This window comes from Cynocephalus volans, chromosome X (assembly GCF_027409185.1).
Source record: "Cynocephalus volans isolate mCynVol1 chromosome X, mCynVol1.pri, whole genome shotgun sequence".
Classification (NCBI taxonomy): Eukaryota; Metazoa; Chordata; class Mammalia; order Dermoptera; family Cynocephalidae; genus Cynocephalus; species Cynocephalus volans.
The window spans coordinates 171,796,268-171,868,356 of record NC_084478.1 but is presented as its reverse complement, the minus strand read 5'-3'; the positions used below and the strand labels follow the sequence as shown (position 1 = coordinate 171,868,356).

Genomic DNA, 72,089 nt, shown 5'->3' with positions numbered 1-72,089 from the left:
GAAATTTGAGATGCTTGTGGGATATGCTGATGGAGATGAAGGACATATGGTTTGGGAATTCAAGAGTCAGGACTGGAAAAATAGATTAGGGAGTCATCAGGGTAGTTCTCGAGGCCACGAATGTAGTTGAGACCTTGCAGGGAGAGTATACAGAGAGAACATATAAGGGGACCAAGGGCAACTTCCTTTAAGGGGCAGGCAAAAGAAGAAGATTCTTGGTAGGAGACTGGAGGAGTGTCTTCCCAGAAAGGGGGAGGGGCAGGGGAGGGAGAGGAGGGGGGTGCAAAGGGGGTCGGGGGAGGGGGAGGGAGAGGGAGGAAGACGCTAAGAGAGGATCAAACCAGAAGGAGAAGAGAGAGCAAAGGTTCAAAAGGAAGCCAGAGGGAGAACTGAGAAAAAAGTGAGAGAGTCAGGAACACTTTCCGAGTTCCAGAACGATAAGCATTAAAGCATATTCACTGAATTAGGCCATGCGAGCCTTGCTGGGGCCCTTGGCGACAGCAATTTCAGTGGAGGGACTGGAAGCAGAAACCAGACCAAATTTGTCGTAGGAGCTCATGGAGATTGCTGAGAGGTACCCTCCCAACCCTGGGCAGCATGAGAAATGTCTTCATTAGAGGGAATTAGTGCGCACATGACACTACGCCATGGTTGTCCACATGCCTACTGGACTCTCACATAGAAAACTCCTCTCAGAGATGAGGGCAGCTCTGGTGGCACCAAATTCTCTTACCTTTCCCTTCATCTGAGCATGTCTTGATTTCCCCTGCATTCCTGAAGGATAAATTCCCTTTATAGAGAGGACTCCGGTTCTTCTCTTTTGCCACTGGAGGGGTGTTGTACCACTTCTTTCCGGCCTCCGTGGATCCGGATGAGAAACCCACTGTCATTTCAGTTGCTTTGCTCTCATAGGTAAGGTGATCTTTTTCTCTCACTGTGTTCAAAGCTTTTTCTCGGTCATTAGTTTTCAGAAGCTTTTCAGAGTCGGACGTATCTTGGTGTGGATTTTCTTTAAGATTATTCACTCAGCTTCTTAACCCTGGAGGTATATGTCTTTTGCCACATTTAGGAAATTCTCAGCCATTATTTCTTTGAATGCTTTTCAGCCCCTGTCTCTTTCTCCTTTCCCTCTGGCACTCCCATAGCACAAGATTAGCTCTTTTGTCATCTTCCCACAGGTCCCCGAGGCTCTGTTCACTTTTTCCTCACTCATTTGGGTTCAGGCCACATGTGGCGACCAGTGGTTTTAATGTCAGCTTCATTTTCAAAGCTTCTGCAGTGGCATTCCGTTCTGCTAAGCGTGCCCAGCTTCGTCACCAGCAGTCTGAGTGCTGCTGAGCTCTGCCCTGAGTTCCGTTCTCACAGTCCTCCGTATGCTGTGTACGATCACATCCGTGCACACACAGCTTGGGGGTGAGCCCAGAGGTTCATACCCACTCTCGTGGGTTTCCTTTCCCAACCTCCTCGCTGTCTGCAAGCTTCCCAGCACTCTCTGGTTCCCTGAACTTCCCCCTTTCCACCTTCCAGCCACAGAGCTGTGGCGTTAGTCGCCCCTCTCTGCCACACACTTCTTGCACCTTTGCCTTCTGGTGTCATGCAGCAGGAAGTACGTACAAGAGGTAAAGACAGAAGTCATGGGCATTTGCCTCCACCCTCTTGGGACCACAGTTTCTACAATCAAAGAGGAAGGTTACCTGCCTTCAGAGTTTAAGCACCTGAAGCCCGCCCCAACCCCCCACAGCGGCCACTGTCACTGCAGGTACCTCTGTTACCTCAGTCGCCACCACCACTGCCACAGGATTGCCTGTGGTTTGGAACATGAGGGAATGGATAAAAGAAGAGAGAAAACCTGGGGATTTCCTTCACTCTCTCTGAGGTACTATTCCCTTTTCCCTCCTCACAAGCCAGAACTAGAGGTCTCTCTGTCCACACCATTGCCCACTTCTAACTTTCAGGCGACGTTGAGCTGAGGGTAGTGAGGGGGGAGAAAACTGAAAATTCACTGCTGTTCCAGTGGTTCTTCATATGGTGGTCTTCCTTCCCATTCCTTCCCACTCTGCCTACTTCTGTTTACTTTTTAGACTCCTCAAATAGCTGCCGCATGCACACTGGGTCCACATTTTATAGCTGCATTCAGTAGAATGCGCATGCTCCATCTCACCCAGAACCAGAACCATTCTGCAGATGCTGCATTTTACTTTCACATTTAAATGGAACAACTCTGTGATTGTGTGTGTGTGTGTGTGTGTGCGCGCGCATGTGCGTGTGCGTGTGCAAGCACACGTGCACACATACGCTTAGGTACCTAAAGAATGTTTAAATTTTTCTTGGAGTACCATAGCACAACTAGAACATATCTCAGTATTGACTGTCCTGCATTGAATTTTCGTGGTAGAGACTGTGTTCCTTTGAGGAGCAGGTTCAATGCTTCTGGGAACTTCTCATACTGCATCTGCGAAAAGGTTTCTATTCCATTTATTGAGCTTTTTCCTTAAGGCATGTAAATTATCTTAATGTTGGATCAGCATTAGTGTGATAATCTAATATCCTTCCTCCATGCCCTTGTTTCAATTTTTATGCACGTCTCTTCTATGCTTTGTTCTTGCTAATTTACTTATTTGCTCTTCCATGGGGTTCTTTGAGTTCTCAGTTTGTTTTCTTAGCTCAGTAATCTCCTTCTTCACCATATTCAGTTGCCCATCATCTTGTCCTTGAACCTTTGTTGTGTTGAAATCAGATTCACCAGAACCCATGAAGAGGTAAACTCTGTTGTCATCTCCCCCTGGTAGTGGGAAGATTCCCCCCACCCCTGTCCATCCTTTCACTGACTGTGTAGCACTTGTGAGGCACCAAAGCGTTTCTCCTCTCCCTGATGGTTAACAAATCCACTCCCCTACCTGCCTAACAAATTCAAATGCCCATTGATCTGCTCTTCAGGTTCCTCTTTGTTTTTTTGACACCCGAGGGTCAACTTTCACCACAAGCTCATCTTATATGCATTGAAAGGGATATTTATTAAATTTTAAGCATCCTTTAAAAGTGCTTTGTAGCAAGCAGAAGGGTTTTCAGGTTACCTAGTGTGCACTATTTCCAGAAATGAAAATTACTTTCCCCTTTCTAACTCACAGAGCACTGAGAAGCTCCCACAAAATTTCAGAAAGAGGGACATGATGGTGGAGAGTACTTTTCATGAATATTTAGCCTTAGAGAAGGGTTGGAGCTGTGGGGTGCTAGACACCCAATGACAGCTTAAGATAAGTGGGGAAGGGCCTGGGGGTTGACAAGGCCTTAATTGCTCAAAGCCACATGTCACGGGAAATTTCTGGAAGGAGAGCTGCTTTATTAACTGGTCACCTCTGTGAATTTTTCTGCCCAAGGATCAGAAGTGGAAAAATGTGAAGATCCACGGATGATGGGAGTCCTACTGCAGGCAAATGGTGGTAAGACATGATTGCTTTTAGTGCATTTATTACCTGGGACCATTTAAAAGCATGTACGCAGTGAAGGCTGCAGAAAAGTCTTGGGGCAGTAATCAAAATTCAGATATATCTGTAACTAGGTGTGGCTCTTCCCTGAGGCACAGAGAACTGGTTTTGGCATACCCTTTCAAAGGAAGTGTGTAAAGTTGGTATTTTGCTTTATTCAGAAAATTTTACAAAGGGTTAGGAGTGATGCAGTAACTTTAATATGATATAATAGGAATGACACAGGAATGGACTCTGCTAAACTCCAGATAAGAGCATCCAGTTGCCTCTTGGACGCCTCCAACTGGATGTTCCATGTGCATCTCAAACTCCAGTATATCCAAGACTCAAAACACGACCTTCTCTCCAAGCTCTCTCCTCTTCTACCATTTACTCCTTGTGTGAGCAAGGTGTGCCCAATTGACCAAATCAGTAACCTGAGAGTCATCTTCACGTCTTCCTCTCCCTCACCCCCTCTCTCACAGTTAGTTGGACACCAAGTGCTGTGGACTCTACCTTCAGAATGCCTTTCACATCTATCCATTTGTCTCTTTGGCATTGCTACTGGGCACCAGGGCCCAGGTTCCCACTCCTCTTAGGAAGGACAGAGGTCTTGTCTGTTCCACACCTTTCCCCAGGTTTGAAGAACTATCCTGTCTGGAGGAAACCTTTATCCCTTCATATTTGCATAGAACGCTGCCCAGTGCTTTGAATCCCCTTCAGGTTCCAGGTTTTAGAATTTGAGGCTATTCGTTTCCCTCCAGGAAGAAATCAGAATCGCGGGCAGCAGAAGGCAGGCACGCGCGTTGCTGCAAGCAGCTGCAAGCGATTCTGATGTGCAGCAGCTCCAGTTAAGAGCCCCTACGCGACATGGTGAGCTGTTTGAGTGGGGGAACCATGCCCTGAAACTTTGTACTCATCAAAACACAACCCGGCCAATACCTCATATGGAATCAGTGAACACAGGAACTGAAGGATGACTAATAAGGTCCAAAGAAACGTACGGAAGGGATCTTAGGAGTTGCTTTGTAAAACACTTTATTTTTTTCAGTTGCTTGACTGTTGGAATGGATTGAGGCTCCCAGATGTTCATAGGATGTCATTTTTGGCAACCACAGACCACTTTCCAACCGCCATCCAGCTTTTCTAAGTGTTTTGTAGCAAGGAGGGATTTCAGGTTATGTAGTCTGTGATATTTCCAGAAACAGAAATTATTTCTTTTTCCATTTTTGACTTTCACAGCAGCAGGAAATTCCCACAGAATTCCTGGAAGAAGAACATGATGAAGGAAACCACTTTCCCTACATATGCTTTTCATGGAACTGCCGATGAAGCAGGAGACGGGGCCAGAAGACACCACTTTCCCGGTGTCTCCTGCGAACTCTTTCCTCTCAGTGGTTGTTCTCACCTGTCTTCTTCTGCAGGTTCCTTTTTGTCGGGGCTCACTGTCCAATTTCTGTCCACCTAGGCTTGCTGAAAATGCAGAAGCCAATATTTCCCAACCTTCCCTACTCCAAGCAGCTATGCGTGCTCACACACACACGTACACGTGCACACACACTCCTGCAACCTCGAGGAACTTTCAAATGGAACTTATAAGGTGAGGACTTTTATTATTATTGTTGTTATTATTTTATATCTGAAATATGACATTTTGGACACATGGAGGTGCTCTAACCCCCAAATGCCTGTCTGTGTCTGCAAAGGAGCAGGCAGTGTAGGATGGGCAGGGACATGCAAAAGAACTTATCTTGTGCCATATGCGTTAGGCCTCACGTGTTTACAAAGCAAAAGAGGCAGCTGTGGGGAGGCGGAAAAAGGCCTGGACTCAGAGTTACAAGACCTGGGTTAGAGTACTGGCTCTGTCACTTGCTCTCTAAGTCTCAGTTCCCTCATCTGTAAACTCGGGGCAATGGTACAACTTCACATTAATATATAGCCTCAGCTGCAAAAGACTGGTTTAGGTTCTCTTGTTCCAGGCTCCCACAGACCCCTCATGCTTACCTGCTATTAACACTGTCGGTTAATGTCTGTCTCCCATGGTAGAAGGAGATCTCCTTGAGGGCAGAAATCGTACTTGTCTGGCTCCCACTGTGCCTGCCCTCCAGCACAGCAGAGTGGTCCGTGAACATTGGCTGAGTGAATGAAGAACACTTGGAAACTTGCATGGTTTCCTCTGGCCTCTTAAGCTGTTACGTATCCAAAAGAATAATTCCCGTTCTGCGATCATTGATCATCGGTAGGTTGCCAGGATACTACGAATCTATTTTTATTGTATGTAAATTTGATGTACAGGCATTAACAGGAGTTGATTCACTCACCATGTTACCTGACAGCTAGTTTTGGAAACTCGTTAGATTCTCAAAGGAGAATATTTTAGTAAGTTTGCTCCCCTGACTACTCAGGTGGTGATGTGCTCCCAGCACGTGTCTCCTCAGTAACAAGGCTTTACACGTGTGCACCCCCACCTTAAACATTTGTTAGAAGGCCTTTTCCTGTGCACTGACTTCACGTACTCCTCGCAACAACCCCATGAGATGGGCAGGGAAGGTATTCTTGCTACCAGCTGACAGATGAAGGAACCAATGTTCAGAGACATTAACTGAGTCACCACATACCATGCCGAGAGCGAGTTTGTGGCAGAGCTGGGCCTAGAATGGAAACACGTTTCTCACTTCACAGGCTGGTGTTCTTCACACAATCCGTTAGTTCAACCCGGTTGCATTTTGCGATGTTGCTTCAATGACATTTTTGTATCCCAACCTATTCCTGCTTCCCAGCTGCACCTCCCACTACTTCCATGGGCATACTCTGTGCTCAACCAGGGCCTCTCCCTCTTCCCTGAGCACATCCTCTTGCAACTTTCTGCCTCTGGATCTCTGCATCTGTTTCCACCGCTTGGTGGGCACCCCCCCACCCCCGCATCACTGCAAATTGGAAGAAACCCTAGGCATTCTCTTAATTCCAACTCAAAGACCACCTAACTTCATGAAACCTTTGCACATCAGCCCTGCTGGACGAGATCTCTCTGCCCTTGAACCCCGTCTTGTCCTAGAGGCATCTCCATACCTGCTTAATTCCCTTTACTCTATGATGTCCTTTGCTCTGTGCTCCTGCAGCCCCCTGTGCTCAGTTTTCACAGCACTTATTGCCCTGTGTTATGGATCTGCTTTTGCCCCTTGACTGTGAGCTCCTTGAGGACTGGAACCTTGTCTCATTCATCTTGTTATCTCTAGCACCCAGCACAGGACCTGGAACACAGACGTTGCTCCGAAAAATGTTGGACAAATGAGTGGATGGATGAATAAGCACTGCCCAGCACAATGCCCTGGATATAGTAATTGCAAAATAATAATGGACTGAATTGAGTCTTCAGCCAAATCTCATTTCTCTTCATCCTATCCCACTGGGGGATGGGATGAGAAAAGGTTCTTTGTCCTGCCTTAGGCTGTCAGTTCCACGCATGCTCTGGATTCCATCCCATACCTGCCTCCCCAGGCGCCTCACTCCATCAATTACCTCTTCTCTCCAGAATCTCTAATCTCTCCCTCTTCTCTGTCCGGCTCCTTTTCTTGCAGTGACTCACGTGCTCAGGTTTGTCCCCGCATTCTAAAAATAAGCACCCTCAACTGGATGGGCGTCCTCCTCCTCTCCGTCACAGCATCAAACTGTGCACCTCACTGTAGAGTAATCCGGCTGGGCCCTTTTTTGGAGAACCTTCAGTGTCAGCATCCGTAGATCTTTTTCTCGTGGGCTGGTCAGATGGCCCACAGAAGGCTCTTCCTGCTGCCAGAATTTGAGGGGCAGAGTCAGGGAAGAAGACGGGAGATTCGCAGCTTTCAGGATGTATACCTCCATTTAACTGCTCTGTTTTCAGTATGGGACCCCAGCCCTCGACGGTTTTCAGTACAAAGCTCCCAGCTCAGAGGCCGTCTGCTTTACCCTCCCCGGGGAATAACACTCCAGACTTCTGTCAGGGCAGGGAAGGGCCAGCCCCTAACTGGCGTTGACTGCAAGAGGGGATTTGGGAACAAATCTACTTCTTAAACAGTTTTCAAACAGCCTTCATTATTTTGGTGCCCACCCCTGTTCATCTTCACCTCCGTAGTTACCTGTTACATCCTTTGAAGATTTTGGGAGTAGGGAGTAAGTCAGGTTGCTTTTTGGGGGTGTTTTTTGCTTTTCCAGTAAGGTCTCAGGATTCCTAATTGGTGGCCTTCTTGGCTCTAAGTCAATTGCTACTCATCCATCTGCTTTTCAGCATCCAAAATTTAGTTGTCTCCTTTCCTGTTCTTCCGATCATCCCCCTCCCCGCAATCCGGACCTTCCAATCTTTTAAAAAACAATTTTATAGTAGTTTCAATGGGGTTTTTGGAGGTGAAGTTAGATGTGGAACTATGTGTTCCACCTTAACTACTCACCGTCATGGACATGGGTGTCTGCCTGCCGGTCTCATTCGCCTTGCACACCTTTGTTATCAAGCCCCTCTCCTTAAAACTCTCCAGACCCAGCTTGCATCATCGGGCTCTCTGACCATTCTTCTCTCGTAGCCCTCAAGCCCCGGAGTGCCAAAACCCCAAGCCAACTTCCTATCCATAAGCCCTCAGGCCTAGAAGTTCAGATGCCTTGCCAGTGCATCTGTGCTTCGTGACCGGTCTACTCCGTCTGACCCTTGGCATTTTCGCGTACTTTCCCTATTCTGACTCTCCTAACACGGCTGCTTCCAAGTAGAGTGTTGACTTCTGTCAAACACACAGGCGAGCCCGGATCCTTCTTCTCTCAAAGAGCAAAATTGGCAACAATGATAAACAACCACTATGCACTGAGTGTTTATCGTGTGCCGCTCGCCGTGGTTGACACCTCATCCACATGATCTCATTCCGTTCTTCATCGCTGCTAATTTTCAGGCAGATGGCATTTATTAGCCCCACTTTGCATAGGAAGAAACAGAAGATCAAGACAAGAAAGCCGCTTCCCCCAATTCACCAAGCTAGTAAGAGGCAGGGATGGAATTCACGCCCAGGTCAGTCCAAGTCTGCGCTCTTCCTACGACACTACACTGCCTCCCTCAAGGCATCAGAGACGGAGCTAGAAAGCAGAAGGCGAGAGGGTACTGAGTACCTGAACTGGAGAGAGTGGCCACCACCGATAAGCAGACCGTGGTGGAAGACGGAGCTAACAGAAAGGAAGCCTGGACTCCCTTAGCAAGCTCAGACTTTTACACTGCTTTATAGCCTGCCACACGAACAGTCACAACAAATCATTGAGAAAGTGCGCAGTCATGTTCGGGGTGATGGGAGTACTAAGCACCCTGACGTGATCATGGCACACAGTATGAGTGTACCCAAATATCATCTTGGGCTCCATGCATACGTACAATTATCATGGGCCAATTAAGAGAAATAAATTTAAAGGAGAGGGATAAAAAGACAGGAATAGAGAATAGAATAGTGGTTGCCAGAGGCAGGGAAAGCGAGGGGGGATGGGGAGCTGGGGAAAGGTTGGTGACTGGCACAAAGTTACAGAGTCACAGTTAGACAGGAAGAATAAGCTCTGCTGCTCTAGGATGACGATAGCCAATAATATTGTACTGTGTATTTCAAGATAGCCAGAAAAGAGGACCTCGAATGTTATCACTACAGAGAAATGATACACGTGTGGGTGATAGATACGCTAACCATTGTGGTTAGGTCATTATACAATACACGCGTGTATTGAACCAAGAAACTGTACCCCATAAACATGTACACTGAAAAAAATTAAGTTTAAAAAAAGAGAGAGAAAAAGAGAAAGTGTGCCGTCATATTTTGCAAACCCAATTTAGAGAACCAGGGGAGTGTAAAATGCACATGGGAAAGATTTCCTCTGGCTTCCTGCTTAAGCTGGTACAGCTAGTTTATGCTGTGGAAAGCCTGCTGCTCCAAAACATGGCAATGATGAACGGAATATAAAAAGGTAAACTCAAAACAGCGTGGCCAAGGCAAAAAAAAAGAAGAAGAAGAAAAAGATAAATGTCTCCATGTTGAAGTGGCAGGCTTGCTCGTCTGGCAGCAAAGCATAGTAGCCAGAAGTTAAGCTCCTGCGAGGTACAGCAGTCCTCTGAAAGTGCTCTGAGCAAGATCAAGGACAAAATCCAGGCTCACTGCTTAAAGCCAAGGACAAGGCTACCCACGCACCCACCAACTCCTGGCTGTAAGTCTGACAAAGAAAGAGCTACTGCCAAATTCTGCCAGGGTCTTTGGCTCTGATGAGCTGCAGGCTTAGGGAGGTGAGGACACAGACACGGTCTGTACTCAGAACTAGGAGCCAAGCGAAGCCACGGGTTGGCTCTGTGTGTGGATCTCCAATATGCCCAAGAGCACCCCGGGACCAGTGATATGAATGTGTCCAGCAAAATGGTTTTGATCCTAACAACCGACTAGTATTTTGCAAGAGTCCTTAAGGAGAGAAAATGCTCAATAGGTTGATTTCCTTCCATCATCAAACTCCCACTTTTGGAAGAGGCAAAATATACTCCTTTTAAAATGATCTTTTGAGGGCTGCCCGGGTTAGCTCGGTTGGTTAGAGCACAGCCTTGTGACAGCAAGGTCACGGGTTCGAGTCCCCACACCAGCCAGCTGCCAGAAAAACAAGAAAGTGACGTTTTAAAAAATGTTTGCAAACTATTTGCAAAACTAATCTACATAGTCTCGTGGTTCTTTTAAGATCTTGTTGGGCGGACTGTGAAGGCGGGAATGACGGTTATTGTGCATGAACGGTCAGCTACACTGTGTAAGTGTGGAAAGGGCGAGGGACTAACATTTATTGAGCAACATGGCATACTAGTAAAAGCATTGTCTCTGGGGCCAGATTTTCAGGGTTCTGATCCAAACTCTAATACTTATTTAGCCGTGTGACCTTGGGCAAGACACTTAATCTCTCCTTGCCTCTATTTTTTGTTTGTAAAATGGGGACAGGGTTCTTGTGGGAATTAAAGGGACTTAGAACAGTGTCTGGCACATAGACAGCACTATGGAAGAGTTAGCTATTATTGTTGGTCACCGATATGTGCTGCAAACGTCTTATTTAATAATCACAAAATTGTTAGAAAACTCTGCAAAGTATCTATTTTCCTTACTGTACCCACATGAGAAAGCTTAAGCAATGAGAGGTCAAACAAAATGACCAAAGGTGCACAACTACAGAGTGGCAGAGCCTTTAGATGCTGCCTAGTCCAAGGCTTTCATTTCACAGAAAGGCAAACGAAAGCTCAAAATAGGAAAGGGACATGCCTCAAGTCATTTAGTGAGTCAGTGCCAGAACTGGGCCTAGAACTCAACAGCAGGGTTCCTCCCTTCAGTGGTTCTCAAGCTTTGATGTGCATCAGAATCCCCTGGAGGGCTTGTTAGAACAAACTACTGGTCCCCACCCCCAGGGTTTCTGATTTAGTAGGTGTGGGGTGGGACCTGAAAACTGCATTTCTAAGTAGTTCTCAAATGACGCTGATGCTGCTGGTCTGGGGGCCCTACTTTGGGAACCACCATAGCACACCATATTTCACACATCTTTTTTCCTTTTTATCATGGACTACACAGTCTGTGATCTACAAACACTTTGAAAGCAATGGGAACCAGTGATGAAAACTAAAGAAAAGTACATAGCCAGCAGCGAGAAGGTAGGGTGACCATCCCACATCCCTGCTTTGTGTGGGACTTTCCCAGTTTTAAAATGGAAAGTTCTGCGGTCCAGGAAACCCTTCAGACTCAGAAGCACTGGGCTGGTCGGTCGCTCTAGATGAAGATGAACAAAATTCAGTGCCAGTTAACTGCCAAACACAGAAGGACATACAGAGAGCATAGTAATTGCTGATGAGTTTCTTTGAAAAGGATTCACTCATTTGTTCTTCTTCCAGCAAATCTGTACTGTGAAACTAGTGTTCGTAAGGCACTGTGTCAGGTGCTGTGCTCCTGGCCCTACTGATCCCATCCCACCACGGCAGAAGGTAAGAGTGACTCTGCAGTGAGCTTGGGGGACACAGGCCCACGCTGATGTACTCAGGGACACCTGGAAGAGGTGTAACAAAGAAACACGTCACATAGAAAGTTCTCAATGCACCACGATCAGCACTCAAGTATTTCCCTTCTGTCTTTCTTCCTCTAGAGGGAGTACTTTGTTGAGAAGGATTGATCGAAAATTTAGGAAAAGGAGGGTGAAATAATTAATAAATCAAAAAGTCCCAGGAGAGACAGAAGGCAAGGAGGGTCCTTCAGTAAGGGGGAAAACTGAGTTTTTTGTCCTTATCTTTCAGGGCCATGAGTATGTCCTTTGCTTGTCATAAATCAATGCTGACTTCAGTTACAGTGTAATCGTCAAGGCTAATTAATGCAAAACTTTAAAAAGGTAAATATCCTGATGAAGACTAGGGTGAGATATTTCAGCAGTGCCTGACAGTAGAGAGAAAAGATTGCGTGGTAAAGTGCTGTTACTTCTGTTCTGATTGTTAAAGGGTATACTCTTTAAGACACAATCTTAATTATCAGTCCTTTGACCTAAGATCCCTAAAGGTTTCTTTTTCCTTTCCTTTCTTTTTTTTTTTTATTTTTAAATTTTTTTAATTTTTTGGCAGCAGGCCGGTATGGGGATCCGAACCTTGGCCAGATGAAAGTTGACCTTACCAGTGATGTCATGTTGATAGCATGTACCCCTGATAGGATGTGATCAGAAGGGAATTTCACCTTTGCAGTATTCTTCCCCAAAGCAGTAACCCCATGAGAAAAACATCAGAAAAACACAAATACAGGGATCCTACAAAATACTTGGCCAGTACCGCAAAACTGTCAATGTTATGAGAAACAAGGAAAGAATAAGAACCATCACAGATGAGAGGAGACTGTACAAAAATGGTGACTAATTGTGATGTGTTGTTTTTGGAAGTGATCCTGGAAAAGAAAATGGATATTAGTGAAAAAACTGGTGAGCTCCAAACAAAGTCTGGAATTTAGTTAATAGTACTATAACAATATCAGTTTCTTAGTTTTGACAACTGTGCCATGATGATGCAAGATGTCAATGATAAGAAAAGCTGGGTGAAGAGAATGTGAGGACTTTCTGTACTATCTTTGCAACTTTTCTGTAAATCTGAAATTATTCCAAAATAAAAATTTCCTTTTTAAAAAATTAATTTTATTTCTATTTACTAGCATGACCAGTCCAAAAATGAAATTAAGAAAATATTTTCATTCACCATGGCATAAAAAAATAAAATGCTGAGCAATAAAATTTTCCAAAAAAGTGCAAGACTCATACAATAAAAAATACAAAATATTTCTGAGGAAAGATAAAGAAGATCTAAATAAGTCGATAGAAATTCCATGTTCATGGATTTAAAAACTCAATATTGTTAAGATGGTAATACTCTTCAGATTGATATATAGATCCAACACAGTCCTCACCAAAATTCCAGCAGGTATTTTTGCAGAAATTTACAAGCTGATCCTATAATATATAACAAAAAGAACCAAAAAGAAAAAGAAATCAAGTTGGAGGACTTTCACTTCCTGATTTCAAAACTTGCTATAAAGCAATTACTAAGTCTGGTACTAGCATAAGGATAGATATATAGATAAATGAAACAGAACTGAGAATCCAGAAATTAACTCTCGCACTTATGGCCAACTTATTTTTGACAAAAATGCCAAAAGAATTTAATGGGGGGAAAATAGCTTTTTAAACAAATGTTGCTGGCACAGTCAGATATACACATGCAAAAGGGACAAATTTAGTCCCTTATCTCACACCACATACAAAGATTAACTCAAAAAGGATCAGGTACTTGATCCTAAGTAAGAGATAGAACTTATTAAATTTTCAGAAGAAAACATAGAGGAAAATCTTCATGATGTTGGGTTAGGTAAAGAGTTCTTAAAAACAAAATCCATGAAAGAAAAAATAATAATTTGGACTTTATCAAAACAATATCTTTGCTATTCAAAAGATACTGTTATAAAATTAAAACACAAGCTACAGACTGGGAGAAAATATTTACAAATTATATATCCAATAAGGGTCTAGTGTACAGAAGAACTCTTAAAACTCAACAACAAAAATACAAACAGCCTAATTTTTTTTTTCTTTTTTTTTTTAAATTTTATTTTGTCGATATACATTGTAGCTGATTATTGCTCCCCATCACCAAAACCTCCCTCCCTTCTCCCTCCCCCCCTCCCCCCCAACAATGTCCTTTCTGTTTGCTTGTTGTATCAACTTCCAATAATTGTGGTTGTTATATCTTCTTCCCCCCCCCCCCGGTTTGTGTGTGTGTGTGTGCGTATGTGTGTGTGTGAATTTATATATTAATTTTTAGCTCCCTCCAATAAGTGAGAACATGTGGTATTTCTCTTTCTGTGCCTGACTTGTTTCACTTAATATAATTCTCTCAAGGTCCATCCATGTTGTTGCAAATGGCAGTATTTCATTCGTTTTTATAGCTGAGTAGTATTCCATTGTGTAGATGTACCACATTTTCCGTATCCACTCATCTGATGATGGGCATTTGGGCTGGTTCCAACTCTTGGCTATTGTAAAGAGTGCTGCGATGAACATTGGGGAACAGGTATACCTTCGACTTGATGATTTCCATTCCTCTGGGTATATTCCCAGCAGTGGGATAGCTGGGTCGTATGGTAGATCTATTTGCAATTGTTTAAGGAACCTCCATACCATTTTCCATAGAGGCTGCACCATTTTGCAGTCCCACCAACAATGTATGAGAGTTCCTTTTTCTCCGCAGCCTCGCCAGCATTTATCGTTCATAGTCTTTTGGATTTTAGCCATCCTAACTGGGGTTAGATGGTATCTCAATGTGGTTTTGATTTGCATTTCCCAAACAGCCTAATTTTTAAATTGGCAAAGTGCTTGAGTAGATATTTCTCGAAAGCAGATGTACAAATGGCCGTCAAGCACATGAAAAGATTCTCAACATCACTAGCCATCTGGGAAATGTAAATCAATAACACCATGAGAAACCACTTCACACCCACCAGGATGGCTATTATAAACAAAGCAAAGCAAACGGAAAGCACAAAGTTTTGATGATGTGGAGAAATGGGGACCCTCATACACTGCTATTGGAAATGCAAAATGGTACAGCTGCTGTGGAAATTAGTTTGGCAATTTCTCAATAAATGAAACATAAAATCACCATATGATCCAGAAATTTCACTCCTAGGTATATTCCCCAAAGAATGTAGAACATATATCCACTTGAAACCTTGCACACAAATGTTCATAGCAGCCTTATTCGCAATAGCCAAAAGATGGAAACAACCCAACTGATACATGGATAAACAAAATGCGGTCTATCCATACAACGAAATATTATACAGCCATGAAAATGAATGAAGTATTGATACATGCTACAACATGGATAAACCTTGAAAACATTATGCTCAGTGAAAAAAGCCAGTCAGAACATACATATTGCATGATTTCACTTATATAAAATATTCAGAACAGGCAGGGCTATAGGCACAGAAAGTAGATTAGTGACTGCCTAATGCAGGGGGTGGTAACAGGGATTGACTGCAAATGGGCAAGAGGGATGTCACTGAAGTGCTAAAAATGTCTAAAATTGGATTGTAGCGATGGTTCACCACTCAATAAATTTACTAAAAATCCTAAAAGTGTATACTTATGGTATGTAAATGATATCTCAACAGAAATTCTGACCAGCCACCAAAACAAACAAACACAAAACAACAAAACAGCCCCAGAAAGCTCATCTCTTCATGTCGACAATGTATTGGGCATCAAACAGCTCATTAGGCTGTTGTGCGATGTTGTAGTGTTGGTGGTGGCAGCAGTGACGGTAGGGGTAGTGGTTATCCCTTGAGGGCTGAGGGTCAAGTGATGATTTGGTCTTTTAAAATAAAAATTAAAAAGTCAATTAAAAAAGAATGTTGCTGGTTTGAGACTTGGAGTAGCAGCGAGGGCAAAGAGAAGTGGATGGAGTTTTTAAATATTCAGGGTGTGGAAGTGACAAGATTTTGTACTGATTAGATATAGGGAGTGGGGAAGAGTGAGCCTGCCTCAGACTGAGCATGCTTAGAGCTGAATTCCCGTTGTCCTCCCAAACTTGCTGTGCTCCTGTACTGCCAATCTCAGGGACTGGATCAGCATCCCGGCACACAGTAGGCATTCACTGATTGTCTCTGGAGTGAACAGAGTATGATGAATAGAGTAAAAATATACCTAAGCAAAGCAACCACTAGGTCCTGCCAAGAGGCCAGTCCTAAAGTCACCCTGAAGGTCGGCACAGCAGATGTCCAGCACGACTTCCCTCTCACTTTTCAGACCACTTGGGAAATCATCAGGTCCTTCCCTCCCCCAGAAGAACACCCACTTTTATATCAATCCCTCCTGCCTAGGACCTGCAAGTGTGGCACAGGCCAGGTTTTCCAGGAGTCTCATATCCTGTAAACCTTTACACAGGGCAATGGCGGGTGCATGTATAGCCCATATAAGCATGACGGGCATTTGGTATTGTACTAAGAAGCTCACTGTGGTGCCTGACAACTGGTGGATCTATGTTCAGTTTGGCCTCAGGCAGGGAGAGATTCTTCTCACCAAAGAGGTTTATTAATCCAGGGGTCTCCCTCCCCAGCCCTGACAGGCAGAAAACAGCTGCCAGTAACATTGTAGACACCGAGTGGTCAGTGTGGATATTTTACTGCTGTTCCCAGGGTTGACAAGTAGAGATACAGAACTACTTGTGGTTCCTGACACAGACACTAAAACGAGGAAGTGACCGTCCCAGTCCACGTTTCCAAGAAATAAAGAACTAGGTGGGGCATGCTAAACAAGCCCCCAGATTCAACCACCCCAGTGAACATTCCCTGGTTATAGAAGAGAAGTGAAATTTGCAGCCCAGAACCGAAATCTGGTTATGCGAGCAGTTGAATTGTGGGTGGAGACACTTGATGAAGTACAATTTTTTAACCCTCTTTTAGACAGTATCATTGAATAAACATCCTTTTCAATGATAAAAATCCAAGTCATTTCTGGCCCTTTTCCCAGAAGAGCTGTCAGGTTACACGAACCTTTTCTGGGCATGGAGCCCAGGACCCTAAGAGAGGTTCTAGAGAACATCTGGTCTGCTTGATATACAGAAGCCAGCACTGCATGCATGTCTTTGTGTGTATGTGTTTCTCCTGTGCTGACTCATGGCACTGTAGCCTCTCTGGAAACACCCCCACCCTTCTAGCCAGCCAGTTTACACACACCCCTTTGGCTCCTCCTTGATTCAAATGTTAGGTCAAGAGGAAAAAGGAAAACAAATTTAAGAGCTGCTTTTAAGTGTCTAGAATTTTCTGTGTCCCACCCTTGAGAGAAGAGACTGGCCCCAGATCTGACTCACTGCACTACAAGATAGACTCTCCTCTTAAAGCACCAACATTACTTGAGCCTTTGGATAAAACTGAAGAAGTGTCCGCAAGTATTGTGGACCCTGCAGGAGGCGGGGGGCTGGCAACTGGCGGTAAAGACAGGAAGATGGCAGGCTTGGGGCCCAACACTCAAGCAGACCCTGAAATTGAGCTTTTTGTGAAGGTAAGATTTCCAGCTATAATAATGACATACAGAATATATGATTTCTTGACACAGGAGTTCAACTTCTTAAAAAAAATGTCAACATTTGAGCTGAGATAAGGAAGAATTTTGTAATTATTTTCCCACTCTGAGTCCTAGGAGAATGTCTGGGTGTTTGACTGCTCTTAGATGTCAACAGGAAAACAGATCTCATCTGACAAAGGCAAGGTGATATGATGCAGTAGAAAGAGCGCTAGACTGGTCGGTAGTCAGCACCACGCTCTCCAGGTGAGCCAACCGGCCATCCCTATATAGGGATCCGAACCCGTGGCCTTGGTGTTATCAGCACCGCACTCTCCCGAGTGAGCCACGGGCCGGCCCTCGTCGGTAGTCAGAACGACTGAGACTGAATCGTATTCTCAGTGGCTTCCTATGTAACCTTGGAACAATCCCTCTCTCCCTCCATACCTTTGTTTTTCCGTCCATACAGTGCAGGAGCCTGACAGACAAAACGATCCTTAAGGGCTTTTCAGCTCTCACAATCTGTGTTTTATGAGATAGGTCTTAGAAGGCCTGAATGGGTGGAGGAGAGGCCCGAGTGTGGCCCGAGAGCCCCGTTTGCACAAATAGCCCAGACAGAACTTACTAAAATTCTCCCACAGCGGACAAACATCACAGCAGAGGCACATAGGTGCTGCGGGAGAAAAAAGCCAGGAGTCTGTTTGCCTGTTATGTGAGGAGGAGGCATTTAGAATGCTGTGCTTCCTCTTTTTGGTCTGCCCTGGAGTTTTTTAAAAACATGTACTAATTTTTCAGAAAAGCACTTTGGAAAACCCCTAAAGCAGGAGAAAGGAACATGTGTTTCCAAATGAGCTCATCAAGAAAAAAAAATTCCAAGTAGAAATTAGTTTCCTAAATCCTTGTTTACATTAACTGTTTAGTGTTTCCCTGCGTTTTCATTGACTATTGGAAGTATTCAGGATAATAATAATAATAATAATAATAATAAAATTTATATTGTGCCTGGCCCTTTTCTAAACATTTTACATATATTACCTCATTTAGTCCTAACAACTTAAAATGTAGATTACCATGAATAGCAGTAGTAGTACTAGTATCATCAGTAGTAGTAGCAATAGTGGGAATTACTTACTGCAATATTGTAGTAATACTGTCCTTGTCATTACTAGATAAGTAAACTAAGGCAATAAAGTTTAAGTAATTTGCCTCTAAAAGTATATAGCCTCTTGTTGGCTTACAAAGACATAAAATAAGGTATGCTTACCAATGTTAAATTAAACATCTGTTGTCCAAAATAATGCTTTTACAGCCATTTTAGATTATTTTACAACTGGTTACATATATACAACAATGACGTAATCAACCCGTCTTTTCAAAATTATTATAGAGAGTCTCTTGAATTCCTGCATAGCAAAGTAATCCAAGTAAGTGTTTTGCTGGACTATAGGGAATAAGAGCTATTTCTCTTATCTCTGGATTGTAGCAAAACATATGACTGCTCAAACAGGGTATAAATGAGCTCTAATTTCCTAAATGACTTTTTACATCTAACAGTTCCAAACCAGAGGTATTATCTCTTCATAAGGTAACTAAAGTGTTCATTTTGTCTAAACTGTTCGTTCAATTTAATCAGACTCCTCAAATCAGTTGTTGACAATGATCAGTGTGTTTATATTTGTAGACTTCCCATATTTGGGTGATAAGCTGGAAGGAGGGGTTGCAAATTACATATTGAATCAGCAAATGCTGAATTAAGTAATAGCTTTCATTTTAAAGTAACCAATCATTTACTGAGTACTTGCTATAGGGTAGGCACTGTACTAAGTGGTTTATTATTAGCCCCATTTTATGGATACAGAAACTAAAGCCAAGAGCAGTTAAGTAACTTTGTCCAAGGTCACATAGTTGGTGAAGGGCAGAGTCAGAATTCCAATCCTTTAAAACAGCTATGTCTAATACTATTATTTTCAATGGGGTGAATTTTTTAGTAAAGTTTTCCAGAATTTCATCAGGTGGAACGCTTTAGCTTTAAGCTTATCTAATGACATTAATACAAATTACAGATTTTCTAGAAGAACCTTGAGTACCATCTGGTCCAGCCTTTTTTACTTTGCTTTAAGATGTGTTCTACAGATCTCTAGGCATTTCATGGAAGATACTGAAAGGGGGAATAAAGATTAAGAAGGGTGAAAAATGCTAATGAGTAAGTTTAAAAAGCATTGTTATTTCCGAATGGTATCTCACTTGTAGACAATGTGGTATCTTTCTAAAGAGTAAATGAGTCTATGATTTCCTCGAGCTACCTCTGGCTGTGGTTTAAAAACTGTACCACAACTTCTTTCCCATACCGCTGACGGGATCCGTGAAGAGATTAAGCACTTTCCCATCACAATTAAGAATCTATATCATATCACCTATGTGTTCCATGTGGTCAATAAAAACATTGCCTTTCAGCTCTGAAAAGCTGAATGATTTGAACAAAATGTTTATGTGGGAACTAAAAACAAAGGATTTTATAACACACATTTTATTTTCCCTAAATACTGTTCATTTTTAAAGAATGTTTGCATTCTCTACCAAATACTGTAAAATTAGTTGTAGTAGATCTGTACAGAACATAAAATTATGTAACACTTGGGCCAAAATCCTGAAAGCAATACTTTTGGCAAAAACTTTTTTTAGTGTGTGGGAAGGAGGGTAGAGATAGTATTCTTCTCTGAATGTCTGGACCATTTTCAAACTCTTTTAGAACTACCGTAAAGACTGAATAACTAAAAAGTCCAGCAGGGTAAAGAAGTGCTTGAGAGTGTGGGTTCTGGGGGAGACAGTCTCAGATTTAAGTCAGAAGAGTATGTATGTCATCTGAGTGTAGGTGAGCAAGTCAGCCTCTCTGAGCCTCAGTTTCCTCACGTGATAATAGCAGAACCTATCTCACAGGATCACCCTCATTATGAGGATTAAATGAAATGAGTATGTAAAGCCTGCTAGTTGGCAACATACCAAATACTCAATAAATGTTAGCCATTGTTGCTATTATTATTTTTCATGTTTAGAAATTTTTATCACAAACAAAAAGAGAAAAAGTTCTTTTGGTGAATGCCCACATCCTGTCTCTGTCAGCTAAAGATATTTGAGAGGTAGGTAATTCATCAGTCAGGCTAGAGAATTTATATCCTAAAATTTTATGTGATGTCACTTTAAATCAGCATAACATAAACAGAAAAAAACTCCAGTTTTCCTGTAAAACTTAACTGCGTTTCCCCTACACTGCAGTGTTTTGACTGTCCTTTTGCCAAAGGTGATCCACCCTTCCTGGGGTGTCTATTATCAGACTCCGTTCTTCTTCCTGCCTCCCATCCCTAATCAGTTCTGATTGGATCCTTAGTCTGACTTCTTTACAAAAGACATGAAGCTGCCAACAGAACAACAATAAATATCATTTCCTCTTTTTCACCAACCGTCAGGGAAAAGGAAGTTTGCCAAAAAATTGAAATTATGCCCAGGGTTTCTGAGACCTTAGTATTGCTACAAATAACGGATCAGAGCAGCTGTAAGAGGAAGAACATTTTATTTCCTTCTACAGGCTACATACTAGTTGCTAAGTGACTGAAGCAAAAGAGAAACAATTGTGTCCAAGAGATGAGACATGCTGATAGCTTGGACTTGCATAGCTAGCATCTAATAGTGCCTGACAGGTACCAAGCCTCAAATAGACATTGACTAAATGAATGAATGAATGACTATGGCAAGGGAGAGAACTGAACTTATTTTAGAGATATTTAGTAGGTAAAATTGACAAGAATTACTATTGGATTTAATGTTAGGAGTAAAGCAGAAGGATGGTTCCCAATTTTCTAGCTTAGGCAATTGGGTGGATGGCAGCTCAGGCTGCTATAACAAAATAGCACATTTTGGGAGGTTTAAACAATGTAAATTTATTGCTCACAGTTCTGGAGGCTAGAAGTCCAAGATCAAGGGGCCAACATGGTTGGATTCTGGTGAGAACTCTCTTCCTGGCTTGTAGATGGGCTCCTTCTTGCTATGTTTTCATATGGCAGAGAGAGAGAGCAAGCTCACTGGAATCTCTTCTTGTAAGGACACTAATCCCATCATGAGGATCCCATCCTTATGACCTCATCTAAACCTAATCATCTTCCAGAGGCCCCTTCTCCAAATATCATCACGTTGGGGATTAGAGCTTCAACATATGAATTGGGGGGGGGAAACAATTCAGTCCACAGCAGGTGACAGTGCCATTCAGAAGATTAGGAGCCTTAAAGAAAGAATAGGTCAGTGTATGGAGTAAAGACAAGGGGCTAAATTCAATTTGGGACATATTGAGATTAAGGTGTCTAAAAATCTGTATCTCCCATGAGGACACTCCATCAGCTATAGCCATCTCAAGAAATAGCTGCCTTTTCTTCCTCATTTCTTTTACCATTGAGCCTGGAGTTGGAGTAGGTGCCCTTTAAGTATCCTTGCTCCTCGTTGCTGTTTCCAGACTGTTCTACCTCCCCCATCCAGAGAAATACCTAGCTTGAGTCTGATAAAATCAGACGAAACTGCCCACAACCCCTCCTTTTTCTAATAATCTTCCAAGCCCCAGGTTACTCTCCCTCATTTCTTGAGGATCATTGTCACTCTCTTCAGTACTACCCCAACGTGATTCTTGGTAGTTTTAATATCTAAACAAATGATCCTCTCAACACTCTGGCTCTCAAATCCTTGACTTCCTCTTCTCCAGGGTTCATGTTCTTTGTCATCTCTCAGGTACCCCCATCCCATGGTCATACCCTTACCTTTGTCATTGCAATGTCTGAAACTCCTGCATGATATCATTTATTTTTTCCCTGCTTTTTGATCTTTTCTATTTTAATACACTTTACTGAGATATAATTTACATAAAATAAAATGCACCCATTTTAAGTGTACAGATCAATGACTTTTGACAAACGTATACTCACAATGTAACCACCACTCCAATAAAAACATAGACTATATTCATGACCTCAGAAAGTTCCCTTGTGTCTCTTTGTAGTCAATTTTCTCCACTCTACTCCACCTACCACACCACCCCCCAGGCAACCACTGATCTGCTTTCTGTCAGCATAGATTAGCTTGCATTTTCTAGAATTTTCTATAGATGGAATGATACAATATATGCTCTTTTTTGCCTGGCTACTTTCACTCAGCATAATTATTTTGAGATTTGCCCATGTCATGTGTACATCAATAGCTTATTCTTTTTTATTGCTGAAGTACTCCATTGTATGAATGTCCTATAGTTTGTTTATCCATTCACCCACTGAAGGACATTTGCCTTGGTTCCAGTTTTTGCCTATTGTGAATAAAGTTGCTATAAACATTCATGTACAAGTATCTCTATGGTCATGTGCTTTAATTTCTCTTAGGAAAATACCTAGGATTGGAATTTCTGGGTCATATGATAGGTATGTTTTCAACTTTGGCAAACTCTTTTATTAAGCAGTTGTACTATTTTACACTCTAAACAGCAATGCATTTGAGTTCCAGTTGCTCCACATCCCTGGCAAAAGTTGTTACGGTCAGTCTTTTTATTTCAGTTATTTTAATATGGTTATAGTGGTATCTCACTGTGGCTTTAATTTGCATTTCCATGATAACTAATGATGAGCATTTTTCTGTCCTTATTTACCATCTGCACATCTTCCTTTGTAAAGTGTTCAAATCTCTTGCCCATTTTTAAAGTTAGGTAGCTTGTTATTGAGTTGCATGAGATTTTTATTCATGTTTTTTATATATTTTGGATACAAGACATTTCTCATTTTCTTAATAGTTCTTTTGAAAAGCACATTTCAGCTTTAGACAGATCCCACATAGATTTTTCTGGGTTTCTCTGTTACACACACACATAAAATGCACTTCCTTACTGACAGATCTTGGACGTGACCAGCGCCATTGTGCACACGATAAGCACAAAATAGCCGCCGGCCTTGTATTCCACTCCAACCCCAAAGCCCTCCCTGCTTCCCTTTACGAGAAGCCTTTTTACTTCTGCAAAACAGAAACCCTTTTGCTTCTGCAAGGGCGCATTTCCACCCTGCTGGCATAGCTTTGCATCAGCATCATGCCCCTCCTTGATGGCATCAGCCAGCCCTTGACGCACTGTGTAAGCTCTTGTACTCCCACACCTGGTGCTGTCCTCCATTTTGAGGACAGCCCTGGGCTGCCCTCCCCTTTGAACACAGCCCAGCAGATTCTTTTCCTTTAATAAAGCTTGATCAGTAACCAGCATCTCAGCTCACTTTCTTTCACTTACTTTGAAGAATTTATCTCTGTTTAAAACTGAGAGTTGATTTGGGGGAGTATTTTTAATATCTGCTTTTATTATATATTATATAAATTTAAATTTTACATGAGATATGTTTTAAAAATTACATGCAATATGTATCACAAAGGCTTAATCTCTTTAGTATACAAATATTTTTTCCAAATCAATAAGGAAAAAGTCATCACCTTAATAAAAAAATGGAAAACTGTCATTGAACAATTCACAAAATAAGAAAGTCAAATGGTCAATTGAGATATGGAAAGACACCTTTCAGGAAGGAAATTTGGCAGGATCTATCAAATGGGAAATGTGCATACTTTTTACTCATCATTCTCATTTGAAAGATTAACCCTAAAGATATAATCTCAGAAGTGGAACAAGTTATATGCCAAGAAATATTTGTTGCTGAAGTATGTAGAGTAGCAAATGGTTACATAAATTCTCATCATATATATAATTTATTATTATTATGAATTCATCGCGCTTGTAATTTTATGTACAATGACACTATTTGATTCATTATTTTTCTCTGCCCATACATAGACGGTAGAATCCATGAGATTAAGGACTTCCAACTTTGTCTCCAGCAACTAGCTCATTTCCTAGTAGGCACTCAGGACATACTTGTTGAACAAACGAATAAACTGAGTCCTTTCTTTACTTAATAGGCTGGAAGTGATGGGGAGAGTATTGGAAATTGTCCCTTTTGCCAACGCCTTTTCATGATACTCTGGCTGAAAGGAGTTAAATTCAATGTAACTACTGTTGACATGACCAGGTAAGAGAAATCTGAATATGTTGAATTCTGGGGATTGATATGGGTAGATACCAATACAGTGTTGGTGTTTGTATAATGTGTACTTTATCTAGAGGACTAATTCTGCTTATTTTCAATAATCATAGAAAGCCTGAAGAGCTGAAGGACTTAGCCCCAGGTACCAATCCTCCCTTCCTGGTGTATAACAAGGAGTTGAAAACAGACTTCATTAAAATTGAGGAGTTTCTAGAGCAGACACTGGCTCCTCCAAGGTACGGCATTTTACAGGACACTATTGTACTTAAGATAAACTATTTTATTGGCCTGTTTATTGTAGATTGAGGATCCTGTTTTAGTCCGTTTTGTGTTGCTATAACAGAAATACCTGAGACTGGGTAATTTATAAAGAACAGAGGTTTATTTGGCTCAGGATTCTGGGACAGCTGCATCTGGCACGAGCCTCAGGCTGCTTCTACTCATGGCAGAAAGTGGCAGGCAGCCGGTGGGTACAAGCAGATCACATGGCGAGAGGAAGCAAGTGAGAGGAAGCAAGAGAGAGAGAAGGTGCCAGGGTCCTTTAAACAACAAGCTTTCACGGGAACTCACTCATTACTCCCCCCTCCCCAAGGGAGAGCATTAATCCATTCATGAGGGATCCGCCCCCATGACTCAGTCAGTTTCCAACACTGACACATTGGAGATCAAATTTCCACATGAGTTTTGGAGGGGACAACACATCCAAACTCCATCATTCCGCCCCTGGCCCCTCAAAACTCATGTTCCTCTCACATACAGAATACAATAATTCCATCCCAATAGTCCCAAAAGTCTTAGCTTGTTCCAGCACCAACTTAAAAGTCCAAAATCCAAAGTCTTCTCTGAGACCAAAAGCAAAAGTCCTTCCAGCTGTGAACCTGTAAAAGTCAAAACCAAATTTATCTACTGCCAAGATCCAATGGTGGAACAGACATTGGGTACACATTCCCATTCCAAAAGGGAGAAATAGGCCAGAAGAAAGGAAAAACGGGCCCCAAACAAGTCTGAAACCCAGCAGGGCACACATTATGTCTTAAGGCTCCAAAATAATGTACTTTGACTCCAAGTCCTACATCCTGGGCACAGTTGGGCATCTGGGCCCCCAAAGCATCAGGCAGCTTCATTCCCACAGCTCTGCCAGGCACAGCCCAGTGGGCCATGCTGGTGCCTGTGGCTTTTCCATGCCTGCATTTCATGTTACCAGTGGCCCCAAAATTCTGGGGTCCTGGTGGCAGCCCTGCTGCATTGGCTCTACTAGACATTTCTCTGGTGGGGGCTCCCTGTGAGGGCTCTGAACCCACTTTTCTGCTTGGCATTGCTCTAGTAGATGGCCTCTGCAGTGGCTCCGCCCCTGTGGCAGGTCTCTGCCTGGGCCCCCAGGCTTTTCCGTACATCCTCTGGAATCTGGGTGGAGGCTGCCAGGCTTCCACTGCTCTCACATCCTGCCAAGCCTGCAGACTTAACACAACATGGACGCCACCGAGGTTTCAGGCCTCTACTCTCCAGGGCTGCTGCACGAACCACACTTGGGGCCACTCCAGCTGGAGCAGCTGGGATGCAGGGAGCAGGATCCTGAGGGCAGCTGCACCCCAGGTCTGTCTTCCAGGATAACTCAGTCCTTCTAGGTCTCAGGGCCTGTGATAGGTGGGGCACCCTTCCAGACTTCTGAAATGGCTGCAGGGCTTTCCTCTCATTTTCTCCGCTATTAGCATCTGGCTGCCTCACCACCAAGATAATTTCTTTAGCAACCAGTTTATCTGTTTCACCCTTGCATTTTTCTCCAGCTCTCCATTTCTTTACTGCATGGCCAGGCTGCAAATTGTCTAAATCTTTACGCTCTGATTCCCCTTTAAATTCTGGCTTTATGTCATGCCTTTGCTCCCATAACTCAGAGTAGTCTGTTAGAAGTAGTCATGCAGTGTTCTTAATGCTTTGCTGCTTAGAAATTTCTTCCACCAGATAGTCTGGTTCACAATTCCTAAGTTCCAACTTCCACAAAGTCCTAGGGCATGGACACCATGCAGCCAAATTCTTTGCCAGTTCACAGCAAGGGTGATCTGTGCCCCAGTTTCCAATAAACTCCTTCTGATTTCTACCTAAGACCTCCTTAGAATGGTCTTTACTGTCCATATTTCTATCAGCATTCTGCTCACCACCACCATTTAACCAATCTCTAAAATGTTCCAAACATTCTCTCATCTCTTTGTCTTCTTCTAAGTCCTCCAAACTCCTCCAGCCTTTGCCCATTACCCAGATCCAAAGCTTCATCCACATTTTCAGGTATCTGTTAAGCAACACCCCACTCCTCAGTACCAATTTTCTGTTTTAGTCCGTTTTGTGTTGCTATAACAGAAATACCTGAGACTGGGTAATTTATAAAGGAAAGAGGTTTATTTGGCTTACGATTCTGGGACAGTTGTATCTGGCATGGGCATCAGGCTGCTTCTACTCATGGGGAAAAGTGGCAGGCAGCCGGCGGGTACAAGCAGATCACATGGCAAGAGGAAGCAAGTGAGAGGAAGCAAGAGAGAGAGAGAGAAGGTGCCAGGGTCTTTTTAAGCAACGAGCTCTCGTGGGAACTAATAGAGCGAGAACTCACTCATTTATCCCTCCTCCCCAAGGGAGAGCATTAATCCACTCTTGATGGATCCGCCCCCATGACTCAATCAGTTTCCAACACTTCCACACTCGGGATCAAATTTCCACATGAGTTTTGGAGGGGACAGCACATCCAAACTCCATCAGATCCTTACTAATTTAAAAGTGCTTTGGGATTTCTGGGCCTACGTGTGAAATGACACACATGCATAAACCTCCTCTCCAACTTCAAATACACAAAGATGATAGCTGTAATATTTTGAATTTTTTTTTAATCCATAGCTTACTTTAAAGCAAGAAAGTAAATTCTCTGTGGTCTAGAAATACAGAAGGAACCCACAGTGGGATGGGAATGAGGGGGTGGGGTACTAATATAGTATAACCTGAGGACTGGTCAGGACTGGGCCTTAACAAACCCAACTCAAGGGCTACAGGCCAGGAAATAGATTCAAGCAGTTGTCAGAGGCCAGAACTGCACTGTCTACACTTGAATGACACCTGCATATCTCCTCCCACCCATGATAATGTCTAGAAACAAGAAGCATGCTGTATTCATTTTCTATTGCTGTGTAACAACTTATTTCAAACTTAGTGTCTTAAAACAACACTCACTCATTGTCTCACAGTTTCCATTGCTCAGTAGTCTGGCATGGCCTACTAGGGTCCTCTGCTCAGGGTCTCGCAAGGCTGCAATCAAGGCATGGTTCAGGGATACAATTCTTACCTGGGTCCCAGGGTCATCTTCCATGTTCATTCATGTTTTTGGCAGAATTCAGTTTTCTGCAGCTGTATGACTGAGATCTCAGGTTACTGGCTAACTGTTGGCCAGGATCAGTTTTTAGTTCCTAGAGGCTGCTTTTTCTTCATAAACAGTTCACAACATGGTTTTTTGCTTTATTCCTCTGAAACTAGCAGGAGAATGTCTCTGATGCTTCACCCTCTTTTAAGGGCTTTCTTGGTTAGGTTGTGCCCTCCTAGGATAGTCTCTCATTTGATTAACTCCAAGTCAACTGATTAGTAACCTAACCATAGACATGACATCCCTTCATATTCACAAGGCTCACCCACACTCAAGGGTAGAGCATGATACACCAGGAGGTAGTAATCTTGGAGGCCATTTTAGTATTCTGTTTACCACGTCTGCCTATGGCCAGGAACCAAAGCAGACTCCCCCAAGTGAGACAGGGTCCCAGGACTACATTCTTCATTTTAAATATTTTGTAGTTTCCACTTTTTCTCTTTTTTTCTTTTTTATCCCATGAATTATTTTATTTATTTTATATTCATGAAGGTTTTGTTGTTGTTTTCTTTTTTACTTTCAAAAGCAAGGAAGATGTCTATCTCTTTGGAATTGATTTCCAATTCTCTTGAATAATGATTAGAGATTTCCATATAATATACCACTATATTATTCTTTTAGTTAGAATTTACCTACATAATATTCTAGACCTTTATTTTCAGTATTTCTGAAACAGTTTGTTTTAAGTATGTACCTGGTGTCTAGCATATAGCAACAAACAATTGTTGATGGGGGGCAGAGTAACAAGCAGAGCTTTTTGTGGAAATTTTAAGGTCCTTAAACACATGGCCAGTTTTCCCATCAGAACATTTGCCAAATTCTGAGGTTGCTCAGGGTGGGAGAGGAAAAAAAGACTATATAGAAAAGCTTTGAAAAAGTAGAACAGGATTTCCTGTCTCCTGAGACAAAAATTTGAGTTTAGTACCTTCCAAGGTGAGGATTCCCTGAAGAATATTCCAGGTACTCATATAAAAATCCCAGTGGACCAGGGTGAACCGGTTATAGACTAAGCCTTTCCAGGACCCTAACACAGCCTTGACTTACCACAGCCTCTGATTCAGTTAAGATTATCAGCCACCACTCTAACTTCCCAGCAAATGAATAGGTGCATGTCCTCTAGAAAAAAATAAGTTTGAGCCTCTACAATTTTTATGCATGCCTGTCATTCAATAAAAATAACTAGAAACAACAAAATACAGGACTATATGATGAAAGAATAAGAGTGAAAAAAGAATAGAAATAAATCAGCAAGTGAAAAAAGACAATAGAAATAAATCAGCAAGTGATCCAAACATTAAAGTTAGCTAAAAAGAATTTGCATATAACTATAATTGATATAAGCTCAAGAATGTAGAGGATAATACAGAGAAAACAAATGTAAAGGTAGAGACTTTCACCAAAGAATTAGAACATATTTTTAAAAGAACAAATGAAATTCTATAACTGAAAAATGAAATATCTGAATTTAAGAATTTATTACGTGGATTTAACAGCAGGTGAGATATAGCATAAGAGATGCATAGTGAGCTGGAAGATAGGCATATAGGAAATATCCAAACTGATGCAAAGAGAGAAAAATGAATAAAAATCCATAAAATAACAGTAGAGACATGTGGGACTCAGGGAGAAATATGACATATGTGTAGAGTCCCAGAACATGAGGAGAAAGAGAATGGGAAAAAAGCAGTACTTAAAGAAGTAATTTTCATCCAAAATTGATGAAAAACAACTACACATAATTTCAAGAAGGCTTAGAACTCCAAACAGAAACAATTCAAAGAAAACCACATGAAGGCACATCATAGTGATTTCTTCAACCAAATACAAAGACGAAATTTTCAAAAGAAACTAGAGAACAGAGACACTTTCTTTCAAAGAAACGACAATAATACTACATCTAAAATCTCCACAGGAAGAAAATGGAAGCCAAAAGACAATGAAATTCATTCTCTCACTCTCTCTCTCTCTCTCTCTTTCTCCCTCCCTCCCTCCTTCTCTCTCTCTCTCTCTCTCCCTCCCTTCCTCCCTCCCTCCCTCCTTCTCTCTCTCTCTCTCTGTCTCTCTGGTGCCTGGGCGGTATGGAGATCTGACCCTTGACCTTGGTGTTATTAGCACCATGCTCTAAACAACTCAGCTAACTGGCGAGCCCAAAATTATATCTAAAAGTGCTGAAAGAAAATAACTTCCAACTTGGAATTATATGTCTAGTAAAAATATCTTTCAAAAATAAAGGCAAAATAAGGATGTTTCAGACAAAGAAAATCTAATAGAATGTACTGTCAGCATTTCTTTGTTAACATACATACTTGAAGGAATTCTTCAGAAAGAAGAAAAATGATCCCAGAAGGAAATATGGAATTGGATTAAGCAATGAAGAGCAACAGAAAGAGTAAATATGTGGGTAAATACAAAAGAATATTAACTGAACACTGACTGTAAGAAAACAGTAACAGTAATGCCTTGTGGGGCTTAAAATGTATGTAGACTTCTTAAAATACAAGAAAACAATTCAAAAGATAGCAGTGTAGCAAGGAGAATAAAAGATTTTTAAATTTCTAAAATTATCAAGAAAAGAGTAGGAGTGGGCCGGCCCGTGGCTCACTCAGTAGAGTGTGGTGCTGATAACACCAAGGCCACAGGTTCGGATCCTATATAAGGATGGCCGGTTTGCTCACTGGCTGAGCATGGTGCTGACAACACCAAGCCAAGGGCTGAGATCACCTCACCGGTCTTTAAAAAAAAAGAAAGAAAGAAAAAGAAAAGAGTAGGAGTAATAATTTATCTAGGCTGTAATAATTGATTCTAGACTCTTATATTTTAAAGTAAACATTAAAAGAACAATAAAAGAATGTGTAAATACATGTTAATAGAGGAAAAATGTAAAAATAAAAAGTATTTGGACACCTAGCACCAAGATCTTGGTTTATAAACACCATTCATTCTCCACTAAAAGGTTCTTGTCTTGGGCTTCTTGGAGAAATAGCTGATTCTAGGGCTGAGGCAATGAAAATACAAGATGAGTCTGGAGCATCTTATTGTGCCAGAAATTAGGAAACATTTAAAAAAACCCAAGTTTGGAGGTATGTCAAAAGGATACAGGAGTCAATCTAAAAGAGTTCCCTATGGCCAAAGCTGGAACAATTTGGACAACAAAATAAATAATGCACTATAACCCAAAGTATAAAATAAATATTAATAAGTCATGCTGATATAAGTAAATTATTGACTAAATAAACAACTGGGGGAGAATCACATATCTGACAAAGGACTTGGTTCAGAATATTTAAGAATTCTCAAATCCCAACAATAAGAAAACAACAACTCAATTTAAAAATGGGCAAAAGACAGTGCCACGGGGCTTGCCCAGGGTCCGGAGGCTAGGAGAGGGGGCCTGGACCCTCCTCCCACTACCAGGCATATTGCCAGTGCCATGGGGCCTGCCCAGGGTCCTGAGATATGGAGCCAGAGACTGGACCCCCTCTCACAACCAGGCACACCACCAGCACCACCACCAACTAGGTAAGGAGCATGCCAAAAACATCACTTCTATGTGCATGGCCCACCACAGCCACCACAATAACCACAGCTGCCACAAAAGTGGCTAGATGCCACAACCACCATGCAAATGGTCCACCAGCCACTGGAGTGCATTAACAGAAGGAGAGTCACCAGCAGAGACTAAAGAAAAGAAGAGAATGTCTCTCTCCACAAAGCTCATTCCAGAGTGACAGAAAAAGCATTCGCTCTATGATAATATTGGGGGACCTGAATGTATCTCTCAGCATTGGACAGATCATCTAGGCAACAAATCAACAGAGTAACCATTACTCTTTCAGAGGGAGAGAAGAAATCTAGGGGGGAAGGGGGGAGGGAGAGGGGGATAGGGAGAGATTGGACAAGGGGCATAAAGAATAAGTATGATTTGTGGGAATATATATGCTAATAATATTGATTTGATCAGCATATGTCAACACTGAACCCTCAAAATATGTATAATCAATTATGATTTAATAAAAATTTAAAAAATAAAAAAATAAAAATGGGCAAAAGATTTGAATGGACACTTCATCAAATAAGATACTGGCAAATAAGTACATGAAAAGATGCTCAACATCACTGGCCACTAGGAAAAATTTCAAATTAAAACCACAATGAGATATCAACACACACCTATTAGAATGGCAGAATGGCCAAAATAAAAAATTTTGACCATACCAAGTGCCGATGAGGATGCAGATCAACTGGAACTTTCATGCATTCCTGGTAGAACTGCAAAATGGTACAGCCCTTACAAAGAACAGTTTGGGTGTTTCCTATAAAGTTAAACATAACTTACCATATAATCCAGCAATCTCATTCCTGGGCATTTACCCTACAGCAGTGGTCCTCAACTGGGGGAGATTTTGTCCCCTGGAGATATTTGGCAATATCTTGAAACATATCTGGTTGTCAAGGCTGGGGAAGTAAGGGGAGGGTTGCTTCTGGCATCTAGTGTGCAGATGCCAAGGATGCTGTGAAACACCCTACAATGCACAAAACAGCCCCCACAACAAAGAATTGTCTGGCTCAAAATGTCCATCGTGCTGCTGTTGAGAAATATTGCCCTTAAGAAATGAAAACATATGTCTGCCCCAAAACTAGTACAAAAGTGCTGATGGCAGCTTAATTCATAATTGCCCCAAACTAGAAACAACCCAAATGCCCTTTACCTGGTGATCAACAAACTGTGCTAAATCCATACTATGGAATACTACTCAACAATAAAAATAAATGAACTTTTGATACACACCACAACTTGAATAAATCTCAAAGGCATTATATTGAGTAAAAGAAGCCTGTCTCACTAGGTTAAATATGGCATAAATCCATTTATACAGCATTCCTTAAAAAACAAAACTATAGTGATGGAAAAAAAGATCAGCAGCTGACAGGGTTTAGGATTGGGGGAAAGTGTGACTATACATAGATAGCATGAGGGAGTTTGGAGAGGTGGTGGAACAGTTTTGTATCCTGATTTTGGGTGGCTGTTACATAACACTATTCATTATTAAATTTTGTACATATTTCAAAAATGTTTTGCTGTAATTTTAAAAATATAATTTAAATGTTTAGAATTGTTTAATTTAAAAGGATTCAAGAAAGGAAAGAAACAGGAATGTAAAATAGCTGGATAAGACACCAGGTATAAACTCAAAAAGGTCAGTCATTACATCAAATGTAAATGGACTAAATATTACTATTAAAAAATTAAGCTCATTAGGGTGGATATAAAAGTCAAACCCCAATTGTATGTTGCTTATAAGAGACTCACTTTAAATATAAGTATACAAAGAAGTTAAAAGTAAAAAATGGAAGAATGCATACCATGAAAATATTATCTAAAAGCTATTGTAAATGGTCTTGCTTTCTTGATTTCTTTTTCTGCTAGTTCATTGTTGGAGTATAAAAACACCACTGATTGTTGCATGCTGATTTTGTATCCTGCAACTTTAATGAAATTGTTTATCAGCTCTAAGAATTTTTTTGTAGTGTTTAGGCTTTTCTATTTATAGGATCATATCATCTGCAAATGGAAACAGTTTGACTTCATCTTTTCCAATCTGGATGCCCTTTATTTCTTTCTCTTGCCTGATTGCTCTGGCTAGTAATTCCAATACTATGTTCAATAGGAGTGCTGAGAGACAGTATTCTTGTCTTGTTCCCTCTCTTAAGGGATTTCCCCATTCAGGATGATATGGGCAGTGAGTTTGTTGTATATGGCTTTTATTGTGTTGAAATACCTAGGAATAAATTTAACCAAGGAGGTGAAAGATCTCTACACTGAGAACTACAAATCACTGTTGGAAGAAATTAAAGAGGACATAAAAAAACGGAAGGTCATTCCATGCTCTTGGGTTGGAAGAATTAACATTGTGAAAACATCCATACTACGCAAAGTGATCTACGGATTCAATGCAATCCCCATCAAAATACTAATGACATTCTTCACAGAAGTAGAAAAAACAATCCTAACATTCATATGGAACAACATATAACATATAAGACCCCATATAATATATAATAACAATAATATATTATATATATGTAACACATAATATATGACTCCAAATAGCCAAAATAAACATGAGCAAAAAATAAAATAAATAAAGCCAGAGGCATAACAGTACTTGACTTCAAATTATACTACAAAGCTATAGTAGCCAAAACAGCATGGTACTGGCATAAAAACAGACACTTTGACCAAAGGAACAGAATAGAGAAACCATAAGTAAACCAACAGACTTACAGCTAACTGATCTTCAACAAAGGCACCAAGAACATACATTTCGGAAAAGACTGCCTCTTCAATAAATGGTGCTGGGAAAACTGGGCATCCATACATAGAAGAATGAAACTTGACCCTTATCTCTTATGATATACCAAAATCAACTTTAAATGGATTAAAGACTTCAATATAAGACCCAAAACTATAAAATTCCTAGAAGAAAACATAGGGGAAATACTTGAGGAAGTTGGTCTGTTTAAAGACTTTATGAATATGACCCCCAAAGCACAGGAAACAAAAGAAAAAGAAAAAAAAAAACAGATGAGATTATATCAAACTGAAAAACTGCACAGCAAGGTAAACAACAGAATGAAAAAACAACCTACAGAATGGGAGAAAATATTTCTCAACTATGCATCCAGCAAGGAATTAATATCCAGAATATACAAGGAACTCAAAACAGCTTGACAGTGAAAAAACAAATAGTCCAGTTTAAAAATGGCCGAAAGAGCTGCATAGACATTTCTCAAAGAAAGAAATACAAATGGCCATAGGTATATGAAAAAAATGCTCAACATCACTCAGCATTAGGGAAATGCAAATCAAAACCATATTGAGGTATTATTTCACCCCACTTAGACTGGCTATTCTCAAAAAGGCAGAGAATAACAAATGCTGTCAAGGATGCTGAGAAAGGAGAACCCTCCTACACTGTTGGTGGGACTGTAAATTGGTGCAGCCATTATGGAAAACAGTACTGGAAACTTCTCAAACAACTACAGATAGAACTACCATATGATGCAGCAATTCCACTGCTGGTATACACCCAAAGGAATGGAAATCATCATGTCAAAGGGATACCTGCACCTCCATGTTTATCGCAGCTCTATTTACAATAGCCAAGAGTTGGAACCAACCTAAATGTCCATCATCAGATGAATGGATATGGAAAATGAGGCATATCTACACAATGGAATACTACTACTTGCCACAAAAAAGAATGAAATACTGCCATCTGCAGAAACATGGAGGAACTCAGAGAAAATCACGTTAAGTGAAATAAGCCAGGCACAGAAATAGAAATACCACATGTCCTCAATCATAAGTGGGATCTAAAAAATATTATATAAATGCATTGAATATACTAATTATCCTGATTGGAGCATCACATATTGCACACAGGTGTTAATATTCAACTCTGTACCCTTTTATTGTATAATCAACTGTTACAATAAGAAATAAATAAAATAAAATAAAAATTAGCTAAAGAAAGCTAGCACATCTATACAGATATCAAACTCAATTTAAGTCAACAAGCATTAGCAGGGATAAAGAACATTTTCCAGTGATAAAAAGGGTCAATAAACCAGGAAGGTGTCAAAATCCTAAATCTGTACATTTTCAAAATTTAAATATTTGTCAGAGCTAAAAGAAGCAATAGAAAAATCCAAAGTAAGAGCAGGAGATTTTTACACATCTCTTTGATAGAACATGCAGAAAAAAATATGGTAACAATTTAGATCATATTGATACAATTAATAAACTGGACTAGACTTTCATAGACACTGCATAGAACGATAAATTTATTCTATACAATGGCTGTACGACAGCTTTCTTCACTCTGATTCTACTTTATTGCTGACTGTAAATCTTTTCACTACAGTATTGCTGACCACTAAACCAACATAGACATCTTCATTAATCTGCATTCAGATCCAAATGCAGTATAGCTCAGACACAATATTTATGAAGAATTACAGAATTTTAGAGCTGGAAGACACCTTCTAGGTCATTCAGTTCAGCCTTCTCATTGTTTGGGCATAGAAACTGGGGCCCAAAGAAGTTATAAACTTGCCAGTATCATTTTGTTCTCTTTGACCCATTTTTGCCACTTCTATTCAACATAGTGCTGGAAGTTCTAGTGAAAGCAATTAAGCAAAAAAAAAAAAAAAGAAAAAGAAAAAGAAAAGAAAAGAAATAAAAGGCATAAAAGCTGTAAAGGAAGAACTACAAAGGGAGAGAGCATACTTAGGGATTCAAAGTGGAGTGGTGGAGAAAGGGAGTGGGGAGGGAGGCTGGGGATAATTGGGTGGGGGACACGGGGTACAATCACAATTTGTGGTAATGGGCATGCTGCTAGTATGGATCTGGCCTTCACATCCTGGGCACAAGGGGTGACAATCAGCTTTCTATCTCATGAATATTCATAACCAATAAAAAATTTTTTAAAAAAACTATTTGCAGATAATATGTTCTTGTGTGTAGAAAATTCTAAGAGATTAACTAAAATAATATTAGAACTGATAAATAAATTCAACACAGTTGCAGGATACAAGATCAACATACAAAAATCTATTGTATTTCTATACACTATCAATAAATAACCCAAAAAGGAAAAATTTTTAAATTCAGTTTTCAATAGTAACAAAAAGAATAAAATATTTAGGAATAAATTTAACAAAGAAGGAGGAATACTTGTACACTGAAAACTATAAAACATTGCTGAAAGAGATTAAAAAGACTGTCTTAGTCAGTTTGGGCTGCTATAACAGAATACCATAGACTTGGTGACTTAAACAACAAATGTTTATTTCTAACAGTTCTGGAGGATGATAAGTCCAAGATAAAGGTGCATGCAGATCCAGTGTCTAGTGAAGGCACTCTTCTGGGTTGCAGACTGCTGACTTCTCATTGTGTCCTCACATGGCAGAGAACATCGAGAGCTCTCTTGGGTCCCTTTTATAAGGGTACTAATCCCGTATGTGTGAGCTTCACCCCTATGACCTAATTTTTCCTCCCAAAGGCCCCATGTCCTGATACCATCATGATGGGGTTAGAATTTCAACATATAAATTTTGGGGACATGAACATTCAGTCCCTAACAAAAATCTAAATAAGTGGAATAATATCTGTATTAGTTTCCTTGAGATGCCATAACAAAGTACCACAAACTGGGTGGCTTAGAACAACAAAAATTTGTCTCACAGTTCTGAAAGCTAGAAGTCTGAAATCAAGGTATCATGAGGGCCATGCTCTGAAACCTCTAGGGAAAGTATTCTGCCTTGAGCTTTCCTAGCTACTAGTGGTTTTCCAGCAATCTTTGGTGTTTCTTGGCTTGCATAACTTGTAGATGCATAACTCTAATCCTCCATCTTCACATGGCATTCTCCCTGTGTCTCTGCCTCTTCACATGATGTTCTTCTTTAAGGATATGAGTCATATTGGATGATAAGCCCAACTCTATTCGAGTATGGCTGCATCTTAACTAATTACATATGTAATGACCTTATTTTCAAATAAGGTCACATTAGGAGGTACTGAAGGTTATGACATTAACATATCTTTTTTGGAGGGATACAATTTAACCCATAAAAACATCCCATGTTCATGGATTAAAAGACTTAATATTGTTAAGATAGAAATACTCCCCAAAGCAACCTGCTGATTCAATGCTATCCCAAATAAAATTCCAACAGCCTTCTTTTCACAAATGGAAAAACCAATCCTCAAATTCATATGGAATTACAAGAGACCCCAAATAGCCAAAATAGTCTTGAGAAAGATAAAATAAGTTGTAGGACTCACACTTTCTGATTTCAAAATGTACTATAAGGCTATAGGAATCAAAACAGTGTGGCATTTGCATAAGGATAGACATATAGATCAATGGAATAGAATTGAGAGTCCAGAAATAAACCCATACATCAATTAATTTTTCTCAACACTGCCAAAACCATTCAATGTGGAAAGAGTAGTTTCTTCAGCCAATGCTGGGACAACTAGATATGCACATGTAAAAAAATGAAGTTGAACCCTAACCTGACACTATATAAAAATATTAACTCAAAATGTATCAAAACCTAGATGTAGGAGCTAACCTATAAAATTCTTAGATAAAAACATACAGGGGGCATCTTCAGGATCTAGTATTTGGCAATGGCATTTTAGATATAACAGCAAAAGCACAAGCAACAAAAGAAAAAAATTGATAAAACTGAACATCAAAATTTAAAACTTTTGTGCATCAAAGGACACTATCAAGAAAGTGAAAGAACAACCCACAGAATAGGGGAAAATATTTGCAAATTATATCTGGTAACATACTAATATCCAAAATATATAATTAACTATTGTAACAAAAATGAAAGACAGGATACACAATCAACATACACAAACAAAAGACAAATAATTTAATTTAAAAATGGACAAAGCATAATGTCCTCTGGGTTCATCCATGTTATCTCAAATGAAAGGATTTCTTTTTTTGTTAAGGGTCAATAAATTCCATTGTATGTATACCACGTTTTTTTTAATCCATTCATCTGTTGATGGACACAGGTTCATCACATTTCTTGGCTATTGTGAATAGTGCTGTAATGAGTCTGGGAGTGCAGACAGCTCTTGGAAACACTGATTTCATTTGCTTTGGATATATTCCCTGAAGTAGGATTGCTGAATCATATGGTAATCTATGTGTAAGTCTTTAATCCATTTTGAGTTGGTTTTTGTACATGGTATGAGACCAGAGTCTATTTTCATTCTTCTGCATGTGGATATCCAGTTTTCCCAGCACCATTTACTGATGAGAGTTTCATTTCTCTATTTTGTTTTCTTGCCACCTTTGTTGAAAATCAATTGACTATTAATGTGTGAATTTACTTCTTGGCTGTCTATTATATTCAAATGGTCTATGTGTCTGTTTTTAAGCCAGTATCATTCTGTTTTGATCACTATAGCTTGGCAATATATTTTGAAATCAGGTAGTGTGATGCTCCTGGCTTTGTTCTTTTTGCCCCAGATTGCTTTGGCTATTCAGGATATTTTAAGGTTTCATACAAATTTGGGGATTTTTTTTTTATTTCTGTGAAAATGTCATTGGAATTTTGATAGGGATGGTTTCATACAAATTTGGGGATTTTTTTTTTTATTTCTGTGAAAATGTCATTGGAATTTTGATAGGGATTGCATTGAATCCATAGATCACTTTGTGTAGTATGAACATTTTAATGATATTGATTCTCCCACTCCGTAAACACAGAATATCTTTCCATTTATTTGTGTCTTCTTCAATTTCTTGCATCAATGTTTTATATTTTTCAGGTATTTCATCTGCTTGGTTAAATTTATTTCTAAGTTTTTATTTGGGTTTTTTTTTTCTTTTGCAGCTATTGTAAGTAGGATTGTTTTCTTGACTTTTTTTCAGATAGTTCATTGTTAGTGTATAGAAATACTACTGATTTTTGCATGTCAATTGTGTATCCTTCAACTTTATTGAATTCTTGTATCAGTTCTAACAGATTCTTAGTGTCATCTTTCGAATGTCTATATAAAAGATTATGTCATTTGCAACAGAGAAAATTTAACTTCTTCCTTTCCAATTTGGATTCCGTTTATTTATTTCTCTTCCCTAATTGCTCTGGCTAATACTTCTAGTACTGTGCCAAAAAGAAGTGGAGAGAGTGGGCATCCTTGTCTTGTTCCTGATCTTCAGGGAAAAGCTTTGAACTTTTCACAATTGAATACACTGTTAACTGTGGGCTTTTCGTATATGGCCTTCACTGTATTGAGATACCTTTCTTCTGTACCTGATTTGCTGAGAGTTTTATCATAAAAGAGTGTTGAATTTTGTTGAATGTCTTTTCTGCATATATCAGGATGATCATATGTTTTTTGCCCTTCATTCGCTTAATGTGATGTATCACTTTTATTGATTTGCATGTGTTGAACCACCCTTGCATCCCAGAGATAAATTCCACTTCATTATGGTGAATGATCCTTTTGATATGCTGTTAAATTTGGTTTGCTGGTATTTTGTTGAGGATTTTTACATGAGTATTCACCAGGGATATTGGCCTGTAATTTTCTTTTCTTGTATTTTCCTTGTCTGGTTTAGTGTCAGGGTAATGTTAGCCTTGTAAGTGAGTTGGGAAGTGCTCCTTCTTCAATTTTTTGGAATAGTTTGAAAATGATTGGTTTTAGTCCTTTAAATGTTTGATAGAATTGAGCAGTGAAGTCATCAGATCCTAGGCATTTTTTAAATGAGATATTTATTACTTTTTCAGTCTCCTTACTTATTATTGGTCTGTTGAGATTTTCTATTTCCCCATGATTCAGTCTTGGTAAGTTGTATGTGTCTAGGAATTTATCCACTTCTTCTAGGTTATTCAACTTGCTAGCATTTAATTATTCATAGTACTCTCATACAACCCTTCATAGTTCTGTGCTGTCACTTGTAATGTCCCCTCTTCCATTTCTGATTTCTTAATTTGTCTTCTTTTTTCTTATTCTAGCTAAAAGTTTGTAAGTTTTACTTATCTTTTCAAAAAAACATAAGTTTCATTAATGTTTTTGTCTCTATTTTATTTACTTCTACTGTCATTTTATTATTTCTTTCTGTCTACTAACTTTGGGCTTCATTTGTTCTTCTTTCTCTAGTTCCTTGAGGTGTAACATTAGGTTGTTTCTTTGAGATATTTCTCCTTTTTGGTGTAGGCATTTATTGCTATAAACTTCCCTCTTAGAACTGCTTTTCTGCATTCCATAAGTTTTGGGATGTTTTGTTTCTATTTTCTTTTATTTCAAAATATTTTTAAATATCAGTTTTAATTTCTTCTTTCACCCATTGGTTGTTTAGGAGCATGTTGTTTAATTTCCATATATTTGTGAATTTTCCAAAATTCGTTCTGTTATTGATTTCCAGTTTCATGCCATTGTGGTCAGAAAAGATACTTGATATGATTTCAATCTTCTTAAATTTGTTAAAACTTGTTTTGTGACCTAACATATGATCTATTTTGGTGAATGTTCCATGTGCACTTGAGAAAAATGTGTATTCTGCTGCCATGGGATAGAACGTTCTCTGTATGTCTGTTATGTTCATATGGTCTAAAGTATATTTGAAGTCCGATGTTTCTTTATTGATTTCTGCCTTGATAATCTGTCCATTGTTGACAGTAGGGTATTAAAGTCCTCTACTATATTGTATTGCAGTCTATCTCTTCCTTCACATCCATTAATATTTTTTGTGTTACAATGTTGGGGGCATATATACTTATAATTGTTAAATCCTCTTGATGAATTGACACATTTATCATTATGTAATGTCCTTTGTCTCTTTTTACAATTTTGACTCAAAGTCTATTTTATCTGAAATAAGTATAGCTACTCCTGCTTTCTTTTGTTTCCATTTGCATAAAATATCTTTTTCTATACATCACTTTCAGTCTATGAGTGTTCTTACAGCTGAAGTGCATCTCTTGTAGGGAACATATAGCTGTGTCTTGTTTTTTAATTTATTTAGTCACTACATGTCTTTTGATTAGAGAATCTAATCCATTTACATTCAAGGTAATTATTGATAGGTAAGGACTTACTAGTGACATTTTGTTAATTGTTTTATGGTTGTTTGGTAGATCCTTTTTTCCTTTCTTCCTCTGTTGCTATCTTCATTTGTCATGAGATGATTTTTTTTTCTAGTGGTATGCTTTGAATCCTTTATCTTTTGTGTATCTACTATAGGTTTTTGCTTTGTGGTTGCTATGAGGCTGATATAAAACATCATATACTTGTAACAGTATATTTTAAGCTATTAATAACAACTTCAATCTTATATAAAAACTCTACATTTTTACTACCTCCCCCTTGCATTTTATGTTTTTGATGTCACAATTTACATCTTTTATGTTGTGTACCCCTTAATTATTGTAACTATAATTATTTTGATAGTTTTCTCTTTTAAACTTTATACTAAATACATAAGTGACTTACACACCACCTTTACAGTATCATAGTATTCCTTGGGTTGAATGCCCCCCCAAATTTAGTCCCCGTGGTGACAGTGTAAAGGAGGGTAGGAAATCCTATTATGATAATTGAAAGGTGGTGACTTGAAGAAGTACTTAGATTGTAGTAGTGAATGGATTAATAATGGTGGTCAGGGGCATGGCTCTGAGGGCTTCAAAAGGAGAGTGAATGAGGAGGTTGGCCTCTTGTTCTCTCTGTTATCTCTGCTCTGCCATTTTCTGCCATGTGAGACCCCTGAATTGCAGTACAGCCACCACCAAAGGAGACTCACCGGGTGTCTTCCCTGGACTTTGGACTTCCCAGCTCCTGAAACTGTAAGCAATACATTTATAAAGCAACCAGTTCCACGTTTTTTGTTGTAAGCAACAGAAATGGACTAATTACACAGTATTAATAATTTGACTATTTACTTGTTTTTACCAGTGAGGGAGGTTTCGGTAATGGACCACAATAATCAACCACAATGTGTATTGACAAAATAAAATAAAATTTAATAAAAATTAAAATAAAATATAAATAAAATCAACTTTCATGTTTTTATGTTACTAATTAGTGTCCTTTTCTTTCAACTTGAAGAACTCTTTTTAGCATTTCTTGTAAGGCAGGTCTAATGGTGATGAACTCTCTAAGCTTTTGTTTGTCTGGGAAAGTTTGTATCTCCTCTTCATTTCCGAAGGAAAGCTTTTCCAGGTAAAGCATTCTTGGTTGGCAGATGTTTTCTTTCAGCACTTTGAATACATCATCCGACTTTCTGCTGGCCAATAAGATTTCTGCTGAGAAACTGCTGATAGTTGTATTGGAATTCCCTTCTGTCTTATATGCTTCTTTTCTCATGCGGCTTTCAGAATACTTTCTTTGTCTTTGATTTTTGACAGGTTGATTATATGTTTTGGTGTAGTCTCATTTGAATTAAACCTGATTGAAGGCCTTTGACCTTCTTGTATCTTGATGTTTATATTTTCCCCAGATTTGGTAAGTTTTCAGTCTTTATATCATTAAATAAACTTTCTACCCCTTTCTCTTTCTCTACATGTTCCATGAAACCAATACTGCAAACGTTTGTTCACTTGACAGTGTCCCATATTTCCTGTTGGCTTTCTTGTTCAAGATCACTGATTCTTTTGCTTGATTAAGTCTGCTTTTGAAGCTCTCTATGGAACTTTTCAGTTCAACCATTCTGTTCTTTAGTTCCAGAATTTCTGGGGTTTTTTTCTTTTTTAAATGATCTATGTCTTTGTTGAACTTCTCAATTTCTCAATATTGTTTTCCAGATTTTGTTTAGTATTCTACTTTTGTTATCTTATAGCTCACTAGCATCTTTAAGACAATTATTTTGAATTATTGGTCAGGCAGTTTGTAGGTCTCCATTTAATTTTTTTACTGAAACTTGATTCTACATATTTGTGGGGTACAGAGCTGACTATCAATACTTCTGTACAATATGTGATGGGCAGATCAAAATAATTAGCTTTTTCATCATTACAATACACAATAATACTTTGTGTCCATTAAACAATTTCTTGCTGGCCCTCTCCCCCTCTCCATCCATGTTTCCCACTTCTAGTAACCACAGTTCTGTTTTCTCCTTCTGAAAGTTCAACCTATTATTGTGACTGTTGTTTCTTCTCTTTTCTCTTTCTTTCTACTTATTTATTTATTTAACTTAATTTTTAGCCCCTACTTACAAGTGAGGATGTGCTGTATTTCTCTTTGTGTGTCTGGCTTATTTTACTTAACATAATTTCACCAAGCTCATCTATGTTGCTACAAATGGAAGAATTTCATTCTTGTTTATGGCTGAGTAGTATTCCATTGTGTATATATACCACATTTTGCTTATCCAGTTGTCTGATGATGGACACTTAAGTTGGTTCCAACTCTTGGCTATTGTAAATAGAACTGAGATAAATATGGGAGTGCAGGTATCCCTTCGACATGATGATTTCCATTCCTTTGGGTATATACCCAGTAGTGAGATTGCTGGATCATATGGCAGTTCTATCTGTAGTTGTTTGAGAAACCTCCACACTGTCTTCCATAATGGCTGTGCTAATTTACAGTGCCACCAACAGTGTAGGAGGGATCCCCTCTCTTGGCATCCTCACCAGCATTTGTTATTCTCTGCCTTTTTGATAATAGCCAGTCTAACTGGGGTGAAATGATATCTCAATGTGATTTTGATTTGCGTTTCCCTGATGCTGAGTGATGTTGAGCATTTTTTCATATACCCATTGGCCATTTGTATGTCTTTCTTTGAGAAATATCTATTCAGCTCTTTTGCCCATTTTTTAATAGCATTATTTATTTTTTCACTGTTGAGTTGTTTGAGTTCCTTGTATATTCTGGATATTAATCCCTTGCTGGATGCATAGTTTGCAAATATTTTTTCCCATTCTGTAGATTGTCTTTTCATTCTGTTGATTATTTCCCTTGCTGTGCAGTTTTTCAGTTTTATATAATCCCATCTTTTTGTTGTTGTTGTTGTTGCCCATGCTTTTGGGGTCTTATTCAAAAAATCTTTGCCCAGTCCTACATCCTGAAGTGTTTCCCTTATGTTTATGTTTTCCTCAGGAATTTTATAGTTTCAGCTCTTATATATTGCTTTGCCTCCCACAGATTTGTCACCCCTTTTCCCCTGGGTGATGGAGCCACCAGAGATTACTCAAAGCCCATCTCTTCTGAACAGTGAGAAGCCCTGAAAAGGGGTTAATCTCCCAGAACTCAAGATAGAGGCATTCCTTCCATTTGGGAAATTAACCACGAATTGGGGTTCTCTTCCTGCATTTATTCTCCACATCAGCAAGTTACAGGAAGAGAACATAGGTGGGGTTTTTTCTAAGTACAGTTTAACAAGTTTAACAATAGAAGCTGGTAACATTCAGTAAGATAAGCAAGATGACATTCTATAATGCAGTTTGCAAGGAGTTAAGTCGTCCACTAACAAAAGCTTGATTTTAGCAAACATTCTCTTCTTACAGCAATTTCCAGTAACTTTACATATCAATCAGTAACCTGTCTGGCTTTGAGCCAGCAACCTTGGTGTGTTAAAATTCTTTATCTTACAACAGAGACTGTAGCCTGGGGAAATTTTCCTGTCCTTTGCAAGGTCAGTATTTGAAACTGCAAGGCTTTGGAAAACCAGGTCCTGTGAAGTACATTTCCTTTATGCATGCTCCACATCTCTCCCCATTTTATTTATTTAGAAATAAAAGCAAAAGCTATAGATCAGGTTTTCACAGTTAAGACAAAAGCATTTAAAGCAAAGTTGGTATCATTTAGCATGGCAAGTCCTTTTAATTTACTTCAGGTGAGGACAGATGTTGTCACAGTCTCTCAGGGTGGCTGCATCTGCATCACTCCAGGTGCTGTGAACTGGGTGTAATTACCAATTGTTGAAACTCTGGAATGGGATTCTGCTCCATATAATACTTGATTCTGAGTCCAGAGAGTTTGTTAACATTCGCCTGTCCAGAATATTACTGCTTTTAAAGCATCTAGTCTTTTGGAAAATCTTTGATCAATTGCAAGTCTTTTGTTTAGGAACAGGATGCCTCATCCAAGTTACAAACACCCTCTTTAATGCCAGGAAAATTTAGAGAACTGCTTTTGTAGAGAAGACATTATTTCCCCCTTTATGATCAAGGCATTCCTCATAAAAGCATTGATGGTCAATATCTTGATTGAAAAGGTCTGGCTTTTCTTTGTATAAATCCCTCGGTGTTGGGAAGGCTCTTTCCCAGGTGGTCTTGTGTCCCACATCAGGGGAAAAGATGAACAGTAGGATGAAGCAGCAGTTTAGGCCAAATTAAGGCAACATGAAAGAGGAGTCAGCAACTTAGTAGTGAGACATGCTATCTTATATCCAGAGTTTTAAATTATATCCTGTTATAAATAGAGAGAGTTAATTTTCATTGAATTTATAAAAATAACCACATTGCCATAATAATCATAAGGATACTTAAAGTTACTAAATTTTGGGTGGATCAAATAGGGAGTAAACAAATGCTTTTACTTCTGTTTTAAATGACATTTTACCAAACTGTTGTTAGTTATAAATAGCTTGAGAGAGAGAGAGTGAGTTTTCTTAAATTTGGAAAACAAAACATTAAGAGAACCAGCAGTGTTTCTGGTTCCAAAATAAGGAAATTGTAAAAACCCATAATTCTTTTAAATTAGTTCACTAATTAACTTTTGTTGTTTTGACCTTTGTGAACAATTTCACAAATCCATCAGTTTCTTCATTAGAATTTTGAAACTTTAGTTTAAAGCTATTAACTCAAAGTTTGTCAGGAAACTGTACCTATCAGAGTTTTTTCATGAAATATTTGAAGACATATAACATTTTAAAATTATAATTAAACCAAGATTATGACCGGCAGCATTTATATCAAGACACAGATATTTAAGAACCTTACAAGATTTTTGAACACATATCCATAACACCTTCGGTACTAACAATGCTTTCCCATATAGTCTAATTTATTAAATAAGTCAATTAGTTTTGATACATTTTTTATGTATCCTTTGAGAAGCTCCAGGGCCCTTGGAACTCCTCAAAGTTAGTTTAAACCAAAAGGTTGAGCTTTCAGAATTTAGATTTGGAAAGCTTTGTCAAATAACAAAAGGCTTAAAACAGTTGAATAAAATTGCAAATTATTACAAAAATAAAACCAAAATGACAAAGGGTTTCAAAGGCAGAGAGCACAAGAAATTATCATGAAATAAGTTTCTTAAATCAGTTATCTAAGGGACAAAGAAAACCTTTTACAATTTTGTCTTAAGAGTAGTCAAGTGAAAAGACCTCTAGTAATACTTTGATTAGTAAACCCAGGCAATGATGTATGCTGATAAGAACATTTTTATACATTCAGGTTAGTAAATAGGCGTCCATTTATTAAAGCAAATTATACAAAGCCCAGTTTGAATTTTAGCTATTTTTACCAAATACATATTTATGGTTTCCCAGCCAAAAACTCGGTGTATTAGATCTATACCCTTACCTGTTAGTGTTAACTAGGGCCTATACGATATTTGGCATAGGTTTCTTTTCACTAGCCATTTCAGGTCCCAGGTTTCCATGTGGCATTTGGAGCCATGTGGAATCCAGAGAGGCAGAGGGCAGTTTTCGCTATCTATGTCTAAAAGATAGTATTTCTCCCAGCATGGCCAGGAGGCAGACCTGAGATAACAAGGAGACATATTGACCTAGAGATTAATTTAGGTAAAAGGTTTAAATCAAATTTTGAAAATATATTTATCAAAACTTTAGAAAATTTAATTCACATGAACTTGAAAAGTATACTTATTTATTTAATGAGCGTGCATTAATTATAAACCAATTTGGTACCACGTAGACAACACAATTACACATACAGACACGAACATGTAGACATAACATACAGCTTACACATGCATATATGCAGACATAAACAAAAAGAACAAACAAGGATCTTATAAGTTTTGTTCAAGATGTAAATAAAGCTCACTAGTAAAAAGGACAGTCAGGTTTAGATTGTGTTTTTTTAAAAAAGACTTATTTGTGAGGCCTCACCCTGCCTTAAAGAAAGCAAGATAACAAATTTACAGTGTAAAGCAAAGTATGCAAGCCTTTTCAAGAAGATGCAGAGATTTTCTTCCTTTTAAGAAAATAGGATAGGATTCTACTGTAGGATTTTGTGAAGAAATACACAGATGAGACTAGGAGACAATTTAGAAGTCTGTTTAAGATAACCAGCTGGATACCAGAAAATTTGAGACCATCTAGCTAAAGAGGTAGATTTTAGGTTACTTTTTGTTTCTCAAATGAGTTACTGAGCTTAAGTGCTGAGCTATTGAAAGATATTTGACTGTTGAAGTTTTATAATTTACCCTGGGTCAATTTGTAGCTTGTTGTCATTATTTTCATTACTGGTAGTCTGATGTGTACCATCCCTGGTGAGATGGATTGAGGCGTGATGGCGAGGCATTGAGATTTGGGGATCAGATTCAATTCCTCATCTCGTTTGGGGTTCCACATAAGGTTTAACAGCCTTAGCAGGAATCCATAGTGGGCCTGTGGGTGAGAGAAGAGATGCATACCCTCTCCCCCATGTTAACAATTCAACAGGTCTCAACCATTGTGGTCCCGTTGGTGGGTGGCAGAATAAAACCAAGGGTCTAGGTCTCTTTTTAAAGTGCTGTTCTATGGCTGTTAATTTTGGGGAATTACAGTTTAAAAAAATTAGTGTAAACAGAGCTTTAAAGACCTGTTCATGGGGGGGCAGTCCTATATCTATATTACCCCTCCTTTGTTTACTTATTTCAGATTTAGGAAGGCCATTAGATCTTTCAACAACAGCCTGGCCAGTGGGGTTAAATGGGATTCCCATGACATATTTAATGTTCCAGTTGTCACAGAATACTTGAAAGACTTTGGAGGTGTATGCCGGTCCATTATCTGTCTTAATTTGATTTGGAATCCCCATGGTGGCAAAGGCAGAAAGACAATGTTTTTTAACATGCTTAGCAGTTTCTCCTGTTTGGGCAGTGGCATGAATAAGACCAGAATAAGTATCAACAGTAACATGTAAATATTTAAGACGTCCAAAGGAGGAATAATGAGTGACTTCTATTTGCCAAATTTCATTACCTTTTATTCCTTGAGGATTAACTCCTCCAGGGAAATTAGATTTAGAAAACCTCTGGGCCAATCCTGTGGCTCACTCGGGAGAGTGCAGCGCTGGGAGCACAGTGGCACTGGGAGCGCCAAGGCCGCGGGTTCGGATCCTGTATAGGAATGGCTGGTGTGCTCACTGGCTGAGTGTGGTGTGGGCAACACCATGCCAAGGGTTACGATCCCCTTACTGGTCACAAAACAAAACCAAAAAGAAAGAAAGAAAGAAAGAAAGAAAGGAAGCAAGGAAGGAAGGAAGGAAGGAAGGAAGGAAGGAAGGAAGGAAGGAAGGAAAGAAGGAAGGAAGGAAGGAAGGAAGGAAGGAAGGAAGGAAGGAAGGAAGGAAGGAAGGAAGGAAGGAAGGAAGGAAGGAAGGAAGGAAGAAAACCTCTGACAATCGGGACAAGCAGGAACAATATCTTGAGCTTGCCTATAAGAGATCTGATGCATGTTAGCCAAAGCTCATGCACCCTGATGAAAAAACTGATGAGAATCAATAGCTTTCTGTAAAGCATTATTATACATGAAAAAGTGATCAGCCATATTATTTCCAATTGATAAAGGGCCAGGAAGACCAGAATGAGAATGCATTGGAGTTACATAGAAAGGATGGTGTCTTTTTTGAATAAGTTTTTGTAAATGTTGAAACATTTCAAATAAAAGAAAATCATTTCCCTCCCTCATGGATAGATGCATCTTGAATTACCTGTAAGACTCCAACTACGAAGGCAGAGCCAGCTAGTAAACTGAGTGGCTGATTGTAAAAATGTTGTAAAGCTGCAATGGCAGCTGCCAATTCAGCCCTTTCAGTGGACTTATGATGGATAGTGACAAAACGTTTCCAGATTTCCTGCTCCTGCCATGTTACAGATCTCTTTCCTGATCTGCCAGAATGGTCGATAAACACAGTTAGCACTTGAGGGAGAGGAATAGGGGATAGATAGGATTTTAATTGTACGGGCAGTATTTGGAGTCCCTGTAAAATTTTATCATGGGGTAATGAGAATTGTATCTTACCAACAAAATCAGCCATAGTTATTGGTAAAGACTGTGATTGTTCAAGGGCAATGTAAAAATCAGTTTAAGAAAGACCAGGATTAATAATATCAGGATCATACCCAGTAAGTACTTGACAACACTGTCTTCCCCTAGCAAGTAGCTGAATACATTGCTCTAATTTACTATATAATTTCTTTTTTTGTTGATGGAGTAAGAAAATCTATTCAATGATTCCTATTTGAAGAAGAAATTGACAAAGCAAACCTGTGGGACTATGTGGGGTGTTTAAAATAACGAAATGAATGACTTGAGATTTAACAATACATGTTAATTGTCTGGAACATAAAAAGATTCAATCTGTTTTAATCCTAATTTTGCTTCTTCAGATAAGCAATGAGGGGAGGACAGATAAGGGTCTCCTTTCAAGGTATTAAACAAATATTGTTATTGATAAATAGGAATGCCCATAAAAGGGCAGAACCAGTTAATATGGCCAAGTAATTTTTGTAAGTCATTTAGAGTAAAAGGCTCCTGAATATGGAAAGATGTATTTTGTGGCCATATACTCCTCTGCGTGATTAAAAAGCCAAGGTATTTCCAAGGCTCCTTTTTTTGAATTTTATCTGGAGCTACTTGTAAACCAGCATTATTAACTTGTTTGATTAAATGTAAATAAACTTGTGATAGCAGTTCTGGATTATCATGAGCATTGTCAATTTGTCCAGTTATAGCCTCTTGAAGATGAGTAATAAAATCTATATAAGGCACAGTGGGTCCCTGTCTAACAGTAGCAAAAAATTTAGTAAGAGTATTCCAGGTACTATGCCATGATGCTAAATGTCCCATTTGTAACTGTTTAACAAGTAGAGTAGCTTGATTTAATTTCTCCCGTTTAAGAGGCCACTGTTCCACCCAAACTGGAGGACCAGGGGTCCATTGTAGTTTGACTGGTGGAAGAGTGGCCGTGGCCATCATGATAAATTTTGAAGATGTCCCAATATAAATATCCCATTGAGCAGGGAGGTCTCGGCCCCATAGGGTTTGAGGGAGATCTGGAACATAAGGCATAATGGAGGAATTTTGTCCCTTGGGGCCAGTACACAGCAAAGGATTTTTACTTTGATAAGGGATTTTGAACCTGCCTATTCCAGTAAGTGTAACTGGTGAAGAAGTTACTTTCCATAATGGAGTCCAATCCTTTTTAGCAATTATGGTAACATCAGCCCCTGAATCTGTAATTAATTTTTGTTCAACAGATAATGTCAACAGTGGCTGAGTCTTATCTAATCTTTGTATCCAAAACGCATCAGGGGAAGCAAGAGGTTGAAGTTTAGATTTTGTTTTAGGAATTTTGTCCCAAGCCTTTATGGCTGCTCTGGCTGTTTGATCAAGGAACGTGTCCATGCTAATTTGAACCTCATTTTGTAAATTTTCGAGTGAAATAGCATGTAAGGCTTCCTGATATTCTTGTAGCCATACAGTATATTGAGCAGGAGTTCAAACAGTTTTTCCAAGTATTTTCCAGTGCCAAGGGGTCATATTACACCCATTAGCAATTGATTCTAAGCATTCCTTAGTAAAAGTACTATGTAAGCCATTTTCTGTGATGCTCTTTTTAAATCTTTTAAACAAGGAGAATGGGAGGTTTTCATGTCTCAGCTGAGTCCCAGTTCCTACAACAGGAGAGACATGAGGAGCATCAGCTCCTGTGTTATGTCCTTCTTTAAGACAGGACTCCAGCAAGGGAACAAATGAATTGTTTGCCTCCAAAAGTGTAGATGGGGGAGAGGAGGAGGAGGCGAGGATTGTTTTTCATCCTCTTTAATGGCATAAACACGTTTTTACCTTTTGTTAAAGTTCTGAATAATTTTTAAAGCAACTTTACAAAATTTCCAAACCACTCTAATCAATAATAATTTAGTTAGATGACGGTTAGTCACTTTATAACCTACTGCCTTAAGGAGACATAGAAGGACTGAACTATGTTGAACTCCCTCTTAGACAGTAAACTACCCATAATCGCAAGGATAGAAAATTGAGAGAGTAAGAAAGCAAAACTTCCAGGCAAAGCCCTAGCTATACACTGCAGCAGGCGTGCAATCGCTTAATCGGAAGCCACCTCTGTGATCCCCTTTACAGGGGTGAGTCCCCCTTACCGGGATTTCCCTCTTGAAGGGATGAGTAGACGTCCTCTTCCTTTTTCTGGGTGTCCTGTTTCTTTACTTCCGTTTTGGGGGGCCTCCCTTTTGTTGGGATGAGTGGTGGATGTCATGTTTCTTTCCCTGTCTTTTGTCAGGCCTCCCTTTTGTCAGGATGAGTGGTGGACGTCCTGCTTCTTTTCCTGTCCAAGGCTTGGCAGGTCGGTCTCCGATCTGTGGACCCAGAATTTGTCACGTCAGGGTCACCATTTGTTGCTTTGCCTCCCATGGATTTGTCACCCCTTTTCCCCTGGGTGATGGAGCCACCAGAGATTACTCAAAGCCCATCTCTTCTGAGCAGTGAGAAGCTCTGAAAAGGGGTTAATCTCCCAGAACCCTAAAGAGTGAGGCATTCCTTCCATCTGGGAAATTAACCACAAATTGGGGTTCTCTTCCTGCATTTATTCTCCAGACCAGTTAGAGACCATACGTGGATTTTTTTCTAAGTACGGTTTAACAAGTTTAACAATAGAAGCTGGTAACATTCAGTAAGACAAGCAAGGTGACATTCTATAATGCAGTTTGCAAGGAGTTAAGTCGGTCCACTAACAAAAGCTTGATCTTAGCAAACATTCCTTCTCCCTACACAATTTCCCAGTATCTTTACATATCAATCAGTAACCTGTCTGCCTTTGAGCCAGCAACCTTGGTGTGTTACAATTCTTTATCTTACAACAGAGATTATAGCCTGGGGGAATTTTCCTGTCCTTTGCAAGGTCAATATTTGAAACTGCAAGGCTTTGGAAAACCAGGCCCTATGAAGTACATTTCCTTTATGCATACTCCACACTTATATTTAAGTCTTTAATCCATTTTTAGTTGACTTGGGTATATAGTGAGGTATGGTTCTAGTTTCACTCTTTCACATGTGGTTATCCAGTTTTCACAGCACAATTTATTGAAAAGATTGTCCCTTCCCTAATGTATGCTATTGTTGCCTTTGTCAAAGATCAGATTGCGGTAAATACATGGATTGATTTCTGGGTTCTCTATTCTGTTCCTTTGGTCAAATTGTCTATTTTTATGCCAGTACCATGCTGTTTTGGTTAATATAGCTTTGTAGTATATTTTGAAGTCAGGAAATGTAATGCCTTTATTAATTTATTTACTTATTTATTTATTTATTGCTCAGGATTGCTTGGATTTTTCAGGGTCTTTTGTTGTTCCATATAAAAGTTAGGATTTTTTTTTCTATTTCTGTGAAGAATTTTATTGGTATTTTGATGGGGATCACACTGAATCAGTGGGTCACTTTGGGTAGTATGGACATTTTCACATTAAATCTTTCAATCTATGAACATGTAATTTCTTTCCATCTTGTGTTGTTTGCTTCAATTTCTCTCAGCAGTGATCTGTAGTTCACATTGTAGAGATCTTTTACCTCACTGCTTAAATGCATTCCTAGATTTTTAAAATTATTTTTTCACACTTATTGTAAGTGGGTTTGCTTTCTTGATTTCTTTTTCTGCTAGTTCATTGCTTGAGCATAAATATGCTACTGATTTTTGTATATTGATTTTGTGCCCTGAAACTTTACTGAATTCATTTATCAGCTCTAAGAGCTTTTTCGTAGAGTATTTAGGTTTTTTTATATGTAGGATCTTGTCATCTGCAAACAGGGACTTTTTGACTTCTTATTTTCCATTTTGGATGCCCTTTATTTCTTTCTCTTGCCTGATTTCTCTGACAAGTATTTCTAATACTACGTTATTAGGACTTGTGAGAGTGGGCATCCTTGTCTTGTTCCTGTTCTGTTAAGGATGATCATGGCAGTGGGTTTGCAATATATGGCTTTTATTTTGTTGAGATACTTTCCTTCTGTACCAAATTTGTTGAGAGTTTTTATCATGAAGGGATGTTGAATTTTGTTTAATGCTTTTTCTGCATCTATTGAGGTGATCATATGGGTTTTTTTGTTGTTTTTATTAAGTTCATTTATTTATTAATATTAATTTTTTGCATTCTATGATGCTGGTGTGGTGCAGTTGGGGGGGTAGAGAGGAAGGGAGAAGGAAATATCCTATTTTTTGTGGCATGGCTGAGGCCCCAGCACCCCTCCTCCTTGGCTTAGTAGTCCAGGGGACTTCTGGTCCTTCTAGGTGTTATAGGTGTTCTTTGGTGATGTGAGATCTTTACTAGTTAGCATCAAACTTTGTCTCTGGTCTGTGAGTATTTTGTTTTCTCTTTCAGTTCTGTGTTGGATTATTCACTGTTCCCACCACTTAAACTCTGCACTGGAACTAATTTGTTGCCCTTTGCTTATGTCTAAAATGGGGGAACTTCCTGTGGGGACCAGCACTTGAGCCCTGTGGTTGAGCTAAATGGCTGCTTTGCTGCTGATTCCCTGGGGAAGGATTTTTGTGCAGCTCAGGGTTTAATGGTTGACACTGTAAGCACTTCTGGGTCTTGTGAGGGCTGGTACACCTGGGTTGTGTAGAAACTCTGGTCTGGGCCTGAGTCTTTTCATCAAACTGCACCCCGTGCAACTCTATATTACTGACCAGTCTACACTGAGTTGTCTTGGGCTGACTGGGGGCAGATCAGCTGTCCTTGCTGTGCCCCAGTGTTCCCCCAGTGGGCCTGTCTCCTCTACCACCTGTGCTCCAAACAATTCCCATGGGATGGGCCATGTGCCAGTTCCTGTGATGACTCACCAGCGTCTGAGTGGCTCTTTTTTTCAGTTGTTGTGGCTCCTCAGTCCTATGTGGGTCCACGGGAACCCTATTAGTGGTGTTACTGGCTTGGGGGCCACCAAGGCCCTCTTCTCCCCTGCTGCCTCCAAGCAACTTCATCCAAAGGGCACATCTACAGCTTTTGCCAGCTCCTGCTCCATGTGCTCACCAGCTCCAGCCTTGAAGTGGCTGGGATTTGAAATGGTAGGAGCGGTCCTTTCTTTCTCTCATTGTGGCTTCTCCCACCTTCATGCACTTCGTAGATCTCTCCTCCTCTTCTCCTGATCTCTGGTGGCTCTAGCTTGGCTGTCATTGGTTTTTAATAGTTGTAAATTGGTTGATTTGTGGGAGAAAGTGATGCTGGGGACCATCTATTCTGCCATCTTGACCAGAAGCCTATAAGTTGCAATATTTGAAACTATATTTTTCTACTATTTATCTCTGAAAATGTGTTATATTTCTACCATAAAATCTTCTTCCAAGTAGGCTTTTAGGAGCAAGTATGGGAATCTAGCTACCATTTAAAACTTGTTTCTACTGGTAAATGAGCTTTTCCAAACAACCAACTTCCCAGTGAACTTTGGAAACTAAAGTATTCTGAGATTGGGGGGAAATATATATTTCTACTGAGAGATTTATGAGAACCTTCAGTCTTCGGCACAATTTTCCAAAATTTCCATTCTCAGGATAGTGCAAGCTAGGATACCTGGTATCTATCTTATGTGCAAATGACAGTTCACTCATGTTTCTTTTTAAGGTATCCTCACTTGAGTCCCAGATACAAGGAGTCCTTTGATGTGGGCTGTAACCTCTTTGCCAAGTTTTCTGCCTACATTAAGAATACACAAAAGGAGGCAAATAACAGTAAGATACTTTTCTTTAAATCTCTATTTTTCTCACTCACTTGCTCATGCTCATATTCTCACTCAGCTGACAGAATTTTCCTGAATATGTACTATATGTTGGGGAACAGCTTACTCTTCCTCTCATTTTTGGTTCTCCTTTCTGAAATTCCCTTGCATGAAGCCGTATTAGATTTAGAACTCAAATTCAATATAGCAATTAACAACTTAGCTCAGTTAGAGCATTGACATGCCAGATGGGAACTAATTGTAGGACTGTGGATCTTTAAAGTTCTTTAAACTGTGGTACCTACTATCTCCAACAAACATCCTTGAATAGGTTGACTGTCCTCTGAGTCATGAGAGCTATATCTTCCACTTTCTGACTATTCTGTGTTGGATAACATATATTGATATTCTCTAATTCTCCTACCAACACCACCTCCCCAAGAAAAGTCCAAAATGTTTCCACTCACCATTTGATCTCTGTCTCATCAGTGGGTAGTTAATTAGATGCTGAAGAACCAGTGTAAGCAATGTGTATAGAGATGTCTATATGTGTGAAGAACATATTGAGCATGTATTTAGTCATGAACACAATATATTTATAAGTAACCTTACAACTCCATTGCCTCAGATTTTGAAAAATCTCTGCTCAGAGAATTTAAGCGTCTGGACAACTACCTAAACACCCCTCTTCTGGATGAAATTGACTCAGACAGTGCTGAGGAACTCACCGTTTCCAGAAGATTGTTCTTGGATGGAGACCAACTGACATTGGCTGACTGCAGCCTGTTACCCAAACTGAACATCATTAAGGTAAGTCTTTATAGGTCAGGATGAATGGTTTATGAGTTGCCAGCATGAAGCACAGTGACCTTCCAGTGCGAGGTTGTTATATGATACCTTTGTAATCATTATTGTGCATAGCGTATATCTCTTTTTTCTCCTCAGAGGAAAGATCCATAATGATCTCCTCTGGAAAGCATTAAAACTTCTCGCTTCCTTCCTCCTAAATCAGAAGGTATTTTTCACTGTCTTGTCTGTATAATAAGGGTAATAATATCACATATTTTACAGAATTGTTATTGAGAGAATTAAATAAATTAAAGCATGTAAAATGCTTAGAACAATGCCTAGATCATAACAAGTGATAAACAAGTGGGCTATTATGATGATGATGATATTAACGATTTAATAATTAACTCAACAAATATTTATTGAACAGAACTTGCTTTCTGTGTCCTATGCCAGACACAGAGAACGCATAAAAAAAGAGGACAGGACCCTAAATAAACTCTTAGTCTGGCGGGGGGCGGGGGCAGGGCACAGGTATGTGCTTCTGTGCTTCCTTCCCCTGAACATATTCAAAACTAAGTACAGTATCCATATAAAAGTGATTGCAAGCATATAGCTTAGACTACATTTGTAGACAGAACATTAAAACAGTGAATCCAAGTTTCTTTGTTTATTTTGTAGTTTTGTGTGTGTGTTGATGTTTTCATTGACTTTTGAGATATGTTTCTGCATAGTACTCATATTATTGGCGCTTTTTACTGCCAACTTCATTTTCCTCTTTTTTTCCAAAATCTTAGGTTGCTGCCAAGAAATACCGTGACTTTGATATACCAGCAGAATTCTCAGGAGTCTGGCGCTATCTCCACAATGCCTATGCCCGTGAAGAATTTCTCCACACGTGTCCTGAGGACAAAGAAATTGAAAATACTTATGCAAGTGTAGCTAAACAGAAGAGCTAGGACAGCGCTTTCAGGAGAAAAAGCTCTCTTTGTTATCAGATTTTACTTGTTGCTGTATTAGAAAGGTTTTTGGAAATAAGCATATGGAAAATACTACTTCTATTCAACTTTCTTATGAAAAAGAACTCTGTGTTTTCTGTATTTAGTTAGCCATAAACAATCTGTCTTCTGTGTATTTTACAGGACTTCATATTTTTACTTTATTTTCTTTATTCCTGCGGAAAATCACTGCAATCTTGAATGACATGAAAAGCATCAAGATCTTTTGCTCTTTGCTTGAATTCCAAGACTGCATAATGTGTAAGCTGTTTGATGTCTGAAGTTAAAAATAACAAGTAGAGCCACAATCTCAAAATGCTCCTTAGAAACATTTCCACCTAAATCATTACAATGATTTTACATTTTTGTTAGCTTAATACATTCATGAGTTTATTTCTGATATGAAAAATAAAATCTGAGGGTGAGCATATCAAGAGGCAAATGCTAAAAGAGTGATTTAAAAAATCATCTCTAGAGAGGGATCAAGACCAATTGGTCTTAGAACAGCATGTACTACCTAGAAATATGACCACCTCATAGTCAGAAATGAAAATATGGACTTTGTGACCAGATTATATGATTGTTAAATGAGCAAGCATTTATCAGATAAAACATAATTTTACAAAACAAGATCAGAAGAAAATATATGGCAAATTTGTAAAATCAGTCAGATCTTTTACTCATAGAAATAAGAGGGAAACTAGAAATTTGGCTGACCGAAAATTCTTGTTGCTGTGCACAAAAGGATAAGGTACACAGTCCTTAGAGGGTAATCACAAAGTTTTCTACGGAATTTAAAATGTTGCATTACTATATGTATTCAGGTTCACTTGTTAAAGTACTCTCAAATTATTCGAATCTGGAAACAAAAGCTGAAAACTCTTGATCTTTCAAAGGAGAATCACAAGCAGAAGTGTAGCTTCAAAAAAGGAAAACATAGGGTTATTACAGGCTTTGAGGGAAGGGTGGAGTTCAGATAAAATTTAAATGAAGTAATGTTTTAAGAGGTTTGAAGAAAAGGCAGTAAGTAAAGAGTTAACATCAGGCCTAGGCATGGAAATGGCCCAAAATACTGTCCTTGAAAACCACAAAGTCAAGACAAATATATAGTGTAATGTCCCCTCCTTTTTGGAAGACCCTGGATCTGAGAAATTGTACCAGGACTGAATGGTGGGGGTGTGACTTCTTTGAACAGCTCAGATCCTTCCATTTTCACTAGTATGATTTAAAAAATGAAGTTTTTTAAGAGCTGTGATTTTAAAGAACAAAGCTTTTCAATATCATGCCCTGAAACTCACTAACCGAAGCCATTTTTACAGACTTACATCCTACTTAAAGTATGTTCGTGTCACCACTAAGCTCCAACAAAGAGCAAGATGGGAGGTTGTGACAGTACTGATACAGCTCAGAATTACCCTCTTAGACAAAAAAAATTATGCTTTTTTTGAAGGTCAGATGGAGCTCCCAGGAACAGGGGAAAGAACCCTAGAAGCGCCCCAGCCTTACTTCCTTTTATCTTCTTAGATGACATCAATGCAGTTCAATTCAGTAACAACTTATTGAGTACTTTTACTATGTTATTAATGTTACTAACTATTATTTAGTTATTGAATCCTCTCAACAACTTTATGAAGTATGCAAAAACACAATTCTCAAACAATGTTATTTATGAGAGAACCAGAGAAAGAGAAAATAGCTGTTTAAAGAGTATTAGAGGAACAGAGATTTATATAGTCAATCAGGAAAGGAATGGTGACAAATAATTACTAAGTTAACTGGTTAACTTTCTGCAGAGCAATAAGACATTTTACCTTTGGGGTTAAGTTCTCTACGGGGCTACCAAATCACAAGAACATATCGATTTCTACATATTTACAGTTCTAACCTTATAGGGCTCTAAATCATCTGTACCTTTACCAATTTTGGGTTTTTAGTCAAATATACTGAACAGCAAAGTTACACTCCCCAATGAGGATCAGATGAGGTCAATCAGGCTTATTAGAAAATGCTCTATTGTGACATTAAAATGTCAAGCAAGCATTACCTTGTATTTTTCTAGGTCTAGGATAATTGTCTTTGTCTCACAAGTAGTTATTATTATACCCGGTTTATACATACAGAATCATAGACCAAGAGTAGTTTAGTCATTATTATTTTATTTTTACTGGTGAGGAAACTAAAGTTCGAAGAAGTTACATATTCAGTCCAATCTCACTCATCTAGTGAATGGTAGAGTTGTGATTTGAATCCACACTTTTAGCAATAGGATATTATGCCTCACACGAAAGGGATGGTCCCTATTCTTACAAAACATGCGGTTCAGTAATGGAGACAGACAACTAGACACACAATTACAATACATATGTATTATTATAAAGGTAAGCACAAGGTTATATAAGTACATCTTCAGGTGTTCTCCCAGCCTGACCTCAAACAAGTTCCACTTGGTCATATAACCTTTACAATAAAAAATTGACTAATTTGACTTTACAAAAATTTTTTTAATCAGAAACTTTTTACGTGGTAATAAATCACCACAAAGTCAAAAGAAACTAACAAACTAGGAGAAAATATTTGCAACGTATATTACAGATTGAGGACTAATACCTCTAACATATAAATATCTGAAAAATAGACGGACAAAAGATCAAAAAACTAATACAAAATTATATATATATTTTTTATTTCCAAATATATTTATTATTAAGTGAAAAAAATCACAGTGCTGAAGAGTTCATACTGCACTAACTTTTGTGTAAGAAATAAAGGGAAATAAGAGAACATGAATATCTGCTTGTTTCTACAGAAACACAGAAAAGATAAAAACAAACAATAGAAATTGGTTACCTACGAGGGGCAAAGCGAAAGAGGTGGGGAAGGGGAGATGATTTATTATCTTTGTGTATACATTTTAATAGTGTTGACTTTTATAATTATGTTAATGTTCTACATATTCAAAAGATAAAATAAAATCAACAAGGAGAGAAAAAATGATCATAAAACTAAATAACAAATGAATCCAACTGTATTTCAAATAACTAACAGCCACAGTCAAGGGGGAAAAAAATCCCAATATTTTTGTAACACAATTTATTGGCTAAAACCTAAAGAATAAAACAAAATAGAAAAAATATCTTGAACTCTTTTTGCTGGGCTTGTTTTCTGAAGGGGTATAATAATACCGATTTTTTATTTATTTAATACAATTTTTTAATTGTGAAGAAAAAAGACTATTTGTACTTGATAGAGTTTGGATGTGCTGTCCCCCAAAAACTCATGTGGAAATCTGATCCCCAATGTGGCAGTGTTGGAAACTGATTGAGTCGTGGGGGCGGATCCCTCATGAATGGATTAATGTTCTCCCTGGGGGAGGGAGGAGTAATGAGTAAGTTCTCACTGTATTAGTTCCCACCAGAGCTTGTTGTTTAAAAGACCCCGGCACCTCCCCTCTCCCTCTCGCCCTGTGATCTGCTTGTACCCACCGGCTGCCTGCCACTTTCCGCCATGAGTAGAAGCAGCCTGAGGCATGCGCCAGATGCAGCTGTCCCAGAATCATGAGCCAAATAAACCTCTGTTCTTTATAAATTACCCTGTCTCAGGTATTTTCTGTTATAGCAACACAAAACGGACTAATACAGTACTGATGAACATATTTGAAACTGGTCACAGTATTTGCTAAGGAAAAAGATAAAAATCTATAAACAGATCATGGTATATTTTTCAAGGGAGTAAAACATTAAAAATTTCTTAGTTGAGGTTTTTAACTTTTAGAATATGTGACATGAAGATCTATTGATTATGGAAGGGCTAAATTCATCAATAACTATTGATTATAAGGGGTTAATTTCCTCATGAAAAGACACTCCTAGAATGCAAGATCCCTGAAGGCAGAGAGCATGCCTGTGCTGTTATCTGATGTATACCCAGAGCCTAGATCAGTGCCAGGCACAAAGTGAGTGCTCCAGGAATATTCATTCAATGGACGAATGAATGAATGAATGACATACAACACTTGAATAAATGGAAGACAGTTTGTTTAATAAAATGATGATAGTAAAATTGGCTATACATCTGGAAAAACCAAAGCTGATTTCCTTCCTCACATCAAATGCAAAAGTAAATTTCCAAATGGATGAAAGACTTAACTGTAAAAAGTATATCTAAATAAATATAATGGAAGAAAAATTGAGAAAATATTTTTATTAAAAAAAGATAGGGTTGGGAAGTCCTTTCTCAGAAAGACAAAAAAAAAAAAAAGCAAAAGCATAAAGGAAGTTCACATTTAACTAAGCAAAATTTGGGGTTTTTTATATTTAAACAAAGGTCATTATTTGGAAGTCTTGTAGATTACAATCTTGTAGAAAATATTTGCAACCATGTGACAAATGGCCAATATTCCTTCTATACAAACAGGTACTACAAATGAGTAAGGCAGGATAGGCTTTTGGCATGACAACAGACCAGCTTAGCTTACCCACTCTGCTCTGAAAACTGGTGAAAATTATTTTTTTTAAATAACCCTTTAAAGCCTCTGGAAATGGTCCTAAGGACAAACATCAAATAAAGAAACATCTATCAAAGAAAATGTACAATTTGATGAGAAAGGAAAGAGTCTGCGGTATTTGAACCAAGACTACTATTATCCTTTCTTCTCACTCCGCAAGGTGGAGGCACCACTCCAGGCTGCTGCAATTCCATCTCCCCTCAGCTCCTAGTTAGAGGGCTTTCTTCCTGGGAGGAGAAGTAGGTCAACATTTTTCATCCTGCCCCCAGCTACATGCTGCTGAGGCTGAGTCCCAGGTGATTGCAGTTGAGAAGTAGGGGTTTTCTTCTTCCACCCAATCTTCATTTGTGGGACCGAGGCTCTACCCTAGATGCAGTGTGCTGAGAAGACTGGAGCCCCAATCACCATTCCCCTAGCTCATGAGGTGGTGGCTCCAACTCAGGCTTATGTCCCCCTGCGAGTTTTTCAGCTCCTAGAACAGAGGCTTCACAGAGAGAAGCTTGCCATTGTGCCTACACCCAGATCTAGAGCCCTGGCTCTGAGATTTTGCCTGGAAGGAGAAGCAGTCCATAAAGCAGATAGCTCCTAACATCTTTCCAAAGGAACCAACTTTATTTACAACACAGCACAGAGAAATTCAAACCTAAGAGCACTCTCAAGAATAGTGAAGGTTGTGGTGAAAGGCACTGGGAGGAGATTCATAGATTTAATGAAGATACAGCCTAGACTGTAAGCTGATAGGTGGCAGGAGTGAACCAGGAATAAAACAGCTGGAAGAAGCCTTCTTGGGGTCAGAATAAATATCAAGCGTGAGCCTCAGAAACTATTTTTCAAAGAGGCTATAATTTGATTGTATTAATTTATAGAACAATTTATGCCACCAGGAATTTGTTGAACAAGATAGAGCAATCACCTGGAAATGAATAGAGTTTAACAGATGGATGTGGCAAGAAAAAGAGAAAAGAGTCCTACCAATACCACTGTCATGTCAGGGCGATTGTGGGTGTATCCAAAGCTGCACCTCCTCGAGGAACAATTGTTATGGGAACGGACTCAGCAAGAAGCAGTCCACACTCAGAGAACTGGAGAGTCAGGTATTTATTACGCCAGCAGGCCCAGACAGACTAATGCCTGAAAATCTGGACCCTCAGCTCAGGTCTCACAAGGTTTTTATAAGTGGACTCTTCCAGAGCTTTTTTTACATTCTTTTTCCTCTTTTCTCAGCATTCACTAGGCTAGCATATGTGGGCTGTGCAGATAAGCAAGCTCACAGAAGCCAAAAATACGAGCATTGATTAATAGCCAGACTAGTGGAGCAAGCAAATACAGCTCAAGGTCAAGATATTACTTCTAGAACAAAGGAGGCTTATGAGAAAATTATTTCAGACTAGTGGAGCAAGCAAGTATAGTTTCAAGGACACAACAGGCTTATGAGCAAGTTTCTTTTGCATTTTTTCCCAACACAATAACAGAGGCTTAACACTGTGTGTTTGTGGAAAACATTAAACTAATATAATCCAGTTAGTCTTTTTGAAAATAACAAGCCAATAACAAGCCCCAGGTTTGGGGGTGGAAACAGACCAGTATCTAGAGTTGCTATAATATATTACCTAAATGTCCAGTTCCCAACAAAAATTATGAGATATGCAAAGAAACAGGAAAATATGATCCATATGATCCTGGGGGAAAAAACAGGAAACACAAATTACCTGTGAGAATGAGTAGATGATAGACTTAATAGAAAAAAATCTCAAAATAAACATTATAAATATGTTTACAGAATGAAAGGAGACCATGATTAAAGAAGTATAAATATAATGACAGTATCAATCAAATACAGAATACCAATAAATACATAAAAATTACTTTTTAGGCTGGCCAGTTGGCTCAGTTGGTTAGAACACAATGTTATAACATCAAGGTCAAGGAGTTTGAATCCCTGTACTAGCCAGCCACCAATATATATATATTTTTTTCTATATTTATTTTTTAATATATATTTTTTCTAATATATATTTCTAAATATTTTCAAAATATATATACATTTTTCTAAAAAACCCAAGGGAAAATTCTGAAGTTGAAAAGTATAAAAACTGAAAAAAAAATTCACTAGAGAGGCAAAAGATTCAGTAGCTTCAACCAGCAAAAGTAAGAATTAGCAAACGTGAAGATAGATCAAGAGCGATTATGCAAGCTGAAAAACAGAGTGAAAAAAGTGAAGAAAAGTGACCAGAGCCTCACAGAAATGTGGGACACGATTAAGTGCAACAACATATGTACAATGGAAGTACCAGAAGGAAAGAAGAGAGAAAAAAGAAGCTAAAAAAATTGTGAAGAAATAATGGCTGAAAACTTCCCGAATTTATTGAAAAACAATAACCTACACATCCAGGAAATTAGTGAACTCCAAGTAGAATAAGCATAAAGAGATTCACAAACAGACATGTCATGGTAAAAGTGCTAAAAGTCAGAGATAAAGAGAAAATCTTAAAAGTATCAAGAAAAAAATGATTTGTTACTTACAAGGGAACCCTAATAAGATTAACAGATGACATGTCATCAGAAACAGTGGATGACAAAAGGCAGTGGAATAACATATTCAAAGTGATCAAAGAAAAAAAACTGTCAACCAAGAATTCTATATCCAGCAAAGTTATCTTTCAAAAAAGGGAAAGCAAATAAAGACATTCTCAGACAAACAAACAAAAACTGAGGAATTTGTTGCTAGTACATCCACCTTACAAGAAATACTAAAGGAGTTTCTTCAGACTGAAAGCAAGTGACCCTAAATAGAAATACAAATTCACTCATATATAAAACAGAGAGCACCAGTACAGGTAATTAAATAATTATAAAAGGCTGTGTAAATGTATTTTTTCTCCTTTTTTTTTTCTTTACTGATTAAGAAAGTAATTGTATAAAATTTGTATAAAATGTATTGTTGGGCCTGTAACATATAGAAAGGCAATATATTTGCCAAAAGCAACAGAAAAGAGGTTTGTGGAAGTGAAGCTTTGTTGGGCTAAAAATATATAGATGGTAAAGCAATAATTATAACAATGTATTGGTGGATTTGTAACATTAATAGACATAATATGCATAACAACAATTCCACAAAAAGGGAGAAAAGGTGATAGAGCAATATCGAGTATATTTCTCTACATTACTGGTATTCAGCTAGTATAAATCTGAAGGCAACTCTGAATAAGTTCAGATGTACATGATAGACTCTAAAGCAACCACCAAAATAAAAATCTCAAAATATAGTGAAAAAATGTTTAAAAAATTCAAATGCTACATTGGAAAATATTCACTTAATGGAAAATAAAGCAATAAAGGAGGAAGAGAGGAACAAAAAAATTAAGACATATAGAAAATAAAAACTAAAATGCAAACAAAAATCCAACTATATCAATAATGATAAATGTGAAGAGATTAAACAATCCAATAAAAAAGCAAAGATTGTGTGGATTAAAAAATGATAAAACTATATGCTGTCTACAGAAGACACATTTTAGATTCAAATATACAAATCTATTGAAAGTAAAAAGATAGAAAAAGATATATCATGCAAACAGCAATCACACAAAAGTTGGAGTGGCTATACTAATATTAGACAAAGTAGACTTCAAAACAAAAAAGTTACTAGAAATAAAGAGGGACACTTCATAATGATAAAAGGGTCAATCCATCAGGAAAATACAGCAATTGAAAACATGTGTGCATCTAACAACAGAGCTCCAAAATATATGAAGCAAAATATATGAAGTGAAAAATCATTCTACAATAACAGTTGAAGACTTCAAACTCCATTTCCAACAATGGATAGAACAACTATACAAAATATCAACAAGTGCAGAAGACAGACTACACCCTAAACCAACTAGGTATAATAAACATATATAGAACACTCCTCCCAACAAGAGAATATACATTCTTCTCAAGTGCACATGGAGCATTCTCCAGAGTAGACCATATACCATGCCATAAAACAAATTTCATGAAATTTAAATGGATAGAAACAATTCAAAGTATATTCTCTGATCACATAGAATGAAATTAAAAATTAATAGAAAAATATGGGAAACTCACAAATATGTAGAAATTAAACAAAACACTCCTAAATAACAAATGGGCCAAAGAAGAGATCAAAAGTAGAATCAGAAAATACTTTGATATAAATGAAAATGAAGACACAAGATATAAAAAGGTATGAGGTGCAGATAAAGAAGTGCTCAGAGGGAAATTTATAGCTGTAAATGCCTATATTAAGAAAAAAAGGAAGATCTCCAATCAATAACCTAACCTAACACCTTAAGAAACTGGAAAAAGATGGGCAAACTAAAAGTAAATCAAGTAAAAAGAAGGAAATGATAAAGATTAGAGTAGAGATAAATGAAATAGAGAGTAGATAAACAATGGAATGGAATCAGTAAAAGTGACAGTTGGTTCTTTGAAAAGATCAACACAATTGACAAAACTTTAGCTAGATTGACCAACAAATAAAAGAGAGAAGACTCAAATTACTGTAATCAGTAATGAAAATGAGGACATTACTACTGACATTATAGAATTTAAAAGGATTTTAAAGGAAAAGTATGAAAAATTGTATGCCAATAAGTTAGATAACTTATATGAAATGAACAGATTTCTACCAAGATACAAACTACTGTAACTGACTCAAGAAGAAACAGACAATCTTAACTGACCTGTAATAAGTGAAGAGATTAATTCAGTAATAAAAAAACTACCCTCAAAGAAAAGACCAGGTAGCTTCATCACTGAATTTTAGAAGACATTTAAAGACAAACCAAGTTTCAGTTATGCAAGATGAATAGGTTCTAGAGATCTGCTCTACAACATTGTGCCTATTTAACACTGTATTGTGCATTTAAAATTTTGTCAAGAGAATATATCTCATGTTAGGTGTTCTTACCACAGTTAGATAGATAGATAGATAGATAGATAGATAGATAGATAGATAGATAGATAGATAGATAGATAGATGATCATCTCCTCACAAACTCTCCCAAAAACCATAAGAGGAAGGAACACTTCCCAACTCATGTTATGAGGCCAATAGTACCCTGGTACTGAAACATGACACAGAAATCGCAATAAAAGACAACTGCAGACCAGTCTTTTGAGTAGGGATACAGAAATCCTCAGCAAAATGCTAGCAAACTATAGGCAGAAACATAAAAAAAATTACACACCATGGCCAAGTAGGGTTTATCCAAGGAAAGCAAGGTTGGTTCATGTCGGGCCTTAAAAACTAACACCACCTTAAGTGACATTATAAGTGGCGCCATTATGGGTCCACAAGGGTGTATTCACGTGGTAGCCTAAGATGGCCCTGGGAGGAAGTAGGGTGGGAGTGTCTGCGGGAACCTTGCCTTAGCCCTTATTGGCCAAATAGGCACTTCCGTGCTCATGAACACTGCGTGATTACAATAGCTAGGCATTGAGACAGGATGCATGCTCTCGTAACCTTTAAGCTGATTGGAGGATGTAAAAACCTCCCTTCCCCATTTGCCCTTAAAAGCAAGTGCTTGTGTGATAATAAACGGAACTGCTTGACAGAACCCCCGCTGCGTCTGAGTGTCCTTTAACGGGCTGGTTGGGGCCGGCAGCTGTGCTCACCTCTCTTCATGGCTCTCTTCCCCCATCTCCTTCCAACGGGGACCGGAGGGAAAGAGGAATCCGGGCAATTCACTCGCCCACTAGAAGGAAGACCAAGGGAGAGACTGATAGTGAGGCAAGGGCTGTTCAGGTCGGCCGGCGGTGGACCCGACAGAGTGGTGCCCCATGTGAGGCATTTTTTAAAACTCATGGGTGAAAGGTGAGCAAGTGAGGCCCCCAGCTGCTTGGTCCTGAAAGAAGGTCGACAAAGGGTGATCAACCAGCGGAGTGGCCCCTGCAACCACGGTAGTCACCGTGAAGTAATCCGCCTGTGTGTCAGGGTGAATACCATAACAGGGGGAAGTCCCTGCACTTCTCTGCCCTGTTGCTCCCTTTGCCCCTTCCTCACAGGGCAACATGGGAGGCGTGTGTGGAAAGAATGATGAGACAGCCTGCAAGGCTCTAAAGTACATGTTAAAAAGCAGAGGCCTAGAAATATCTGACTCCACGGCCACCAATGCCTGGCATCGTGTGGTGCAGGTAGCCCCCTGGGCACCTTCATCCAACTTGTTCTTGTATGAGACTTGGGACCAGGTTCAGACCCTGGCCAGAGAAAACGAGATTAGTCATGAGCTAGACCCCCCCCCTTAAGGGTTCTACCTAACCATCTCTGCCCTAAAGCTTTGCTTCCATCCTGAGCATCAGGAAGGGGCAGAAAAGGATTGGGCGCAGTTCGATGAGGAGAGAAAAAAGGAAACAAAGCTGCCAATGCAAGGCCCTGAGCCACTGAGTGATACCTATGCCCCTACCCTGTACCCTCCTCTCCCGTCATACTCACCCCGCCAAACTTTAGCCGAAGGAGAAAAACCGGCACCTGAAGAAGTGGAGGAGGCTAGCCCACCATTAAAAACACCCCTGGCAGAGCCGCAGGCTTTTCCTGTTATGGCTCGCTGGGAACCCCCAGCCATCTGCAGCCCGTGGAAAATGCTCTGTAAGGCTGTCCTCCCCCCAAACTTGTTTATCAAGTTCTGTGCCTTCTTTAAAGAAGAGTACCAAGTGCAGGCAGAGATAAATCAAGCAGTAGCGTTGCCCAATGCCACCAACCCCGGAATCACCTTCCTATGGGTCCTTGGCAAAGGTTCCTGCATAAGTACCAACAAACCCTTTTGCAGCACTGTGGCAAATCTCACCGCCCCCAAAACCTGAAATAAGCGGACCTGAAACAAGCGGGCCACAGGAGCAGCTGCAGTGGCCATCAGCTCCCTCTTGGGAATTATTGGAGCGGGTACCGGGACCACCGGGATAGCCTTGGCACATCAACAGGTAGCTTCCTTTAGGGAGGCAGTGGACATAGATTTTGGCCGCTTGGAGGTATCTGTATCACATTTAAAAAAATCACTAACATCACTTTTTGAAGTTGTTTTACAGAATCGACGTGGACTAGACCTGTTGTTCTCACAGCAAGGAGGATTATGCGCTGTCCTCAAAGAAGAGTGTTGCTTCTACGCTGACCACTCTGGAGTGGTCAAGGATTCCCTAGCTAAGCTTAGAGAAGGGCTAGAAACGTGCAAAAAAAGAGTGAGAAGCCAATAGTAATTGGTTCCAAAGCTGGCTTTCAAGTTCCCCGTGGCTCACCACCCTGCTGTCCTCCCTGGCGGGCCCCCTAACCATTTTCCTTGTCTTAATCATCTTGGGGCCTTACGCCATTTGCCAGGTTGTGTCCCTTATAAGGCGCAACACCACTTCTCTCGTAATGCTCACCCAGGTGGTAGAGGAGGTGGCCCATAATGAAAGCCCTGACAGCCCTTGGGTCAATATGGCCCTTCAGGAAATCAACACCAATCTCTAAGGCTCCACCACACCCCTGCTTGGCTGGATAGTCAATGATGGGTAAGATTTCCAGAGGGAAACAACCTAAGACAGGCACAGCCACCAGAGGGAATGGAGGCAAGGCTGGGAAGGTTAGCCGCCTCCTGCTGCCTTATTAAAACAAAAAGGGGGAATATGTCAGGCCTTAAAAACTAATGCCACCTTAAGTGACATTACACGTGGCACCATTATGAGCCCACAAGGGCGTATTAACGTGGCAGCCTAAGACAGCGCTGGGAGGAAGTAGGGTGGGGGTGTCTGCGGGAACCTTGCCTTAGCCCTTATTGGCCAAATACGCCCTTCTGCACTCGTGAACACTGCGTGATTGCAATAGCTAGGCATTGAGACAGGATGCATGCCCTTGACCTTTAAGCTGATAGGATTATGTAAAAAACCTCCCTTCCCCATTTGCCTTTAAAAGCAAGTGCTTGTGTGATAATAAACGGAACTGCTCGACAGAACCTCTGCTGTATCTGAGTGTCCTTTAACTGGGCTGGTTGGGGCCAGCAGCTGTGCTCACCTCTCTTCATGGCTCTCTTCCCCCATCTCCTCCTAACGGGGACCCAAGGAAAAAAGGAATCCAGGCAATTCGCTCGCCCACCAAGGGAGAGACTGATAACGAGACTAGGGCTGTTCGGATCAGCCGGTGGCGGACTTGACAGGTTCAACATCCCAAAATCAATTAATGTAATACATTATATCAATAGAATAAAAACCAAATATCATATGATCATCGCAATAAAAGACATTTGACAAAATCATAAGGAATATACTAAAAAACTATTAGTACTAATAAAAAATTCAGCAAGTTTAGAGAATATAAAATCAATATACAAAAGTCTATGGTATTTTTATACACTTGCAATGAGCAATCCAAAAATGAAATTAAGAAAACAATTCTATTTACAAAAGCATCAAAAACAGGAATATACCCAGAAAAACTTAGCCAAAGTGGTGCAAGACTTGTACACTGAAAACTACAAAACATTGTGGAAAAAAATTTAAAAGACCCAAATGAATGGAAAACTATTTTATGTTCATAAATTGGAAGACTTAATTTTGTAAAGACAGCAATATTCCTCAAATTGATCTACAAATTCAGTGCAGTCCCTATCATCATCCCAGCTGCCTTATTTGCAGAAATTGACAAGCTAATCTTAAAATTCATATGAATTTGCAAGGTGTCCCTAAGCAGCCAAAACAATTCAGAAAAGAAAAGCACAGTAGGAGAACTCACACTTTACAACTTCAAAACTTACTACAGAGCTATAATAGTCAAGACAGTGTTTTACTGGCATAAGGCTAGACATATAGACAAACAATAAAATTGAGAGTCCAGAAATAAACATATACATCTATAGTCAATCAATTTTCAGCAAGAGTGTCAAAATCATTCAATGGAAAAATAATACTCTAAGAAAGTGTTCTGGGACAACTGGAGATCCACATGCAAAAGAATACAGTTGGATCCCTACCTCACATCATATATACAAATTAAATGAATCACAGACCTAAATGTATAACTAAAACTATAAAACTCAGAAGAAAGCATAGGAGTAAATCTTCATGAGTTTGGATTTGACAAAGTATTCTTAGACATGACCCCAGAAGCACAAGCAACAAAAGGAAAATTAGGTAAACTGCACTTCATCAAAATTTAAAAGTTTGTGTTTCAAAGGACACTGTCAAGAAAGTAAAAAAAGAATACATGGAATGGAAAAAAAAATTTTCAAGTCATGTATCTGATAAAGGGACTTTTGTATCTAGAATATATAAAGAAGTTTTACAACTCAGTAATACAAGGGTACAGCAAAATGTTCAAGGAAAAATAGAATTAAAAGATAATACTAATCTTTTCATGAATTTTTTGAAGATCCCTTGTACAAGGACTAATGTTTCAGTTTAAAAGTGAGCAGAGGATCTAAATCAACATTTCTCTTTAAAAGATATAAGATGTAACTAGAATGTGAAAATATGCTTGACCTCATCAGTCATTAGGGAAATGCAAATCAAAGCAGAATAAGATACGACGTCCCACTCGCTAGGATGGCTAGAATAAATGTCAGATAATAACAAGTGCTGGAAAGGATGTGGAGAAACTAGAACCCTTATTCATTGCTGGTGGGAATGTAAAATGGTTCAGCCACTGTGGAAAACAGTTTGGCATTTTCTCAAAGGATTAAAAATCGAGTTACCATAGAACCCAGGAACCCAAAAGAACTGAAAAAGTTTTAAAACAAACAAACAAAAAACTTGTACACAAAGGTTCATAGCAGAACTATTCACAATAGCCGAAAGATGGAAACAAACCAAATGTTCATTGATGAGTGAATGGATAAAGAAAATGTGGTTAAGCCATACAGTGGAATATTATTCAGCTATAGAAAGTAATAAAATACTGATACATGATATAACATGGAGGAGCCTTGAAAACATTACGCTAAGTGAAAGCAGCCAGTCACAAAAATCTACATATTGTATGATTCCATTTATATGGAATGTTCAGAATAGGGAAATATAGAGAGACAAAGTATATTAGCGGGTGCCGGGGCTGGAGGGAAGCTGGATAGAAGGATGAGGGCTAAGAGGTTCAGGTTTCTTTGGGGGCGATAAACACGTTCTGAAATTAACTGTAGTTATGGTTGCACATATCTGTTAACTACACTAAAGCCACTGAGTTGGTAACTTTAAATGGGTAAATTGTATGATATGTCAATTTATGTATCAATAAAGCTGTGTTTTAAAAAACAAGCAAAAAATTTTGAATAAAGCAATAATAAAGGATTACAACATAAACAATACAGACAAAAAATATGGAGAGGTAATTCCCAGAAGAGGAAATGCAAGTGGTCAACACATAAGGCATGGTGTTGACCTCAATAATAGTCAGAGAAATGTAAAATAAAACAATGAGATACGTTTTTATTCAACTACATCAGACTGACAAGAATTAAGAAAGCATAAAACACTTGGTGCTTAAAATAATACAGAGAAAGTGTCTCCACGCATTGCTGGCTGGAATTTAAATTGCTACACATTTTTTGGCAATGTTAACATCAGCAATGGAAACATGTCCATTAAATTAAAAATATCTGCCCTCTTTGACTTCCTGGCCCCTTCTGTAAGACTCTAGCTCATAGACACAAAGTATGGGCGGCTACAGTAAAAAGAATCTTTACTGCAGCACTATTGTGGCAAAGGGAACACGAGTTGGAAATTGAGATGTCTACGACGTTTTATGAACTGCAAAAAAGCAAGTTGCAGAGTGAGAGTCCAGTTTGATCCAATTTTTGTAAAGACAAACAGCAATAAATGCATG

General features: G+C 39.1%; 1 protein-coding gene across 1 annotated transcript; it reads left to right on the top strand.

Moving 5' to 3' along the window:
• Positions 1-16,849: 16,849 nt before the first annotated feature.
• Positions 16,850-56,961, top strand: CLIC2 (chloride intracellular channel 2). The gene is made up of 6 exons (XM_063083752.1): positions 16,850-17,048; positions 24,027-24,136; positions 24,262-24,387; positions 54,895-55,001; positions 55,617-55,798; positions 56,575-56,961. The coding sequence occupies exons 1-6, from the start codon at positions 16,992-16,994 to the stop codon at positions 56,734-56,736; spliced, it is 744 nt and encodes a 247-aa protein (XP_062939822.1). The 5' UTR covers positions 16,850-16,991; the 3' UTR covers positions 56,737-56,961.
• Positions 56,962-72,089: the final 15,128 nt, after the last annotated feature.

What these genes read in the sequence shown, in the direction of transcription:
- CLIC2 (XM_063083752.1), top strand. Translation starts at nt 16,992, where the DNA reads ATGGCAGGCTTGGGGCCCAACACTCAAGCAGACCCTGAAATTGAGCTT. An exon ending in ACTACTGTTGACATGACCAG is followed by an intron (nt 24,137 to 24,261) that starts GTAAGAGAAATC and finishes CAATAATCATAG; the next exon opens with AAAGCCTGAAGAGCTGAAGG. An exon ending in CCAAACTGAACATCATTAAG is followed by an intron (nt 55,799 to 56,574) that starts GTAAGTCTTTAT and finishes CCAAAATCTTAG; the next exon opens with GTTGCTGCCAAGAAATACCG.